General features: G+C 40.9%; 1 protein-coding gene and 2 non-coding genes across 3 annotated transcripts; 1 reads left to right on the plus strand and 2 right to left on the minus strand.

The window, feature by feature from the left end:
• Window positions 1–12461: 12461 nt before the first annotated feature.
• On the minus strand, window positions 12462–12568 carry LOC147277692 (small nucleolar RNA R71). Its single transcript, XR_015124134.1, has one exon. It is a non-coding gene; the product is annotated as a small nucleolar RNA R71 (small nucleolar RNA).
• A 19967-nt stretch (window positions 12569–32535) lies between these two features.
• Window positions 32536–33634, minus strand: LOC147277693 (uncharacterized). The gene is made up of 2 exons (XM_086255695.1): window positions 32723–33634; window positions 32536–32562 (listed from the first exon to the last, which is right to left on the minus strand). Exons 1-2 carry the CDS (start codon window positions 33632–33634, stop codon window positions 32536–32538), a joined length of 939 nt encoding a protein of 312 aa, XP_086111821.1.
• A 32290-nt stretch (window positions 33635–65924) lies between these two features.
• On the plus strand, window positions 65925–66031 carry LOC147277694 (small nucleolar RNA R71). Its single transcript, XR_015124146.1, has one exon. It is a non-coding gene; the product is annotated as a small nucleolar RNA R71 (small nucleolar RNA).
• Window positions 66032–72089: the final 6058 nt, after the last annotated feature.

Consider the following 72089-nt stretch of genomic DNA (forward strand, 5'->3'; position numbering starts at 1 on the left):
TGTTTATCATTGAGAGTATGCCATAGTGAGGATTGGAGTTGAATCTATTGTGTATGTATTGATTTAGTCTGTTTGTCTAATACTTGGATTTGTGTCAAGGATGGCCTATATGACAATAGAGGAGCGAGGTATGTTATTTGAAATATTATTAGATTTTGAAGAATACAATTTATATGCCTTGCTTTCCTATGTGATTAATGGTTATGCGCATGAATTCAGTTGTTGGGATGTTGGAGTCAGTTTTGAGTCTTTTCTTTCCTTTATTTGCTCGAGGACTAGCAAAATCTAAGTTTGGGGGTGTGATGAGTGTGCATTTTGCATCACTTTATGATACTAATTCCTTAACCTAGAGTGTTAGAACTCGCTATTTTGTGTTTCTTGTCTTGTTTTTGTGTTTTCAGGTCAAATGAAGCAGAAATGAGAAAAAGAAGCAAATGGAGCCATTTTGGGACATTTCCTGGTCAAACCAGGAAAAGTGCAGAAATCCTAGTCAAATGAGGATTCCTAGTCACACTAGGAAACATCAAGTCCAGAACCATCATTGCGGAGCCAGAAATGTGAAATCCTGATTCAAACAGGAAATCCTGGTTGAACTAGGAAACCTAACCCAACTAGGGAAAGGAGTCCTAGTGACACTAGGAGACCCCAGGGGCAATATGGTCATTACGAGAAGTCGAAATGGATAAGGAATCTCTCATTTTCAAGAAATCCTAGTTGCACCAGGAAATGTTTTTCAAGGTTCCAGAAGCTTCCAGAAGGTGGTGGAAATCCATGGAAATGAATGGAGGGAAGAAATGAATTTAAATTCAAATGGAAATGAGGGGCAAAATGGGAAGTCAAAAGTGGAGGGCCCATGGGCCCTAGGGATGCCGAACCAAGTGGGCCATGCATGCACATGCATGGGCCCAAACCCTAGCAGCCCAAAAGCCACACGCAAGGAGGAAGATGGCAGCCCATGCATGCGCATGCATGCCATGCAAACCCTAGCAAGACAAGGGGCCATGCGCAGGCCCAAGGTGACAAGCCCAAGGTGGAAGCCCATGGAGTGAAACCCTAGCCCATCTTGTGCAAGCTACTGAAGCCCAACATGCAAGCCCAAAGGGACCAGCCCATGCGCCAAGGAGGGACCCTAGCTAGGCTAGGCGTGAGCCACTTAAGCCCAAAGGGGGAAGCCCATGCCGCAAGGCCCTAGTCAGCTAACCCTAGCTGAAGCCGCAAGGCACTAGGAGAAGGAAAACCCTATGCAGCCGCAAGTCTCTTCCTTGCCTCTCAAGGAAGTCTTCTCCTATTTAAACCTCCTCATTCAGACTTTTAGAGACACTTTTTATTCCTCCTAGGTTCAGCCGAATTCTCTCTTCTCTCTCTTAGTTTTATTTTGCTGATTTAGGTTTTTAGTTTCAGACTTTATTTCTCTTGTAAGGTGAGCCAAATTCAGAGGGAGTTTTAGGAAGAGGGTGGCGTGACATTGAGAGGGAAGGATCACCTGCTGCCGCAAGCCCAAGCTCACCTTGCCGTGAGCCAATTGCTTGTGCTAGGTGCCTCCTTCTTCTTCTCTCCTTGCCGCAGCCCCCATTTGTTGCACCTCTGATTTTTGTTTTCCTTTTCCTTTTAGTTTCTATTGTTATTGTTGGATCATGTTACTGATTTTATTAAATTAATTTGCTGGTTTAATTCAGTTGTCTTTTATTTATTTTATAGCTTTGGTTCTGAATTTAGTTAGTTGTTATTTAATCTTTGCAATCTGATTTTATTTAGTTATCTCTTTATTGCTTTTAATTCATGTTGCTGATTTCCTTTTGTTTACGCTTTTAGTTTCTTTAATTTCGCGTTTCTGATTTCATTTAGTTTATGCACTTTAAATTAGTTGTTTAGTTTATGCTTCTAAGTTTATTTAACTTGCGTTTCTGATTTCCGTTAACAATCATGAATTGGGACTTTGTTTATTTGTTGCTGTTTTGCTTCTTTTATTTGTTTTATTTAATTATGTAGGTTAGTTATTCTATCTTGCATGTTAGTCGTAGGTTGATTAATGGATTTGCATGTTCTAACAAATCGTTTATCCGTCTCTTGGTCTGTTAGTTTGATGTTTGCACATATTAAATTTCCACTATCTATTAAAACCCCCGTCACTAGTTGTTTGCATCCTTTGACTGGCCACCATAGGGTAATTGCATCTAGTTTATCCGTTAGGTTTAGCTGTGAAATAGTCAAAGACACTAAACCACAAGTAACAAGGGAATAAGGGATTATTCTTGGTAGTGGGGTTGGGCGACCTCTATAAGGAAATAGTCAAAGCTTATATGTTGTGCATGTTTGACGTTCTCATAAAACTTAATGACTCCTGCATGGGTAACAGCTGCCCTAGCTTGAACTAGGGAACATGTAGGTTAACTAGCTAAGGAAGGCCCAAGAAGCTCTTAGTTTATGCATTAGGAGAACAATGGCGAGAAAGTAACTAGCCAAACCTTTTTAGCTGTCAAACTTTAATATGTTGTGTTCAAATTAACTGTCATTAGCCTTGGATGGTTATTGCATGCTTATCTGATTTGAAACCGAAAACTTAACATTGCAAGATAGGATAAAGTGTGTGTGCGTGTGGTGATGTGTGTGTGTGTTTCCATCTTTCAAAACCCCCCCATTTAGTTATTCTAGTGATTAATTGCATTGATTTATTGCATATTAACCATTCCCTGTGGGATCGACCTCGTGCTTGTACGCTTTGCTACTGATGCGATTCGTGCACTTGCGAGTAAACTTAGAATGAGGTATTTGTTTATTTTATTCTAAGAAAACACATCAACAACCACAAGTCCGATCCGGCCCCTCCTACAAAGCCCGAGCCGCCCCCTGCGTGATCGGAGCACCGAGCCCAAGCAGCCCAGCCGCGCACCCGCCCAGCCGCGCACCCGAGCCCACGCTCAGCTTCGGCCCGAGCCCACTCCCTTCGAGCCAAGACAGAGCAGCCACGCGCCGAGCCCTTGCGCGACCCGAACGCACTCGCACACCCCTGCGCGACCCGACCAGCTAGCTGCACAACCAGCCCCCCCTTCGCGCAGCAGCCACCCCGAGCAAGCCCCCTGCTCTTCCGCCCACCCGCGCATCCGAGCCGTGCCCTCCCTTCTGCCCAACAGAGTTAAAAAAAAAAAAGGCAGCTCTCCCTCTCTCTCTTAAAATAGCCACAAACAAAAAAAAAAAAAAAAAAAAAGGGAGATATAGGTGTGGAATCTTCATATTTGGGCTCTACCATTTAATTCCAGATTCTCATTTACAAAGGGCGATATCCCACCAATAAATTGGACGGGATTCACTGGGATTTTGCAAAGCGTCTACTGCTCGGAATACAGGTGATCAGAAATTCAAAAAAAAAAAAAAAAAAAAGGAAAAAAAAGGGATCCTTCATATGTAACCCCCAAGCTTTCCTGCAGTACAGCTTTTCTTGCTATGGAACTTGGGGGACTTCTAGACAGCAGCTTAAGCAGGAACAAGTGTGTGGTTACTTGTCGTTCTGCTCGGACTCTTTTGTGTACAAAGTTCCCAACCAAGAAGTATCTTTTGCTCGGAAACTTGGGGGACTTCTGTTCGTATGATGAATCGTCTGGGCATAACGACAAGTCACACAAGGCTTAACATCATGTTGTTTGGGCCTAAGCCCTTCCTAGGCTCCTAGCCCCTGACCTACCAGGCTCCTCCTAGGCCACGACCTCTTAGGCTCCGGCCTCCTAGGCTCCGGCCTCATAGGCTCCGGCCCCATAGGCTCCGGCCTCCTAGGCTCCGGCCCCATAGGCTCCGGCCTCCTAAGCCCCGACTCGTGTCAACTCACTCGGATCCTCAAGACCGGTGACACGTGGCGCTCCTACAGTGCAAGTCATCACAAGGGACACGTGTCATCACCGGATTGGTTGACACTCTTCCAAACGTACTATAAAAAGGTACCTTCTTGTCACAAAAAGGACAAATACAACTGAAATCATTATTATACTATTCACTCACTCTGCTCTCAGATCTCTCTGAACACTGACTTGAGCGTCGGAGGAGCTTTGTCCGGCACCACACCGATGCCCTTCCTGCTCACTTTTGTGTACTTGCGCAGGGTGCTTTGGATATCATTCTCTCTCATTACTCACCAGTCGGACCCAGCTACCCGTTCCTGCCCCACTTCGACGTGCCGTCCACTCAGTGGTGGGTCAACGGGCCTACGTGGTTCGACTCGACGTTGACTGCTTTACCATTTTTGAGCATCAACAGGGGTCAAGTCTAATTTAAAACGAAAATAAATCCAAAACAATTTATTTCTCAATAAATTCCCAAAATAATCACAATGAATTCTGCAAACCTTTAAAATACTCTTCGAAATAAAACTTAGAAAAATACATGGTCTTACAAATTTTAAAATGAAACATTTTAAATCTAAATTAAAATTTTAACTAACGTTAAATCAATTTCAATGAAAACGTCGAATAAACTCTCAAAGTAATAAAAAAATTTCCAAGGTCGCAAAAACTAAACTTCCTTGAAACTCTCTTAAAACCAAAGTTAAATAAAAATTTAAACTTCCAGTAAAATTTGGGCCGGGTCGTTACACTGGTTGTGCATTGTGCTATATTGATGTGTTTCACTGCTATTTAGTATAAATATGTTCGTACTATCTTAAAACCTAGACAGGGTCCCCTGAGGGGAAGCTATGATCGTATGATCGGGAAGAGGATGTACCAAAAACTTTTTTTCGTACTCGGTATGGACACTATGAGTTTGTAGTGATGCCATTTGGATTGACGAACGCACCAGCAGCATTCATGGACTTGATGAACATGATTTTTCGACCTTACTTGGATAAGTTTGTCATAATCTTCATTGATGATATTCTCAATTACTCAAGGACTCAAGAAGAACATGTTGAGCATTTGAGGATTGTTTTGAAGACTTTGTTATAGAAGCAACTCTATGCCAAGAAGTCGAAGTGTGATTTTTGGTTGATCGAAGTGCAATTCCTTGGACATGTAATCTCTGGGAAAGGAATTTCAGTGGATCCAAGCAAGATTGAAGCTGTGCTTGGGTGGGAAAAACCTAAGAATGTTACAAAGGTAAGAAGTTTCCTTGGATTAGCTGGTTATTATAGGAGATTTGTTCAGGATTTCTCCAAGATTGCTACACCTTTGATTTGTTTTTTGAAGAAGGAAGTTAAATTTGAATGGAATGATAAGTGTGAGAAAGCGTTTGAGGAATTGAAGAAAAGGTTAACATCAGCTCCAGTTTTAGTTTTGTCAAATGGTAAGGATCCGTATAAAGTTTATGCAGATGCCTCAGCTCATGGACTTGGATGTGTGCTGATACAGAATGAGAGAGTAGTAGCTTATGCTTCAACACAGCTGAAGAATCCTGAGAAGAACTATCCTACTCACGATTTGGAGTTAGCGGCGGTAGTTCATGCCTTGACGATTTGGAGGTGTTACTTGTATGGAAGTAAGTTCACTGTGTTTTCAGATCACAAGAATCTTAAGTACATTTTTACTCAGTGTGATGATGAGTGTGCATTTTGCATCACTTTATGATACTAATTCCTTAACCTAGAGTGTTAGAACTCGATATTTTGTGTTTCTTGTCTTGTTTTTGTGTTTTCAGGTCAAATGAAGCAGAAATGAGAAAAAGAAGCAAATGGAGCCATTTTGGGACATTTCCTGGTCAAACCAGGAAAACGAGTGAAATCCTGGTCAAACCAGGAAAAGTGCAGAAATCCTAGTCAAATGAGGATTCCTAGTCACACTAGGAAACATCAAGTCCATAACTATCATTGCGGAGCCAGAAATGTGAAATCCTGATTCGAACAGGAAATCCTGGCTGAACTAGGAAACCTAACCCAACTAGGGAAAGGAGTCCTAATGACACTAGGAGACCCCAGGGGCAATATGGTCATTACGAGAAGTCGAAATGGATAAGGAATCTCTCATTTTCAAGGAATCCTAGTTGCACCAAGAAATGTTGGTCAAGGTTCCAGAAGCTTCCAAAAGGTGGTGGACATCCATGGAAATGAATGGAGAGAAGAAATGAATTTGAATTCAAATGGAAATGAGGGGCAAAATGGGAAGTCAAAAGTGGAGGGCCCATGGGCCCTAGGGATGCCGAACCAAGATGGGCCATGCATGCACATGCATAGGCCCAAATCCTAGCAGCCCAAAGACCATGCGCAAGGAGGAAGATGGCAGCCCATGCATGCGCATGCATGCCATGCAAACCCTAGCAGCCAAAGAGCCCATGCGCAAGCCCAAGATGCAAGCCCAAGGTGGAAGTCCATGGAGTGAAACCCTAGCCCATCTTGTGCAAGCCACTTCAGCCCAACACATGTGAGCCCAAAGCACATCAAGGTCCAAGACCAGCAGCCCATGCGCAAGGGAGGGGGGCCTAGCTGACTTGCATGCGCCACTTAAGCCCAAGAGGACAAGCCTTGCCGCAAGCCCATTGCACCCTAACCCTAGCTGCTGCCGCAAGTCACCTTCTCCTTGCCTCTCAAGGATTGCACCTCTATAAATATATCATGTACTTCAGAACCCTAGACACTCTTGCCTCTTGTTAGTTTAATTTTCAGTTTTAGGTTTTTATTTTCAGAAGTTAGAGAAAGTGAGAGAGAGCCGAATTCAGAGGGTTCTAGAGAGAGAAGGTGGCGTGACAAGTGAGAGAGAGAAGGACCAGCCTGCTGCCGCAAGCCCTAGCTCACCTTGCCGTGAGTTCCTCCTGCTTGCTAGGTGCCTCCTTCTTCCTCTCTCCTTGCCGCAGCCACCCTAGTGTTTGCACCTCTGATTTTGTTTATTTTTCCTTCTAGTTTTCTATTTTATTGTTTTTTTATGCTACTGAAATTAATTAGTTTATGATTCTGAATTTATTTAGTGCATGGTTCTGATTTCTTTTAGTTTATGCAATTTAATTTAGTTGTTTAGTTTATGCTTTTAGTTTTGCGTTTCTGATTTCCTTTAGCAAGCATGAATTGGGACTTTGTTTATTGTTTCTGTTTTGTTTTATTTAATTTAAGTATGTAGGTTAGTTATTCTATCTTGCATGTTAGTCGTAGGTCGATTAATGGATTTGCATGTTCTAACAAATCGTTTATCCGTCTCTTGGTCTGTTAGTTTGATGTTTGCACGTATTAAATTTCCACTATCTATTAGAACCTGTCACTAGTTGTTTGCATCCTTTGACTGGCCACCTTAGGGTAATTGCATCTAGTTTATTTGTTAGGTTTAGCTGTGAAATAGTCAAAGACACTAAACCACAAGTAACAAGGGAATAAGGGATTATTCTTGGTAGTGGGGTTGGGCGACCTCTATAAGAAAATAGTCAAAGCTTATATGTTGTGCATGTTTGACGTTCTCATAAAACTTAATGACTCCTGCATGGGTAACAGCTGCCTTAGCTTGAACTAGGGAACATGTAGGTTAACTGACTAAGGAAGGCCCAAGAAGCTCTTAGTTTATGCATTAGGAGAACAATTGCGAGAAAGTAACTAGCCAAACCTTTTTAGCAGTCAAACTTTAATATTTTGTGTTCAAATTAACTGTCATTAGCCTTGGATGGTTATTGCATGCTTATCTGATTTGAAACCGAAAACTTAACATTGCAAGATAGAATAAAGGGTGTGTGCGTGTGGTGATGTGTGCGTGTGTTTCCATCTTCCAAAACCCTCCATTTAGTTATTCTAGTGATTAATTGCATTGATTTGTTGTTTATTAACCATTCCCTGTGGGATCGACCTCGTGCTTGTACCCTGTGAGTTACTTACTAGCTGCCCACACCATAACCTATCTCCTTGGTATGTGATTTGTTGTTTTTATCAGGGATTATTGGAGAGAGATCAAGCCAAGGTGGATTCGTCATGTGGTGGTGCGTTTATGTCAAAGACAGAGGATGAGGCTACAGATTTGTTTGAGTCACTCTCTTTGAGTTAGCAATCTGAGCAATCTTGTCCTCCAAACTAGACCTCTCGGCATTAGGGTGCATATATGGCTTGTTAGTGCTCCCACTAGCTTGCTGTCCATTGTTGTTGCTCCACCTGAAATTAGGGTTGTTCTTCCATCCAGGGTTATAAGTGTTAGAAAATGGATCATATGGCACCCTAGGATAATTCCCAACCTGATTCACGTGTTCCACATCACCTCCTTGTTCTTGCATACCCATCATCTTCTCTTGAGCCAAAGATAACTTCTGCACCATAGTCTTGATTTCCAAAATCTGTCCCTCCATGGTGTTTGGCACATCAGCTACCTCATATAACCCTCTCTTTGGTCCTCCTCTCGAACGATTGAAATCCCATTGTTGAGAACTCAAAGAGAGTGACTCAAACAAATCTGTAGCCTCATCCTCCGTCTTTGACATAAACGCACCACCACATGCCGAATCCACCTTGGCTTGATCTCTCTCCAATAATCCCTGATAAAAACAACAAATCACATACCAAAGAGATAGGTTATGGTGTGGGCAGCTAGTAAGTAACTCATTGAATCTGTCCCAAGTCTCATGGAATGGCTCATCCACTTTCTGCACAAATCCAAGGATCTCCTTCCGAATCGAATTTCTCTTGGAAATGGAATAAAACTTGTTCAGGAACTTGCTCGAAAGATCATCCCATGTCGAAATGGAACCACTGGGCAGCGAATACAACCACTTCTTTGCCTTGTCCTTAAGCGCAAAAGGGAACACCCTCAAACAGTACTGATCGGCATTCAGACCCCTCAACTGAGCGGCTTCACAAACCCCGGAAAACTCCTTCAAAAAGTGGATCGGATCCTCCCCATTCAGCCCATGGTAGCTCGGCAACAAGTGAATCTGGCCACTCTTGATTTCGAAATCAGTGGCTATGGTTGCATACCGAATGCAAGATGGTTGAGTGGGCAGCGAAGGTGCTGAAAAATGGCTCAGGGGCTGCGGCATCATCTCGTTTGTCTCAGCCATGTCGACACTCTCAGTCTCTTCACTACTTGAATCTGATGCACTAGGTTGCGGGCTGGCTTGTGATGTACCTAAAGTCTTCTTTTTGATCCTCTCCAACCTTGCAACAAGCTTAGGGTTCATAAACACACCTAATCAAGAGAAAAACACACAATCAGTAGAAAGAATGCATATAAAGGCATGGCATTTATTAAAAATAAAAATTAACCAAAAATGAAATCTAGCTAATATAACCTAATTCTAATGACTAATTAAATCAATTCATTGATATTAGACACCATTCCCCGGCAACGGTGATGAGTGTGCATTTTGCATCACTTTATGATACTAATTCCTTAACCTAGAGTGTTAGAACTCGCTATTTTGTGTTTCTTGTCTTGTTTTTGTGTTTTCAGGTCAAATGAAGCAGAAATGAGAAAAAGGAGTAAATGGAGCCATTTTGGGACATTTCCTGGTCAAACCAGGAAAACGAGTGAAATCCTGGTCAAACCAGGAAAAGTGCAGAAATCCTAGTCAAATGAGGATTCCTAGTCACACTAGGAAACATCAAGTCCAGAACCATCATTGCGGAGCCAGAAATGTGAAATCCTGATTCGAACAGGAAATCCTGGTTGAACTAGGAAACCTAACCCAACTAGGGAAAGGAGTCCTAGTGACACTAGGAGACCCCAGGGGCAATATGGTCATTACGAGAAGTCGAAACGGATAAGGAATCTCTCATTTGCAAGAAATCCTAGTTGCACCAGGAAATGTTTTTCAAGGTTCCAGAAGCTTCCAGAAGGTGGTGGAAATCCATGGAAATGAATGGAGGGAAGAAATGAATTTGAATTCAAATAGAAATGAGGGGCAAAATGGGAAGTCAAAAGTGGAGGGCCCATGGGCCCTAGGGATGCCGAACCAAGTGGGCCATGCATGCACATGCATGGGCCCAAACCCTAGCAGCCCAAAAGCCACACGCAAGGAGGAAGATGGCAGCCCATGCATGCGCATGCATGCCATGCAAACCCTAGCAAGGAAGAGGCCATGCGCAAGCCCAAAGGTGACAAGCCCAAGATGGAAGCCCATGGAGTGAAACCTTAGCCCATCTTGTGCAAGCTCCTGAAGCCCAACAGGGAAGCCCAACATGCAAGCCCAAAGCCCAAGACTACCAGCCCATGCGCCAAGGAGGGACCCTAGCTAGGCTAGGCGTGAGCCACTCAAGCCCAAACCCAAGCAGCCCAACACGCAAGGCCTGATCAGCTGGCCCTAGCTGAAGCCGCAAGGCACTAGGAGACCAAACCCTAGCCAGCCGCAACTTGCTTTCCTTGCCTCTCAAGGGAAGCTTCTCCTATTTAAACCCCCTCCATTCAGACTTTTAGGCATTCATTCTTTTCACCCACACTCCAGCCGAAATCACTCTCTCCCTCCTAGCTTTATTTTTCTGTTTTAGGGTTTTAGTTTGAGACTTTTATTTTCTTGTAAGGTGAGCCAATTTCAGAGAGAGGTTTAGAGAGAGGGTGGCGTGACATTGAGAGGGAAGGATCACCCGCTGCCACAAGCCCAAGCTCACCTTGCCGTGAGCCAATTGCTTGTGCTAGGTGCCTCCTTCTTCTTCTCTCCTTGCCGCAGCCCCCATTTGTTGCACCTCTGATTTTTGTTTTCCTTTTCCTTTTAGTTTCTATTGTTATTGTTGGATCATGTTACTGATTTTATTAAATTAATTTGCTGGTTTAATTCAGTTGTCTTTTTATTTATTTTATAGCTTTGGTTCTGATTTTAGTTAGTTGTTATTTAATCTTTGCAATCTGATTTTATTTAGTTATCTCTTTATTGCTTTTAATTCGTGTTGCTGATTTCCATTTGTTTACGCTTTTAGTTTCTTTAATTTTGCGTTTCTGATTTCATTTAGTTTATGCACTTTAAATTAGTTGTTTAGTTTATGCTTCTAAGTTTATTTAACTTGCGTTTCTGATTTCCGTTAACAATCATGAATTGGGACTTTGTTTATTTGTTGCTGTTTTGCTTCTTTTATTTGTTTTATTTAATTATGTAGGTTAGTTATTCTATCTTGCATGTTAGTCGTAGGTTGATTAATGGATTTGCATGTTCTAACAAATCGTTTATCCGTCTCTTGGTCTGTTAGTTTGATGTTTGCACATATTAAATTTCCACTATCTATTAAAACCCCCGTCACTAGTTGTTTGCATCCTTTGACTGGCCACCTTAGGGTAATTGCATCTAGTTTATCTGTTAGGTTTAGCTGTGAAATAGTCAAAGACACTAAACCACAAGTAACAAGGGAATAAGGGATTATTCTTGGTAGTGGGGTTGGGCGACCTCTATAAGGAAATAGTCAAAGCTTATATGTTGTGCATGTTTGACGTTCTCATAAAACTTAATGACTCCTGCATGGGTAACAGCTGCCCTAGCTTGAACTAGGGAACATGTAGGTTAACTGGCTAAGGAAGGCCCAAGAAGCTCTTAGTTTATGCATTAGGAGAACAATGGCGAGAAAGTAACTAGCCAAACCTTTTTAGCTGTCAAACTTTAATATGTTGTGTTCAAATTAACTGTCATTAGCCTTGGATGGTTATTGCATGCTTATCTGATTTGAAACCGAAAACTTAACATTGCAAGATAGGATAAAGTGTGTGTGCGTGTGGTGATGTGTGTGTGTGTTTCCATCTTTCAAAACCCCCCATTAGTTATTCTAGTGATTAATTGCATTGATTTATTGTATATTAACCATTCCCTGTGGGATCGACCTCGTGCTTGTACGCTTTGCTACTGATGCGATTCGTGCACTTGCGAGTAAACTTAGAATGAGGTATTTGTTTATTTTATTCTAAGAAAACACATCAACAAGTTTTTGGCGCCGTTGCCGGGGAATGGTGTCTAATATCAATGAATTGGTGTAATTAGTCATTAGAATTAGGTTATATTAGCTAGATTTCAGTTTTTGTTAATTTTTAGTTTTTAATAAATGCCATGCCTTTATATGCATTCTTTCTACTGATTGTGTGTTTTCTCTTGATTAGGTGTGTTTTATGAACCCTGAACTTGTTGCTAGGTTGGAGAGGCTCAAGGACGAAGCTTTAGGTGCATCACAAGTCAGCCCGCAACCTAGTGCATCAGATTCGAGTAGTGAAGAGACTGAGAGTGTCGACATGGCTGAAGCAAATGAGATAGTGCCGCAGCCCCTGAGCCACTTTTCAGCACCTTCGCTGCCCACTCAACCATCGTGCATTCGGTATGCCACCATAGCCACTGATTTCGAAATCAAGAGTGGTCAGATTCACTTGTTGCCGAGCTACCATAGGCTGAATGGGGAGGATCCGATCCACTTTTTGAAGGAGTTTTCCGGGGTTTGTGAAGCCGCACAATTGAGGGGCCTGAATGCTGATCAGTACCGTTTGAGGATGTTCCCTTTTGCGCTTAAGGACAAGGCAAAGAGGTGGTTGTATTCGCTGCCCAGTGGTTCCATTTCGACATGGGATGATCTTTCGAGCAAGTTTTTGAACAAGTTCTATTCCATTTCCAAGACTAATTCGATTCGGAAGGAGATCCTTGGATTTGTGCAGAAGGCGGACGAACCATTCCATGAGACTTGGGACAGATTCAATGAGTTACTTACTAGCTGCCCACACCATAACTTATCTCCTTGGTATGTGATTTGCTGTTTTTATCAGGGATTATTGGAGAGAGACCAAGCCAAGGTGGATTCGGCATGTGGTGGTGCATTCATGTCCAAAACGGAGGATGAGGCTACAGAATTGTTTGAGTCGCTTTCTTTGAGTTCTCAACAATGGGATTCCAATCGTGCAAGAGGAGGACCAAAGAGAGGGTTATATGAGGTGGCTGATGTGCCAAACACCATGGAGGGACAGATTATGGAAATCAAGACTATGGTGCAGAAGTTATCTTTGGCTCAAGAGAAGATGATGAGTGCGCAAGGACCAGGGGGTGACGTGGAACAAGTGAACCAAGTTGGGAGCTATCCTAGGGTGCCGTATGACCCATATTCCAACACTTACAACCCTGGATGGAAGAACAACCCGAATTTCAGGTGGAGCAACAACAATGGACAGCAAGCTAGTGGGAGCACCAACAAGCCGTATGTGCACCCTAATGCCGAGAGGTCTAGTTTGGAGGACAAGATTGCTCAGATTGCTCAAAGCACCACTTCCCTTGCCCAAAGCACCAACGCCTTCATGAACCGTACCGAGCAGCAGATGCAAGCCAATTCGAAGGCTATTGCACACTTGGAGAGTCAAATGGGTCAGATTGCCACTACTTTGGGTCAGAGAGAGAAGGGGAAGTTGCCAAGTCAGCCCATCGTCAACCCAAAGAATGAAGAGCATGTAAATGCTATTTTGAGGACTACTCCAAGAAAAAGAGTTAGAATGGTCAAGACTAAGGTGGTGAAGGAAGTGATTGAGATCAGTGATAGTGAGGAAGAGGAGGACCCAGATATGACTGAAGAGCATAAGGATACACGTGTGATTCCCCTCATTCCGGACATTGACATCACCAAATTTCCAGCAACCATGAGGGAATTGAAGTCTATTGAGAAGAAGGTTGAGAAGCAAGGGCATAGTCACAATGTTCCTAGGGAGATTCGTGGTTATCTCTTTGCATCTTTTCCAAGCAAGAAGAAGGATTCGGGCTCGTTGGTCATATCATGCAGCATAGGGGAGCATAAGATCACCAATGCCTTAATTGACAGTGGTGCAGCTATCAATGTCATGCCGCTGGTTGTGTTCGAGAGGCTTGGATTCAAAGAGGCTGATTTGCAACCAGCTGATGTGAACATTCGCTTCGCCAACTCTTCAGCCCAAGAAGCTTGTGGTATGCTTGTGGATGTTTTGGTTAAATGTCGTAAATTACTAATCCCCTCTGATTTCATAGTGCTAGATGTGCCGACAATTCCGGGCGATGTCTCTATTATTCTTGGGAGACCATTTTTGTGCACCTCTAACATGGAGTACAAAGCATTGGAGAGCGCCATGACAATTCGGCACTACGCCAAGCGAGAGTTGTATGTGCTCACTTCCGAGATGCCAGAAAACGAGGAGGTCACTTTTTATGGAGAGGAGAAGTCCGAGATGGAGAGCTTCCTCAGTTCGATCCTAGAGAATGCCGAGAGTAGCAATGGCAAGAGGAAGAGGGAAGGACGCAAGTGAAGGAGATGGCAATGTCAGGCTGAAGACAGAAAAACAAGCGCTTATTGGGAGGCAACCCAAGTTTTTGGTTTCGAATAATGGAGGAGGAGTCATTGAGGACCAAGGAGGCCGCGCCTACCTTTGGAGTGTCCACGCTTGCGTACGCAAGTAAACAGTTTCTTTATTTCGCTTCATAAGACAATTTTTCATTTTGGTGTGTTTATTTGGTTTTGGATGTTTGCAATTTCCCGTTTCGCTTAATTTGATCATTCTTGCATTTATTTCATATACATTGAGGGCAATGTATCATTTAAGTGTGGGGGGAAAGGCAATTGTCATTTGTTAGTGTTTTTATGTTAGAACAAGTGTTTAGAGTGTTTTAAGTGTTTTTGAGTGTTTTTAGAAAAAAAAGAAAAAAAAAAATTTCGTTTTTAGTGTTTTTAGGTGTTTTTAGGTTAGGAAAAAACTTTTTCCTTTGTTTTTAAACTTAGGGTGTCAAAACCCACATCAAAATGCACGTTTTCATGAGATCTCATTCACCTTGGTGATGGATGTGATTCTTTTGAAGTATGCGACATCGTTTTAAAAACAAAAAGTTTTTGAGTCGTTTTGGGTGTTTCAGGTCGTTTTGAGTCCCCAACTAATTGATTTGAGTGTGCATGATTGTTATGAGCATGTTTTAGTATTGTGTGTATATTTGGTGTTCTTTTCATTCTAATAGTGTTCCATAACATATCTTGCAATTCTATGTCATTTGGCCTTGTTGATATGAATTTAGGTTGTGATTAGCATTACTAATGATTATATGCATAATAGAGTAGACTTGCATGACCTAAGTGAGCTTTTGAGCCCTGTTCTTCAATTCTTGAGTGTTGCGCGCCACTCTGATTCTATCATTGTCATATAAGTCGTTGTTTTGATCTCATTGTCTTTCATTTGGTCATTTGCTTGGAATATGCATAATCTTGAATCAATGAGCTAGAACTCTCTTCTTGTGTACACAAAGCATGCCGTATTTGCATAACTCTTGAGAAATGAATTTAGGCCCTGTTTGTGTACCCCATAGCCTGAAAGCCTACCCATTACATGTGTTATCCTTAGTTACCCATTTTGAGCCTTTTAAGCCGTTTTCTTTGTTACCCCATACCAAACCCTAAGTTTGGGGGTGTACCACCCCTTTTACCCGTTTTACCCTTTTTTATGGTGTTGCAAGTTGTTTACATGTTGATTGAGGGGGAAAAGAAGTGAAAATGCATAGCTTATACAAAAAGGTGTCAGAAAAGTATGTAGGCCGTGCCCAAAGAAAAGAAAAAGAAATGAAATCAAAGAAAAGAGATGGGACGGTTTCAAAAGAAAAAAAAAAAAATGAGCAAAAAGAGTTCAAAGTAAGCTATGAAGTGCAAAGAAGCAAAGTGTACCTCAGAATGTTCTATTAGTGCTTGCAATTCCATGAGACTAGCCCTTTGTGTTTCCTTTTCATTTCAATACCCTATCCTAGCCTAAGCCTTCATTATAACCCTATTAAAGCCCTAGCTGATCTCAAGAGTATGTATTATACTTATGTGGAGTCTATTCAAGAAAGGGAGCCTATGGCTATTGATTCTATTTCAAGCATTTGTATTCCTTTCATGAGATCAGTATTTCTTTCTAAAATGTGCCGTTATTTCATGTACATATGTGAGCTAATTGTTTTGTTACATATTTCCTCTCACATATACTTTTGAGTGCACATATCAACCCAATTCTTGAGTGTTTATCATTGAGAGTATGCCTTAGTGAGGATTGGAGTTGAATCTATTATGTATGTATTGATTTAGTTCTGTTTGTCTAATACTTGGATTTGTGTCAAGGATGGCCTATATGACAATAGAGGAGCGAGGTATGTTATTTGAAATGTTATTAGAATTTGAAGAATACCATTTATATGCCTTGCTTTCTTATGTGATTAATGGTTGTGCGCATGAATTCAGTTGTTGGGATGTTAGAGTCAGTCTTGAGTCTTTTCTTTCCTTTATTTGCTCGAGGACTAGCAAAATCTAAGTTTGGGGGTGTGATGAGTGTGCATTTTGCATCACTTTATGATACTAATTCCTTAACCTAGAGTGTTAGAACTCGCTATTTTGTGTTTCTTGTCTTGTTTTTGTGTTTTCAGGTCAAATGAAGCAGAAATGAGAAAAAGGAGCAAATGGAGCCATTTTGGGACATTTCCTGGTCAAACCAGGAAAACGAGTGAAATCCTGGTCAAACCAGGAAAAGTGCAGAAATCCTAGTCAAATGAGGATTCCTAGTCACACTAGGAAACATCAAGTCCAGAACCATCATTGCGGAGCCAGAAATGTGAAATCCTGATTCGAACAGGAAATCCTGGTTGAACTAGGAAACCTAACCCAACTAGGGAAAGGAGTCCTAGTGACACTAGGAGACCCCAGGGGCAATATGGTCATTACGAGAAGTCGAAACGGATAAGGAATCTCTCATTTGCAAGAAATCCTAGTTGCACCAGGAAATGTTTTTCAAGGTTCCAGAAGCTTCCAGAAGGTGGTGGAAATCCATGGAAATGAATGGAGGGAAGAAATGAATTTGAATTCAAATAGAAATGAGGGGCAAAATGGGAAGTCAAAAGTGGAGGGCCCATGGGCCCTAGGGATGCCGAACCAAGTGGGCCATGCATGCACATGCATGGGCCCAAACCCTAGCAGCCCAAAAGCCACACGCAAGGAGGAAGATGGCAGCCCATGCATGCGCATGCATGCCATGCAAACCCTAGCAAGGAAGAGGCCATGCGCAAGCCCAAAGGTGACAAGCCCAAGATGGAAGCCCATGGAGTGAAACCTTAGCCCATCTTGTGCAAGCTACTGAAGCCCAACAGGGAAGCCCAACATGCAAGCCCAAAGCCCAAGACTACCAGCCCATGCGCCAAGGAGGGACCCTAGCTAGGCTAGGCGTGAGCCACTCAAGCCCAAACCCAAGCAGCCCAACACGCAAGGCCTGATCAGCTGGCCCTAGCTGAAGCCGCAAGGCACTAGGAGACCAAACCCTAGCCAGCCGCAACTTGCTTTCCTTGCCTCTCAAGGGAAGCTTCTCCTATTTAAACCCCCTCCATTCAGACTTTTAGGCATTCATTCTTTTCACCCACACTCCAGCCGAAATCACTCTCTCCCTCCTAGCTTTATTTTTCTGTTTTAGGGTTTTAGTTTGAGACTTTTATTTTCTTGTAAGGTGAGCCAATTTCAGAGAGAGGTTTAGAGAGAGGGTGGCGTGACATTGAGAGGGAAGGATCACCCGCTGCCACAAGCCCAAGCTCACCTTGCCGTGAGCCAATTGCTTGTGCTAGGTGCCTCCTTCTTCTTCTCTCCTTGCCGCAGCCCCCATTTGTTGCACCTCTGATTTTTGTTTTCCTTTTCCTTTTAGTTTCTATTGTTATTGTTGGATCATGTTACTGATTTTATTAAATTAATTTGCTGGTTTAATTCAGTTGTCTTTTTATTTATTTTATAGCTTTGGTTCTGATTTTAGTTAGTTGTTATTTAATCTTTGCAATCTGATTTTATTTAGTTATCTCTTTATTGCTTTTAATTCGTGTTGCTGATTTCCATTTGTTTACGCTTTTAGTTTCTTTAATTTTGCGTTTCTGATTTCATTTAGTTTATGCACTTTAAATTAGTTGTTTAGTTTATGCTTCTAAGTTTATTTAACTTGCGTTTCTGATTTCCGTTAACAATCATGAATTGGGACTTTGTTTATTTGTTGCTGTTTTGCTTCTTTTATTTGTTTTATTTAATTATGTAGGTTAGTTATTCTATCTTGCATGTTAGTCGTAGGTTGATTAATGGATTTGCATGTTCTAACAAATCGTTTATCCGTCTCTTGGTCTGTTAGTTTGATGTTTGCACATATTAAATTTCCACTATCTATTAAAACCCCCGTCACTAGTTGTTTGCATCCTTTGACTGGCCACCTTAGGGTAATTGCATCTAGTTTATCTGTTAGGTTTAGCTGTGAAATAGTCAAAGACACTAAACCACAAGTAACAAGGGAATAAGGGATTATTCTTGGTAGTGGGGTTGGGCGACCTCTATAAGGAAATAGTCAAAGCTTATATGTTGTACATGTTTGACGTTCTCATAAAACTTAATGACTCCTGCATGGGTAACAGCTGCCCTAGCTTGAACTAGGGAACATGTAGGTTAACTAGCTAAGGAAGGCCCAAGAAGCTCTTAGTTTATGCATTAGGAGAACAATGGCGAGAAAGTAACTAGCCAAACCTTTTTAGCTGTCAAACTTTAATATGTTGTGTTCAAATTAACTGTCATTAGCCTTGGATGGTTATTGCATGCTTATCTGATTTGAAACCGAAAACTTAACATTGCAAGATAGGATAAAGTGTGTGTGCGTGTGGTGATGTGTGTGTGTGTTTCCATCTTTCAAAACCCCCCATTAGTTATTCTAGTGATTAATTGCATTGATTTATTGTATATTAACCATTCCCTGTGGGATCGACCTCGTGCTTGTACGCTTTGCTACTGATGCGATTCGTGCACTTGCGAGTAAACTTAGAATGAGGTATTTGTTTATTTTATTCTAAGAAAACACATCAACAAACGGCGCCAAAAACTTGTTGATTGTGTGTTTTCTTAGAACAAAATAAACAATTATCTCATTCTAAGTATACTCGCAAGTGCACGAATCGTATCAGTAGCAAAGCGAACAAGCACGAGATCGATCCCACAGGAAATGGTTAATAAACAACAAATCAATGCAATTAATCACTAGAATAACTAATTGGAGGGTTTTGGAAGATGGAAACACACGCACACATCACCACACGCACACACCCTTTATTCTATCTTGCAATGTTAAGTTTTCGGTTTCAAATCAGATAAGCATGCAATAACCATCCAAGGCTAATGACAGTTAATTTGAACACAACATATTAAAGTTTGACTGCTAAAAAGGTTTGGCTAGTTACTTTCTCGCAATTGTTCTCCTAATGCATAAACTAAGAGCTTTTTGGGCCTTCCTTAGTCAGTTAACCTACATGTTCCCTAGTTCAAGCTAAGGCAGCTGTTACCCATGCAGGAGTCATTAAGTTTTATGAGAACGTCAAACATGCACAACATATAAGCTTTGACTATTTCCTTATAGAGGTCGCCCAACCCCACTACCAAGAATAATCCCTTATTCCCTTGTTACTTGTGGTTTAGTGTCTTTGACTATTTCACAGCTAAACCTAACAAATAAACTAGATGCAATTACCCTAAGGTGGCCAGTCAAAGGATGCAAACAACTAGTGACGGGTTCTAATAGATAGTGGAAATTTAATAGATGCAAACATCAAACTAACAGACCAAGAGACGGATAAACGATTTGTTAGAACATGCAAATCCATTAATCGACCTACGACTAACATGCAAGATAGAATAACTAACCTACATAATTAAATTAAATAAATAAAAACAGCAACAATAAACAAAGTCCCAATTCATGCTTAACAATAAAATCAGAAACACAAAGTACACAAAACTAAAGGCATAAACTAAACAACTAAATTAAATTGCATAAACTAAAAGAAATCAGAACCATAAACAAAAGAAAATCAGAATCATAAATTAAATTAAATAAATTCAGTAACATAATCCAACAAGAAAATAGAAAACTAGGAGAAAAATCAAGGAAAACAGGTGGGAGGGGCTGCGGCAAGACAAGGAAGAGAAGGCACCTTGCACAAGCAATTGGCTCACGGCTATGGTGAGCTAGGGCTTGCGGCTTAGGGATGCTCTTCCTTGCAGCCACGCCACTCCTATCTCTCTCTCACTTTCGGCTAGCCCTCACAAGAACAAAACTAAAAACTGAAAAATAAACTAGGAGGCAAGGAGATTTCGGCTGGAGTGTAGAAGTGTGAAGTGAGGTCCCTAGGGTTCTGAATTAAGGGGATATATATAGAGGTGCAATCCTTGAGAGGCAAGGAAGAGAAAACATGCGGCTGCTAGGGTTTCTTCTCCTTGTAGCTTGCGGCATCAGCTAGGGTTAGAGCTTGTGGGCTTGCGGCAAGGGCTTGGTCCTTTGGGCTTAAGTGGCGCATGCAAGTCATCTAGGCCTCTCTCCCTTGCGCATGGGCTGCTGGTCTTGGACCTTGATGTGCATTGGGCTCGCATGTGTTGGGCTGAAGTGGCTTGCACAAGATGGGCTAGGGTTTCACTCCATGGGCTTCCACCTTGGGCTTGCATCTTGGGCTTGCGCATGGGACTCCTTGGCTGCTAGGGTTTGCATGGCATGCATGTGCATGCATGGGCTGCCATCTTGCTCCTTACGCATGGACTTTGGGCTGCTAGGGTTTGGGCCCATGCATGTGCATGCATGGCCCATCTTGGTTCGGCATCCCTAGGGCCCATGGCCCTTGACTTTTGACTTCCCATTTTGCCCCTCATTTCCATTTGAATTCAAATTCATTTCTTCCCTCCATTCATTTCCATGGACGTCCACCACCTTCTAGAAGCTTCTGGAACCTTGACTTTGTAGAGTTGACTTTGACCAACATTTCCTGGTGCAACTAGGATTCCTTGAAAATGAGAGATTCCTTATCCATTTCGACTTCTCGTAATGACCATATTGCCCCTGGGTTCTCCTAGTGTCATTAAGACTCCTTTCCCTAGTTATGTTAGGTTTCCTAGTTCAACCAGGATTTCCTGTTTGATTCAGGATTTCACATTTCTGGCTCTGCAATGATGGTTATGGACTTGATGTTTCCTAGTGTGACTAGGAATCCTCATTCGACTAGGATTTCTGCACTTTTCCTGGTTTGACCAGGAAATGTCCCAAAATGGCTCAATTTGCTTCTTTTTCTCATTTCTGCTTCATTTGACCTGAAAACACAAAAACAAAACAAGAAACACAAAATATCGAGTTCTAACACTCTAGGTTAAGGAATTAGTATCATAAAGTGATGCAAAATGCACACTCATCATAAATCCTAGTCAAATGAGGATTCCTAGTCACACTAGGAAACATCAAGTCCAGAACCATCATTGCGGAGCCAGAAATGAGAAATCCTGATTGGAACAGGAAATCCTGGTTGAACTAAGAAACCTAACCCTACTAGGGAAAGGAGTCCTAATGACACTAGGAGACCCCAGGGGCAATATGCTCATTACGAGAAGTTGAAATGGATAAGGAATCATTCATTTACAAGAAATCCTAGTTGCACTAGGAAATGTTGGTCAAAGTCAACTCTACAAAGTCAAGGTTCCAGAAGTTTCTAGAAGGTGGTGGACATCCACGGAAATGAATACAGAGAAGAAATGAATTCAAATTCAAATGGAAATAAGGGGCAAAATGGGAAGTCAAAGTCAATGGTCAAGGGTCAAAAATGACAAGTCAACAAGTCAAATGGGCTTTGGACCTATGGGATGCCGAAGTCAAGAGGGGCCATGCATGCGCCTAACCCTAGCAGCCCAAGCCCTATGCGCATGGTCCAAGGTGGCAGCCCATGCATGCACATGCATGCCATGCAAGCCACTTCAACCCAAGATGCAAGCCGAATGTGCAAGCCTCAAGGTGGCAGCCCATGAAGTGAAACCCTAGCCCACATTGTGCAAGCCCAATGCGCGAAGACCAGCAGCCCAAGCTAGCAGCCCATGCGCAAGGAGGAGGAACCCTAGCTGGCCCTTGCGTGAGTCACTTAAGCCCAAAAGGCCAAGCCTTGCCGCAAGCCCAAGAGCTCCTAACCCTAGCTGCTGCCGCAAGTAACTTATCCTTGCCTCTCAAGAATTGCACCTCTATAAATACATCATATACTTTCAGAACCCTAGACCCCTCCTCCTAATTTATTTTTTAGTTTTCATTAGGTTTAATTTTCAGAAAGTTAGAGAGATAGAGGCCGAAATTCAGAGAGAGAAAGAGAGAGAGTGGCGTGACAAGCAAGAGAGAGAAAGAACCAGCCCTTGCCGCAAGCCCTAGGTCACCTTGCCGTGGGTTCCTCCAACTTGCTAGGTGCTTCCTTCTTCTTCTCTTCTTACCGCAGCCACCATTGTGATGTATCTCTGATTTTTGTTTTTTTTTCTTTTCATCTAGAATTCTGATTTTATGTTTAGTTTATGCTTCTGATTTTATATTAGTTTGTGTTTCTGAATTTTGCATCAATATGAATTGGGATTTTGTAATTAGTTGCTGTTTTCTTTTATTTAATTTAATTATGTAGGTATTTATTCTATCTTGCATGTTAGTTGTAGGTTGATTAATGGATTTACATGCTTTAACAAATCGTTTATCCGTCTCTTGATCGATTAGTTTGATGTTTGCGTGTATTAAATTTTCATTATCTATTTGAATCCGTCACTAGTTGTTTGCATCCTTTGAATGGCCACCTTAGGGTAATGCATCTAGTTTATTTCTTAGGTTTAGCTGTGAAATAGTCAAAGACACTAAACCACAGGTAACAAGGGAATAAGGGATTATATATTTTGGTAATGGGGTTGGGCGACCTCTATAAGGAAATAGTCAAAGCTTATATGTTGTGCATGTTTGACGTTCTCACGGATCTTAATGACTCTTACATGGGTAACAGCTGCCTTAGCTTAGAACTAGGGAACATATAAGTTAACTGATTAAGAAAGGCCCAAGAAGCTCTTAGTTTATGCCTTAGGAGAACAATTGCGAGAAAGTAACTAGCCAAACCTTTTTAGCAGTCAAACTTTAATACATTGTGTTTGAATTAATTGTCATTAGCCTTGGATGGTTATCGCATGCTTATCTGATTTGAAACTGAAAACTTAACATTGCAAGATAGAATAAAGGGTGTGTGTGTGTGTGTTTTCATCTCTTTAAACCCCCCATTTAGTTATTCTATTGATTATTTGAATTGAATTGTTGTTTATTAACCATTCCCTGTGGGATCGACCTCGTGATTGTACGCTTTGCTACTAATGCAATTCGTGCACTTGCGAGAATACAAGGAATGAAATAGGTGTTTATTTTGTTCTACGAAAATATTCAACACTTAACCTAATGGACCAAGGCCACACTCACTTAAGCCCATTACACATCACCCATCATCTCCATGTGCCAATTACATGGCCTTAAGCTTCAGCCCATGCCGCACCTTCCTTAGGGTATTGCGCCCAGCCCAAGCCCAATTGCTTGGCCGAAAATTGATCCTCTCCATTTATGCTTTGGCCCAATGTCTTTGTAACGACCCAACCCAAATTTCACTGGAAGTTGAAATTTTTATTTAACTTTGTTTTCAAGAGGGTTTCAAGGAAGTTTAGTTTTCGCGACCTTCGAAATATTTTTAAATTACAATGGGAGTTTTTGAGAGTTTATTTGACGTTTTCACTGAAATTGATTTAACGTTATTTAAAAGTTAAATTGGATTTAAAATGTTTTGTTTTAAAATTTGTAAGACCCTGTATTTTTCTAAGTTTATTTCGAAAAGTATTTTAAAAATTTGGAGAATTTATTGTGATTATTTTGGGAATTTATTGAGAAATAAAATGTTTTGGATTTATTTTAGATTTTCGTTTTAAATTGGACATGACTCCAAAGTTGACTTTTAAAATAAAGGGGCTTTCGATTTTGACTTTTGGTCCGTTGGATAGGTTTCGAGCCCACGATTTCATAGACATGTAGCACGCATCGATCTGAATTACGGTTTGAGAGATATGTACGTTTGAAGTTAGGGTCAATTTCGTAAAATTGACAAATTGGGTTTTAAAATTTCAAAACCAGATTTTTAAGGGGATTTCTCTCTCTAGAATTTTCGGGAACACTCCTTCTCCTCCCTCATTTTCTCCTCCGAGCCTGCATCCCACCCTCACTCTCTCTCCTTCTCTTTTTTTTCCCCAGTGCCACTCTCCCCCTCTCTTCTCTCACCGACGCGGCCAACTCCGGCCATCTTCAAGGTGACCAGAGGTTGGCATCGGGTCCCTCTCCTCGTCGCCAACACCCCCTCCAGATTTCCCCACTTCTCTCTCTCTTCCTTTGTGACTCTCTCTGCCTTCTGTTCCCTCTTCTCTGGCGCGACCACCGTACAAGACCCTAACCTTTCCGGCTACCTCGTGACAACGCGAGGCCACTGATGTAACCTCCAACGACCGGCCATCTTCCCCGACGCCTCCTCCAGCCAGCCCAGCCCCCCTGCGCGACCCCTACTCAGAAAACTCTCACAAAGACGCCGATCTTAATTCTCCAAATTTTCGGCCAGTTTTTACCACGAATCTCTAGGTTAACTCGCAAGTGCACGAATCGCGGAGTAGCAAAGCTTACAAATACGAGGTCGATCCCACAGGGAATTGTACTAGTGTTATGATCACTAACTTAATTAAATTCAATTAAATCAACTCTAACTCACACACGCAAATGGGGGGTTTTGATTGGTTTTTGAGACTAGAAAAACTAACAGATAAATGACAAAACTTTAAAATGATAACTGAAAGATTCAGATAAAACAATAATAAAGAAACACTAGGGGTCAGATTCCACCACTAGCATACCATTCACTCTACTATGGATATTAACAATCAATAGATAAACATGTTGACAAAGTTCGTCTACTAAAAGGTTTGGCTAGTCACTTTTAGCAATTACTCCCCTTACTGTGCATAAACTAAGAGCTTCTTGGGCCTTCCTTAGCCAGTTAACTTGCATGTTCCCTAGTTCTAAGCTAAGGCAGCTGTTACCCATGCAAGAGTCATTACGATCTGTGAGAGTGACAAACACATAGCGCATAGCTCCAAATTAATGTACCCTATGTCCTCTATGATCCCTTTTCTCATGAATATTATCTTAGGATATCCACTTGTTGCCTATTGAAACTATCATCCTTTCGAGCTTATTTAGTTTCACAACAAATATCTAGATGCATGCAACCTAAGGTGATCAGTCAAAGATGCGAAACAAATAGATTCAATTTAAACAGAGATCCAAGATTTGTCAACATATAAACAATCAAAATATTAATAATCCATAGTAAAAGTGAACAGCAATGCTAGGGCTTCATCCTAGCCCTAGCCCAATATTCAGCTACACATAATTAAATTCACAAATAAATAATGCATGATTAAAATAATGAAAATAAAAGAAAGGGAGAGAAATCAAGCCGGGGCAGCAAGGTGGAGGTGCGGCTGCAATGGTGGTGCGTAATGGGGCTGCTCGGCCTTGGGCTCCACGGCGAGGAGGCTGAGGTGCTCGGCAAGGTGGCAGCAAGGTGGTGATGGCGTGGCTGCTGGAGGTGGCTGCGGCTTGGTGGCGCAACTTGGTGGTGGTGGCTGCGGCTGCGCTTGATTCCTCCTTCTTCAGATCGGCACACAATGAAAGAAAATTCAATAGGAGGGGACTGGGATGCTCGGCCACAAGAGAAAAGAAGAAAAATAAAAAGAAGGGAGAGAGTGTGGCTGCGGCTAGAGAAGAACAAGAGAAAGAGATGGTGGCTGCTAGGGTTTGCTTCAGAAAAATAAAAGAAAGAGAAGGAGGCTAGCTAGGGTTGCTGAAAATTAAAGAGGAGAGAAGAGAACTTCAGAACAGCACCCTCTCCTTGAGTTGTAAAGATGTATTTATAGAGGAGAGTGGGGCTGAGATTTCTCTTTCTCTTCAATGTGGGATAAGTGCATTCCTTGCACACCAAGGCTTATAATTTTCGGCCAAGCATGGGCCTTGGGCTGATTTGGGCTCTTTTTGGGCGTAACTCCTTTTTCAGCTCGCGGAACTGCTGCGCTACCTCCACTAAAATGGCCATATCTTGAGCTAGAAAACTCGGAATTGAAATCCGTAAAATTCCCTGCGAAGCTAACATCCGTATCTTTCCAACCATATATGGCATGCTACCTGATTCGTTCTGGAGAATTACAGAATTGCTGTCGAAATTGGTGCTCTATTTTCCAGGGTTTTGACTTCTTTTTCAGCTAGGATTTCTTGGGCTTTGGCTTGTGGGCTGCATGACTTGGGCTTAAGTGACACACACCAGCCCCCTAGGGTTTTGCGCATGGCTGATAGGCTTGGGCTTGCGCATGGACTTCCTCTTGGGCTGGCGCATGCATGCATGCATGGCCCCTTCAGATTTCGGCATTGCATAGGCCCATGGCCCATTTGACTTGTTGACTTTGTCATAGTTGACCCTTGACCATTCACTTTGAATTCCCATTTTGCCCCTCATCTCCATTTGAATTTAAATTCCTTTCTTCCCTCCATTTATTCCCATGGATGTCCACCACCTTCTAGAAGCTTCTGGAACCTTGACTTTGTAGAGTTGACTTTGACCAACATTTCCTTGTCCACCTAGGAATCCTTGTAAATGAAGGATTCCTTATCCATTTTGACTTCTCGTAATGACCATATTGCCCCTGGGGTCTCCTAGTGTCATTAGGACTCCTTTCCCTAGTTGGGTTAGGTTTCCTAGTTCAACCAGGATTTCCTGTTCCAATCAGGATTTCTCATTTCTGGCTTCGCAATGATGGTTCTGGACTTGATGTTTCCTAGTGTGACTAGGAATCCTCATTTGACTAGGATTTCTGCACTTTTTCTGGTTTGACCAGGATTTCACTCGTTTTCCTAGTTTGACTAGGAAATGTCTAAAAATGGTCCTTTTGGCTCCTTTTCTCTTCTTTGCTCATTTTATCCTATAAGAACAAAAACAAACTAACAACACACAAAATATCGAGTTCTTGCACTCTGAGTTAGGGAGTTAATATCATAAAATAGTGTAAAATGAGCACTCAACACACCCCCAAACTTAGATTTTGCTAGTCCTCGAGCAAAAAGAACAAAGAAAAGACTCAAGGCAGACTGAAAACATCCCAACACATGACTTCATAAGTACAGCCATAAATAGCATAGTCAAGCAAGATACATATAGAATTTATTCCTCAATCTCTAATAATGCTTCAATTAACATACCTTACTCCTCTATGAAATATATAGACCATCCTTGACACAAACCCAAGTGGTTAGACAAACAAGACTAAATCAGCATACACAAAATAGATTCAACTCCAATCCTCACTAAGGCATACTCTCAACAGTAAAACGCTCAGATATTGGGTTAACACGTGCACTCAAGTATATGTGAGAGATGATATGATAAACAAATACAAAAAGCTCACATATTAATCATGAAAGAAAGGCACAAAGAAACAAAAACATTGATCTCAATAGAAGGAATTAAAATACTTGGAATAGAATCAATAACCATAAGCTTCCCTTTTATCTAGACTCCACATAATGAACCACATTTCTCCCAAGATCAAATAGGACTTTTATGTGGGTTGTAATGGAGGCTTAGGTTAGGATAAGGTATTGAAATGAAAGGGAGAACAAAGGGCTACAGACTATGGATTTGCACAAGGAAATCAATAGAGGCATTCTTTGCATAATTTGTACTCATAGCTCAAATTCGAACACCTTTCCACTTCCATCTTTTGAAATCGTCCCTTCCCTTTGATTTTTGATTCTTGATTTTTTTTTTTTTTTTTTTTGATTTTTTTGATTTTTTTTTTTTTTTTGAAAGGGAACGACAAACACTCTTAAGCACAATTCATTTTCCTTTTACATCAAGGTACGCATTGACATTTCTTTTCAACCTCACATTTTCACCAACTCCATGCAAATTCATAGGTAAGGTAAACGGGTAGAGGAGTGAAACTCCCCCAAACTTAGGGTTTGGTATAGGGGTGAACAAAGAAAAGGTCATTAGGCTCAAAATGTTTGACTAGGGTTATAACATAGGGTAGGCTTTAGGCTATGGGTTAAAAACAAACAAGGCCTAATATCATCTCCTAAGATTTATGTAGTTATATTCATGCTTTGTATAGAATAAGAGAGAAGTTCTAGCTCTTTGATTCACAATTATATTCCAAGTACTTCAACAAAATAAAGAATAATGAGATCACAACGACTTTATATGACAAGAAAATATTAGAGTAATGTTAACACTCAAGAATTGAAGTACAGGGCTCAAAAGCTCACTTAGGTCATACAAGTCTACTCTATTAAGTATATGCATCTCTAAGCATGCAAGTCATCACTTAAGCTCATGAAAACAAGGCCACAAGTCCATAGAGTTGTAAAGCATGTTACGAAACAATACTAGATAAAGAAGAATACATACTATATATACAAGCTAGACATGCTCAACATAACCATACATAATGAAATCAATAAGTTGGGGACTCAAGACCTAAAACAAACAAAAACACTCAAAATTTTTTTTTTTTTTTTTTTTTTTTTTAACACACTAAAAACTAAAAATGCATTGCATTCCCCACCCCCAAACTTAAAAGAAACATTGTCCTCAATGTTTAAATGAATGACAAATGTAATGCACAATGTAATGAAAAGAGGAAGGGAAAAACAACAAGTAAAACAAAACTACTGAACTGAGCAAAGAGAGGGTGAAAACGTACCTTGGCTGATGTGAAAATGGCTTGCCCACGCATATGTACAAAATCACCTCCTCCTCGTCATCCATCCCTTGGGTTGCCTCCCAAGAAGCGCTAAGTTTCACGTCTTCAGCCAGACCTAGTCTTGTACTAGAAATCAATTTTCTCTTGGTTCAGCTCAAAATCAGGTTCAAGGAAAGGCTTCACACGATGACCGTTAACCTTAAATGTGTTCCCATTTTTCGGATTCTTGAGTTCAACTGTACCATAGGGAAACACTCGAACCACCTCATAAGGTCCGGTCCATCTCGAACGCAACTTGCCCGGGAAGAGACGTAATCTTGTATCATATAATAACACCTTCCCTCCAACAAAGAATTCTCGCGGACGTAGCTTCTTATCATGGTACCTCTTGGTCCTTTCCTTGTACAACTTAGCATTCTCATATGCGAAATGTCGTATTTCCTCCAGCTCACTAAGTTGCAACTTCCTTTTCTCACCAGCGGCATGGATATCAAAATTGAACTTCTTAATCGCCCAATATGCCTTATGCTCAAGCACAACTGGTAAATGACAAGCTTTCCCATAGATCAGTCGAAATGGAGACATTCCAATGGGTGTCTTGTAAGCGGTGCGATAAGCCCATAATGCATCATTAAGCTTGGTAGACCAATCCTTCCTATTGGCGAGCACTGTTCTTTCCAAAATGAACTTGATCTCACGATTCGATATTTCCACTTGTCCACTTGTCTGCGGATGATAGGGAGTGGCCACTTTATGCCTTATTCCATACTTCTTCATCACGGCCTCAAACAGCTTATTGCAAAAATGCGACCCCCCATCACTAATGATTGCTCTTGGGGTACCAAATCGTGCAAAGATATTGGTCTTAAGGAAATTCAGGACCACTCGAGCATCATTAGTCCTACAAGCGACAGCTTCCACCCACTTAGACACATAATCAACTCCCACCAGAATGTACTCGTATCCAAAAGAAGATGGAAATGGTCCCATGAAATCTATACCCCAAACATCAAAGATTTCGACTTCCAACATGAAGTTCAGCGGCATCTGATCACGAGCAGAAATATTTCCCATCTTCTGACATCTGTCACATGTGAGATAAAACTGATGACAATCATGAAAGATAGTGGGCCAAAAGAAACCTGCTTGAAGAATCTTGTAAGCGGTCTTAGTTCCTCCACCATGGCCTCCACATTCTTTAGAATGGCACATCTCAATGACATTCCTCTGCTCTATTTCCGGTACACATCGTCTTATCAACTGATCTGACCCATATTTGAACAAATAAGGATCATCCCACACATATTGTCTGACGTCATGCAAAAACTTCTTCCTTTGGTAGTGTGTCAGATCATTGGGCAACACTCCACTTGCTAAATAATTAGCTATGTCAGCATACCATGGAGTAGTCAAGATGGCAAAAAGCTGCTCGTCCGGGAATGACTCTCGTAACGGTAGTGTGTCCTCTTCAGACTGTTCCTCATTGACGAGTCTACTCAAATGGTCTGCTACCACATTCTCACACCCTTTCTTATCCTTGATCTCAATATCAAATTCCTGTAGCAACAGAGTCCATCTAATCAACCTTGGCTTGGCATCTTTCTTATTCAGCAGATACTTGAGAGCGGCATGATCCGTGTAGATGGTGATCTTAGACCCAATCAAATAACTTCTAAATTTCTCCAAAGCAAAGATCACAGCAAGCAACTCCTTCTCTGTAGTAGAATAGTTCAACTGTGCATCATTCAGAGTCCTGCTTGCATAATAAATCACATGTGGCAGCTTATCGACTCTCTGACCCAGAACAGCTCCAACAGCATAGTCACTTGCATCACACATAAGCTCAAACGGCAAGTTCCAATCGGGTGGCATAATGATTGGGGCAGAAGTGAGTAGCTTCTTCAACTTGTTAAAAGCAACCAAGCAATCCTCATTAAACTCAAAATTCACCTCTTTTTGCAATAAGGTGCACAAAGGCCTGGAGATCTTGGAAAAGTCCTTAATGAACCTCCTATAAAACCCAGCATGGCCTAGAAAACTTCTTACTTCTTTAACACTCGATGGAGGCGGCAATCTCTGTATCACATCAATCTTGGCCTTATCAACTTGTATGCCCTCCTTTGAAATCACATGACCCAATACTATCCCTTGTTGAACCATGAAATGGCATTTCTCCCAATTAAGCACTAGATTGGCTTCTTGACATCTTTTCAGAACTAAAGACAAATTATCCAGACATGCATCAAAAGACGAACCAAAAACAGAAAAATCATCCATAAATACCTCAATGATTCGTTCCACCATATCAGAGAAAATAGACATCATGCATCTCTGAAATGTTGCGGGCGCATTGCACAATCCGAATGGCATCCTCCTATAAGCAAACGTACCAAATGGACATGTGAAAGTGGTCTTCTCTTGATCCTCGGGTGCAATAGCAATCTGATTGTACCCACTGTACCCATCCAAAAAACAATAGTGACTATGGCCGGCCAACCTTTCCAACATCTGGTCGATAAATGGCAAAGGAAAATGATCCTTTCTTGTCGCGGTGTTCAGCTTCCGATAGTCAATACAAACACGCCAACCGGTTTGTGTCCTTTGGGGAACCAACTCATTATGCTCATTCTTCACCACAGTAATACCACTTTTCTTTGGCACTACTTGAACAGGACTAACCCACTTCGAATCACTGATAGGATAAATAATACCAACATCCAACAATTTGATTACCTCATTACGCACAACTTCCTTCAGAGTTGGATTCAGTCTCCTTTGGGCATCACGAGTAGGCTTAGACTCCTCCTCAAGCAAAATTCTGTGCATACAAACTGTGGGTGAGATCCCCTTAATATCGGCTATGGTCCATCCCAATGCCAACCGATTTTCCTTCAGAACCCTCAAAAGTCTTTCTTCCTCGCTTGCACTCAAATTAGCTGCAATAATCACAGGCAAGGTCTCATTCTCTCCCAAAAATGCATATTTCAAATGCTCTGGTAACGGTTTCAGCTCCAACTTAGGTGCTTGCTCAATAGAAGGAAGTGTCTTATGATTAGTGGGTACTAACATTTCAAACTGGTTGAACCACTTGTTTCTGAGAGGTCGGTTGCTCTCCAAACGTGTAGGAGTTGTTTCCACGTTTTCATCCAACTCACTAGACTCGAGTGCTCCCAAAGCAACCTCCAATGTATCTTCTGCAAGATTAGTTTCGCCCACTTCCTCAACCAATGGGTCCAAACTATCAATCCTTAGGCAATCATCCTCCTCCTTTGGATACTTCATTGCACCAAAAACATCAAACTCAACCGTTTCACCAAGTACAGACATTGTCAACTTCCCATTACTCACATCAATCTTGGTGTTCGCTGTGGCCATGAACGGTCTTCCCAATATGATCGGTAGCTCATTCCCTCTAATTGGGGTATCCTCCATTTCAAGAATGATAAAATCAGCGGGCATGATCAAATCTGCAACCCGGACCAGCACATCTTCAACCACACCTTTTGGAACCTTTACTGAACGATCTGCCAATTGAAGAGTAACACCAGTAGGTTTAAGATCTCCTATGCCCAACCGTGCAAAAACTGAATACGGCATCAAATTAATACTTGCTCCCAAATCCAGCAATGCCTTCTCAAACTTATGATTCCCCACCAAACATGGAATTGTGAAACTGCCAGGATCCTCCAACTTTGGTGGCAGCTTTCTCTGCAAAACAGCACTGACTTCTTCACTCAGGCACACCTGCTCATGCTCTTTGAATTTCCTCTTGTGTGTGCACAATTCCTTCAAGAACTTGGCATACTTAGGAATCTGCTGAATAGCATCAAGCAAAGGAATGTTGATTTCCACTTTCTTAAATATCTCTAAAATTTCCTTGGCTTGCTCATCCTTATTCTGCTTCCATTGACGTTGAGGGAAAGGCAATGGAGCTCTTGGGATAGAGGAGGTAGTCACGGCCTTCTTGCTAGCACGTGTAGCAATGTGCTTTTCTTGTTTCTTTCTTTCCTCCTCTTCCTCATCCTTAACCTTAACTTTATCCCTCTTGTACTTTTCCACTTGTTCAGGATCTAGCATCTCAACTTCATCCTCATTGCCTGCATTATCATCTTGAGTAGTGCCCACTTTGTTGTCAATCACTTTCCCACTTCTCAAAGTAGTGATTGCTTCGGCCTTATCCTGAATTGAAGCACCCTTTACCACTTTGTCCAAAGTTAAAGTCACTTGTTCCAATTGGGCTTCCAAATTCGAAATAGCCTTAGCTGTAACATTCAACTGCTCCTCAGTCTTATTCATAAACGTCTTGGTATCATTAGACATCGAAGTTGTACTCTGGGCTAATGTAGCAATCATGTCCTCCAAATAAGTACTTCGATGCTCCACTGGGGACTGTACACTCGGTCTAACTTGAACTTTTTCAACCTCAAAACATGACTCTCCATATGATGGCTTAGCTCCTTGATTTGCCATCAGAACCTGCATCATCTGCTTAAGCTCAGACATCTCAGCTTCCATGACTGATTTCTTTTCCACTCTTTTCCGTCTATTCCACTGTTGTGAATTCAACGCCAATGTGTCAAAGAGTGTCCATGCTTCCTCAAAAGTCTTCTTTTTCAGTGCTCCTCCACATGTCATGTCCACCATACTACGATCTTGATCCAACAAACCCTCATAAAAGTACTCAATCTGCATCCATGGGGCAAAATTATGATGTGGACACGAAGTCAGAAGCTCTTGGTACCTTTCCCAACTCTCATGAAACACTTCGTCCTCTGATTGTGTAAACCCTAAGATCTGCTTTCTCATGATGGTAGTCTTACTAACTGGGTAGAATCTCAACAGAAACTTGGATGCCAGTTCTTCCCATGTTTTAATAGAAGCGACCTGCAAGGAAAACAACCAATGTTTAGCTTTATCTTTAAGAGAGAATGGAAATAACCTTAACTTTCTTTGATCATCGCTCAACCCCCTCAGCTTGCCAATCTCGCATATTGCATGAAATTCCTTGATATGCACGTAGGGATCCTCTCCTTCTAACCCATGAAATGATGGAAGAAGTTTGATTGTCCCACTTGAAAGTTCAAAATCAGCTTCCACTTGAGAGTAAACAATGCACGTAGGTTGAGCTAGAAGCGTTGGAGACGAATAATCACTCAAAGGTATTCTCATTTGAGACGCATTCGGCTGCAAGGTCTCCTCGACTTCCTCTTCTGATTTCTCCTCTTCGTATGCTTCTTCAGATTCACTTCCTTTCGGCGACACAAGAGTCGACCTCATCCTTAACGGTGTCCAATTGAGTCTCGGCCTGCCCTTGTACGCACTCAACACCTTTTGGCATTCTACGCGCGAAAGAGGAGTGATCTTCGAATTTGATTCTTCCATTGTACCTTAGAAACAAGAGAAATCAGTGAGAACCAAAAATAAAAACAGAAAATAAAACCTAACTAAAATGACTTAACTAAAGATAATTAAACTAGCAATCAACACAAATAACAATTCCCCGGCAACGGCGCCAAAAACTTGTTGTATGTTTTCCTAGAGCAAATTAAATAACCTTTTCTGAGCTCTAGGTTAACTCGCAAGTGCACGAATCGCGGAGTAGCAAAGCTTACAAATACGAGGTCGATCCCACAGGGAATTGTACTAGTGTTATGATCACTAACTTAATTAAATTCAATTAAATCAACTCTAACTCACACACGCAAATGGGGGGTTTTGATTGGTTTTTGAGACTAGAAAAACTAACAGATAAATGACAAAACTTTAAAATGATAACTGAAAGATTCAGATAAAACAATAATAAAGAAACACTAGGGGTCAGATTCCACCACTAGCATACCATTCACTCTACTATGGATATTAACAATCAATAGATAAACATGTTGACAAAGTTCGTCTACTAAAAGGTTTGGCTAGTCACTTTTAGCAATTACTCCCCTTACTGTGCATAAACTAAGAGCTTCTTGGGCCTTCCTTAGCCAGTTAACTTGCATGTTCCCTAGTTCTAAGCTAAGGCAGCTGTTACCCATGCAAGAGTCATTACGATCTGTGAGAGTGACAAACACATAGCGCATAGCTCCAAATTAATGTACCCTATGTCCTCTATGATCCCTTTTCTCATGAATATTATCTTAGGATATCCACTTGTTGCCTATTGAAACTATCATCCTTTCGAGCTTATTTAGTTTCACAACAAATATCTAGATGCATGCAACCTAAAGTGATCAGTCAAAGATGCGAAACAAATAGATTCAATTTAAACAGAGATCCAAGATTTGTCAACATATAAACAATCAAAATATTAATAATCCATAGTAAAAGTGAACAGCAATGCTAGGGCTTCATCCTAGCCCTAGCCCAATATTCAGCTACACATAATTAAATTCACAAATAAATAATGCATGATTAAAATAATGAAAATAAAAGAAAGGGAGAGAAATCAAGCCGGGGCAGCAAGGTGGAGGTGCGGCTGCAATGGTGGTGCGTAATGGGGCTGCTCGGCCTTGGGCTCCACGGCGAGGAGGCTGAGGTGCTCGGCAAGGTGGCAGCAAGGTGGTGATGGCGTGGCTGCTGGAGGTGGCTGCGGCTTGGTGGCGCAACTTGGTGGTGGTGGCTGCGGCTGCGCTTGATTCCTCCTTCTTCAGATCGGCACACAATGAAAGAAAATTCAATAGGAGGGGACTGGGATGCTCGGCCACAAGAGAAAAGAAGAAAAATAAAAAGAAGGGAGAGAGTGTGGCTGCGGCTAGAGAAGAACAAGAGAAAGAGATGGTGGCTGCTAGGGTTTGCTTCAGAAAAATAAAAGAAAGAGAAGGAGGCTAGCTAGGGTTGCTGAAAATTAAAGAGGAGAGAAGAGAACTTCAGAACAGCACCCTCTCCTTGAGTTGTAAAGATGTATTTATAGAGGAGAGTGGGGCTGAGATTTCTCTTTCTCTTCAATGTGGGATAAGTGCATTCCTTGCACACCAAGGCTTATAATTTTCGGCCAAGCATGGGCCTTGGGCTGATTTGGGCTCTTTTTGGGCGTAACTCCTTTTTCAGCTCGCGGAACTGCTGCGCTACCTCCACTAAAATGGCCATATCTTGAGCTAGAAAACTCGGAATTGAAATCCGTAAAATTCCCTGCGAAGCTAACATCCGTATCTTTCCAACCATATATGGCATGCTACCTGATTCGTTCTGGAGAATTACAGAATTGCTGTCGAAATTGGTGCTCTATTTTTCAGGGTTTTGACTTCTTTTTCAGCTAGGATTTCTTGGGCTTTGGCTTGTGGGCTGCATGACTTGGGCTTAAGTGACACACACCAGCCCCCTAGGGTTTTGCGCATGGCTGATAGGCTTGGGCTTGCGCATGGACTTCCTCTTGGGCTGGCGCATGCATGCATGCATGGCCCCTTCAGATTTCGGCATTGCATAGGCCCATGGCCCATTTGACTTGTTGACTTTGTCATAGTTGACCCTTGACCATTCACTTTGACTTCCCATTTTGCCCCTCATCTCCATTTGAATTTGAATTCCTTTCTTCCCTCCATTTATTCCCATGGATGTCCACCACCTTCTAGAAGCTTCTGGAACCTTGACTTTGTAGAGTTGACTTTGACCAACATTTCCTTGTCCACCTAGGAATCCTTGTAAATGAAGGATTCCTTATCCATTTTGACTTCTCGTAATGACCATATTGCCCCTGGGGTCTCCTAGTGTCATTAGGACTCCTTTCCCTAGTTGGGTTAGGTTTCCTAGTTCAACCAGGATTTCCTGTTCCAATCAGGATTTCTCATTTCTGGCTTCGCAATGATGGTTCTGGACTTGATGTTTCCTAGTATGACTAGGAATCCTCATTTGACTAGGATTTCTGCACTTTTCCTGGTTTGACCAGGATTTCACTCGTTTTCCTAGTTTGACTAGGAAATGTCTAAAAATGGTCCTTTTGGCTCCTTTTCTCTTCTTTGCTCATTTTATCCTATAAGAACAAAAACAAACTAACAACACACAAAATATCGAGTTCTTGCACTCTGAGTTAGGGAGTTAATATCATAAAATAGTGTAAAATGAGCACTCAACACTGGCCTAGTTTGTTCAAGGATGCTTATACATTCTGTACCACTTGTGATAGGTGCCAAAAGTTGGGTAACATTTCTTCACGAAATCAAATGCCTCTTAACCCCATTCTTATTGTTGAGATTTTTGATGTCTGGGGCATTGATTTCATGGGCCCATTTCCGTCTTCCAAGGGTTATTTGTATATCTTGCTTGCGGTTGATTATGTGTCGAAATGGGTGGAAGCAATTCCATCCAAGACTAATGATTCTAGAGTTGTCCTCAGATTTCTTAAGGATCATATTTTTGCAAGATTTGGCGCTCCCAGGGCTATTATTAGTGATGGAGGATCTCACTTCAACAACAGGTTATTTGCGGCCTTGCTGAGCAAATATGGTATCAAGCATAAGGTTTCTACACCTTATCACCCCCAGACCAGTGGACAGGCTGAGATCTGTAATAGGGAAATTAAGCAAATTTTGGAGAAGACTGTGAGCCCCTCCCTGAAAGATTGGTCAGATCGCCTCTTAGATGCTCTATGGGCTTATCGTACAGCGTATAAGACTCCCATTGGTATGTCCCCGTACAGGTTGGTTTTTGGTAAGCCATGTCATTTACCTGTCGAATTAGAGCATAAAGCATATTGGGCTATTAAACATTTCAATTTTAAGATGAACGAGGCAGGTGACCATAGGAAGCTACAATTGAGTGAGTTGGAAGAACTCAGGAATGAGGCTTATGAGAGTTCTAGGATTTACAAAGACAAGACTAAGGCCTACCATGACAAGGCCATTTTGAGAAAACATTTCGAAGTGGGTCAGAAAGTCTTGCTTTACAATTCTCGCCTCAGACTCTTTCCAGTCGAGGTCTGCAATACAAAGACAAAGAATACATTCAAGGTGAATGGCCATCGACTTAAGCATTACTTGGAGGCTAATATGGAGTGTTCGGAGGAGAACATGCTCTTGGAGGATCCTGTTCCATTAGCATGATGTACTATCAAGTCTGGCTGAAGACTCTAAACTTAGCGCTGATTGGGAGGCAACCCAACATTTGGAGAGAAACAACATTGCCCTATGGCTGTTTGCATGGATATCAGGGAGTTCTTAACCTTGTGCTTTCCTTTAGTTTTTTTTTTGTTGGTTGTGGTCTGTTTTTAGATCATTAGAGTATTTGTCTTCCTAACTTGAATGATTCATTGCATGCTTAGTTCGAAACATTGAGGACAATGTTTCATTTAAGTTTGGGGGAAGAGTTTTAGGTTTAGGTTTTGAGATTTTCGTTCAAATTTAGGTTTAGGTTTTGAGATTTTCGTTCAAATTTTTGAAAAATACCAAAAATATTTTTGTTTTTATGACCTTTAGGTTCCTGTCCACCACTATGATGAATTGCAAATGCTTTGATCTTGCATACTTTGGTCGAATTGATGAAACTAGTTCTTTTGATTATTCTTTTGACATTTAACTCATTTTGAGCATATTTAAGCTATCTTTGTGTGGATTACAATGCCGGAATAGTTTAGACTGAAAATGATTGCATGCTTGTATAATCTAGGCTTCTAGTGAACTTATACACCCTTTGCGAGGTTTGAGCCTTAATGCTTCTGTTTTGAGGGTTATATGCTAATACTCCATATGTTCATTGAATATCTAGAGTTTGCATGATCTCATTATCTTTCACTTGATCAAATGCTTGAAATGTGCATCATTTTAAATCAAATGATAGAACTTCCATCTCAATTTAATTGAAGCATGTTGTAACTACATGGAACCTAGGAAATGATTTAGGCCTTCTTTGTCTCGTTTGTGCCATTCTAGCCATCCTTTTTGTGTTCATTTATACCCCTAGTTGCCTTGTTGAGCCTTGTCAGCCTTTTTGTTTCTTAACCATGTTACCCGTGCCAGCCCCTAGTTTGGGGGAAGTACCCTTCCATTGTGTGTATCTACCCATACTTAAGGGATTGTAGAGAACTGGATTAGGATAATTGTTCATTTGTGTGCAAGGCTTGGGAATAATGTGGAAAAGAAAAGAAAAGGAATTGAATATGTTGCCGTGCCCAAAAGAAAATAGAAAAAAAAAAAAAAAAAAAAAAAAAAAGAAAGTGAAAAGGGTAGGCATGTGTATCACAAGTGTGCAAATTCAAGAATGCAAGCCTTGTTGCCAAAGTGTATAAGAATGAAATGACAACGTAAAACCTGATTCTCTATGGTTCCCTTAAGTCTTTGTGTTTTCCATACCTTTCTTGTTAAAACCCTTCACCGTTAGCCCCATTACAACCCATATGTAAAAGTCCTATATGATTTTAGGTGAAGTGTAGTCTTAATGTGGAGATTAGATGAGATGGAAGCATATTGTATTTTGATTTGATTTCAGGTATTTGGTATCTTTCATGAGATCATTATTCTTTCACTTGTGCTTTCATTCTTACATATATGTGAGTAATTTGAATTTGTATGCATAAACTCGCTCACATATGCTTTTTGAGTGAATCACTATTTAACCAAAATCTCAGTGCTTTATTTTGTGAGTGACTATCTTTGTGAGAATTGAAGTGACACTAGTTGCTTGTGATTACTCAAGTTGCTTGAAAGTTCAGATTGAAAACTATGTTGATATTGTCTTACGCACATGATGCTTAACCTTGTTGATTGTGAGTTAATGTTGGCATTTGGTAATCTCTGGAACTAGTGTGTAATCTATTTGATTGAGTTATGAATGATCAAGCATACCTGAGATTTTTGGTGGACGGTTAGGTTGTTTTTGGAGTCTTAGTGTAGTTTTGTTTTGTTTTGCTAGGGACTAGCAAAGGTTAAGTTTGGGGGAATTTGTTAGGTCCTTAAATGTTTGCATTTTAGGCCCTCTATCTTCATGTATTTAGTACTTAGTCCCTATATTTTATGTTATTTATTTGTGTTTTTCTCTTTTGTAGGTGGAAAGCCCATAGGAATTAAATGGATGCAAATCAGCCCATTTTGAGCTTAAATGAATATTTGCTGTTTAAATGGAAGCCCAAGATCAAGAGAGGGTCCAAGAGCATGAAGAAATGAAAGCCCAACCCAAACCACATAGGAAGTGGCGTGTATGCTAAGAGAGAAGGGCTGGCCGCACCTTGCAAGGCTTTCCCTTCCTAATTGGGCTCTAAAAATCAGATTTGATATAACCTGATTTATTTCATTTTAATTCCTGATTTATTGGAGGCCCATTAGGGGAGGAAATCAGCTGCACCATGCGCAAAAGAGAGAGAGAAACCCTAGGGCCTTGCGCAAGTCACTTAAGCCCAAGAAGCCAAGCCCTAGCAGCCGCATCTTCTTTCTCCAAACCCTAGCTGGCCGCACATCCTTCCTTCCCAAAACTCTAGCTGCTGCACACCCTTATATATACATCTCTTTCTATCATTTTAGGGGTTCAGACACTTGGAAAAAATCAGAAAATAGAGAGAGAGAGGCTGCTGGAGGCGTGAGCTCTCCTTGGGGTGTTTTCTCTTCTTCTTCTTTTCTTGGAATTGTTAGATGATAAACATGATTTCGTGGCTGTTCTTGTTCTCTAGCATGAACTAATCACGTTTTCTAGGGCCTAGGATTCAGCCCTAGGCCAAATATTCAATGGATTGGTGATGTAGTTGCTGTTTGTTTAATTCCATGGATTGATGATTTTGATTTCACTGTTATCATTGTTCTCTATGTGTTTTTAATCCTTGATTGATCACCTAGGGTTATTGCATCTAGAATTTAATCAATTTAGGGTGAGGACAACCAATCAGCCCCTAATACAAGTGATAAACAACTTAGGATTTAGTAATTGGCTGAATTCTAATTGTGTGAAATCAATTTTAAATCACCTAGGGTAGACGCCATGCACTAGGGGTTTAATTGCATTTATTTTCTCATATAAGCTTAATGAATTCTGTTTGTGTGTTCCTATGTAGATGCCATGCATAGGTCACATATAGAGTACAAGAACTAGGGTAGACGCCATGCACTAGTTTGTACATTTGGGGAATCATGCATTTCATGCTATGCCATAGGTGAATATGCGAATGCATTCATCAATAGGAGGAATTAAAGGTTTCAGAAATTGCACCATGACATTGGATATGAGGTCTAGTGGTAAAGTCCTAGAGTCCTAGTATCATCTATCCATCTATTCTCACAAGATAACTTGCTGTTTTCATACTCTTTGCTAGTTGTGAATTTTAGTCTTTAAAGTTAGGTTTAAATTGCTGTTTTGAAGACATACAAACTCCCTCTCATTCGTGTGTGTGTGCGTGTGTTTCAGTTCAAGTGAGCAGCTGCCCTAGGCGTGACAACTTGGGCAGCCACTCGTGTCTTGTCTCCTTGTTTCTTTTTAGCATACGGATTATCATTTAAAGATCAATAATAGTCCTCGTGGGATCGACCTTGCTTGCCATCTATATTATATATAGATTCGTGCACTGCGAGTATTTAAATTTAAAACGAACATCAAGCTCAACTGGTAAATGACAAGCTTTCCCATAAATCAGTCTAAACGGAGACATTCCAATGGGTGTCTTGTAAGCGGTGCGATAAGCCCACAATGCATCATTAAGCTTGGTAGACCAATCCTTCCTATTGGCGAGCACCGTTCTTTCCAAAATGAACTTAATCTCACGATTCGAAATTTCCACTTGCCCACTTGTCTGCGGATGATAGGGAGTGGCCACTTTATGCCTTATTCCATACTTCTTCATCACGGCCTCAAACAGCTTATTGCAAAAATGCGACCCCCCATCACTAATGATTGCTCTTGGGGTACCAAATCGTGCAAAGATATTGGTCTTAAGGAAATTCAAGACCACTCGAGCATCTTTTGTCCTACAAGCGACAGCTTCCACCCACTTAGACACATAATCAACTCCCACCAGAATGTACTCGTATCCAAAAGAAGATGGAAATGGTCCCATGAAATCTATACCTCAAACATCAAAGATTTCGACTTCCAACATGAAGTTCAGCGGCATCTGGTCGCGAGCCGAAATATTTCCCATCTTCTGACATCTGTCACATGTGAGATAAAACTGATGACAATCATGAAAAATAGTGGGCCAAAAGAAACCTGCTTGAAGAATCTTGTAAGCGGTCTTAGTTCCTCCACCATGGCCTCCACATTCTTTAGAATGGCACATCTCAATGACATTCCTCTGCTCCATTTCCGGTACACATCGTCTTATCAACTGATCTGACCCATATTTGAACAAATAAGGATCATCCCACACATACTGTCTGACATCATGCAAAAACTTCTTCCTTTGGTAGTGTGTCAGATCATTGGGCAACACTCCACTCGCTAAATAATTCGCTATGTCAGCATACCATGGAGTAGTCAAAATGGCGAAAAGCTGCTCGTCCGGGAATGACTCTCGTAACGGTAGTGTGTCCTCTTCAGACTGATCCTCATTGACGAGTCTACTCAAATGGTCTGCTACCACATTCTCACACCCTTTCTTATCCTTGATCTCAATATCAAATTCCTGTAGCAACAGAGTCCATCTAATCAACCTCGGCTTGGCGTCTTTCTTATTCAGCAGATACTTGAGAGCGGCATGATCCGTGTAGATGATGATCTTGGAGCCAATCAAATAACTTCTAAATTTCTCCAAGGCAAGCAACTCCTTCTCTGTAGTAGAGTAGTTCAACTGTGCATCATTCAGAGTCCTGCTTGCATAATAGATCACATGTGGCAGCTTATCAACTCTCTGACCCAAAACAGCTCCAACAGCATAGTCACTTGCATCACACATAAGCTCAAACGGCAAGTTCCAATCGGGTGGCATAATGATTGGGGCAGAAGTGAGTAGCTTCTTCAACTTGTTAAATGCAACCAAGCAATCCTCATTAAACTCGAAATTCACCTCTTTTTGCAATAAGGTGCACAAAGGCCTGGAGATCTTGGAAAAATCCTTGATGAATCTCCTATAAAACCCAGCATGGCCTAGAAAACTTCTTACTTCCTTAACACTCGATGGAGGCGGCAATCTCTGAATCACATCAATCTTGGCCTTATCAACTTGTATGCCCTCCTTTGAAATCACATGACCCAATACTATCCCTTGTTGAACCATGAAGTGACATTTCTCCCAATTAAGCACTAGATTGGCTTCTTGACATCTTTTCAGAACTAAAGACAAGTTATCCAGACATGCATCAAAAGACGAACCAAAAACAGAAAAATCATCCATAAATACCTCAATGATTCGTTCCACCATATCCGAGAAAATAGACATCATGCATCTCTGAAATGTTGCGGGCGCATTGCACAATCCGAATGGCATCCTCCTATAAGCAAATGTACCAAATGGACATGTGAACGTTGTCTTCTCTTGATCCTCGGGCGCAATAGCAATCTGATTGTACCCACTATAACCATCCAAAAAGCAATAGTGACTATGGCCAGCCAACCTTTCCAACATCTGGTCAATAAATGGCAAAGGAAAATGATCCTTTCTTGTCGCGGTGTTCAGCTTCCGATAGTCAATACAAACACGCCAACCGGTTTGTGTCCTTTGGGGAACCAACTCATTATGCTCATTCTTCACCACAGTAATACCACTTTTCTTTGGCACCACTTGAACAGGACTAACCCACTTCGAATCACTGATAGGATAAATAATACCAACATCCAACAATTTGATTACCTCATTACGCACAACTTCCTTCAGAGTTGGATTCAGTCTTCTTTGGGCATCACGAGTAGGCTTGGATTCCTCCTCAAGTAAAATTCTGTGCATACACATTGTGGGTGAGATCCCCTTGATATCGGCTATGGTCCATCCCAATGCTAACCGATTTTCCTTCAGAATTCTCAAGAGTCTTTCTTCCTCGCTTGCACTCAAATTAGCTGCAATAATCACAGGCAAGGTCTCATTCTCTCCCAAAAATGCATATTTCAAGTGCTCCGGTAACGGTTTCAGCTCCAATTTAGGTGTTTGCTCAATAGAGGGAAGCGTCTTTTGATTCGTAGGCACTAACATTTCAAACTGGTTGAACCACTTATTTCTGAGAGGTCGGGTGCCTTCCAAACGTGTAGGAGTTGCTTCCACGTTTTCATCCAACTCACTGGTCTCTGGTGCTCCCAAAGCAGCTTCCACTGTATCTTCTGCAAGGCTAGTTTCGCACACTTCCTCAACCAATGGGTCCACACTATCAATCCTCAAGCAATCATCCTCCTCCTTTGGATACCTCATTGCACCAAAAACATCAAACTCAACTGTTTCACCAAGTACAGACATTGTCAACTTCCCATTACTCACATCAATCTTGGTGTTCGCTGTGGCCATGAACGGTCTTCCCAATATGATCGGTAGCTCATTACCTCTAATTGGGGTATCCTCCATTTCAAGAATGATAAAATCAGCGGGCATGATCAAATCTGCAACCCGAACCAGCACATCTTCAACCACACCTTTCGGAACCTTTACTGAACGATCTGCCAATTGAAGAGTAACACTAGTAGGTTTAAGATCTCCTATGCCCAACTGTGCGAAAACTGAATATGGCATCAAATTAATACTCGCTCCCAAATCCAGCAATGCCTTCTCAAACTTATGATCCCCAACCAAACATGGAATCCTAAAACTGCCAGGGTCCTTCAACTTGGGCGGCAACTTTCTTTGCAAAACCGCACTAACTTCTTCACTCAAACACACCTGCTCATGCTCTTTGAATTTCCTCTTGTGTGTGCACAATTCCTTCAAGAACTTGGCATACTTAGGAATCTGCTGAATAGCATCAAGCAAAGGAATGTTGATTTCCACTTTCTTAAACATCTCCAAAACTTCCTTGGCTTGCTCATCCTTATTCTGCTTCCATTGACGTTGAGGGAAAGGCAATGGAGCTCTTGGGATAGAGGAAGTAATCTCGGCCTTCTTGCTAGCACGCGTAGCAATGTGCTTTTCTTGCTTCTTTCTTTCCTCCTCTTCCTCATCCTTAACCTTAACTTTATCCCTCTTATACTTTTCCACTTGTTCAGGATCTAGCACCTCAACTTCATCCTTATTGCCTGGATTATCCTCTTGAGTAGTGCCCACTTTGTTATCAATCACTTTCCCGCTTCTCAAAGTAGTGATTGCTTCGACCTTATCCTGAATTGGTGCACCCTTTACCACTTTGTCCAAGGTCAAAGTCACTTGTTCCAATTGGGCTTCCAAATTCGATATAGCTTTAGCTGTGACACTCAATTGCTCCTCAGTCTTATTCATAAATGTCTTAGTATCATTAGACATCGAAGTTGTACTCTGGGCTAATGCAGCAATCATGTCCTCCAAATAAGTACTTCGCTGCTCAACTGGGGACTGTACACTTGGTCTAGCTTGAACTCTTTCAACCTCGAAACATGCCTCTCCATGTGATGGCCTAGCTTCCTGATTTGCCATCAGAACCTGCATCATCTGCTTAAGCTCAGACATCTCAGCTTCCATAGCTGATTTCTTTTCCACTCTTTTCCGTCTATTCCACTGCTGTGAACTCAATGCCAATGTGTCAAAGAGTGTCCATGCTTCCTCAAAAGTCTTCTTTTTCAGTGCTCCTCCACATGTCATATCCACCATATTACGATCTTGATCCAACAGACCCTCATAAAAATACTCAATCTGCATCCACGGGGCAAAATTATGGTGCGGACACGAAGTCAGAAGCTCTTGGTACCTTTCCCAACTCTCATGAAACACTTCGTCCTCTGATTGTGTAAACCCTAAGATCTGCTTCCTCATGATGATAGTCTTGCTAACTGGATAGAACCTCAGAAGAAACTTAGATGCCAGTTCCTCCCATGTTCTAATTGAAGCGACCTGCAAGGAAAACAACCAATGTTTAGCTTTATCTTTAAGAGAGAATGGAAATAACCTTAACTTCCTTTGATCATCGCTCAACCCCCTCAGCTTGCCAATCTCGCTTATTGCATGAAATTCCTTGATATGCACGTAGGGATCCTCTCCTTCTAACCCATGAAATGATGGAAGAAGTTTGATTGTCCCACTTGAAAGTTCAAAATCAGCTTCCACTTGAGAGTAAACAATGCACGTAGGTTGAGCTAGAAGCGTTGGAGACGAATAATCACTCAAAGGTATTCTCATTTGAGATGCATTCGGCTGCAAGGTCTCCTCGACTTCCTCTTCTGATTTCTCCTCTTCGTATGCTTCTTCAGATTCACTTCCTTTCGGCGACACAAGAGTCGACCTTATCCTTAATGGTGTCCAATTGAGTCTCGGTCTTCCCTTGTATGCACTCAACACCTTTTGGCCTTCTACGCGTGAAAGAGGAGTGATCTTTGAATTTGATTCTTCCATTGTACCTTAGAAACAAGAGAAATCAGCAAGAACCAAAAAAAATAAAAACAGGAAATAAAACCTAACTAAAATGACTTAACTAAAGTTAATTTAAACTAGCAATCAACACAAATAACAATTCCCCGGCAACGGCGCCAAAAACTTGTTGTATGTTTTCCTAGAGCAAATTAAATAACCTTTTCTGAGCTCTAGGTTAACTCACAAGTGCACGAATCGCTAAGTAGCAAAGCTTACAAATACGAGGTCGATCCCACAGGGAATTGTACTAGTGTACGATTACTAACTCAATTAAATTCAATTAACCCAACTCTGACTCACACACGCAAATGGGGGGTTTTGATTGGTTTTAAGGCTACACTAAACAAACAGAGAAATAACAAACTTTAAAATGAAAACTGAAAGATTTCGGGTAAAACAATAATAAAGAAACACTAGGGGTCAGAATCCACCACTAGCATACCATTCACTCTACTATGGATATTAACAGTCAATATATAAACATGTCAACAAAGTTCGTCTACTAAAAGGTTTGGCTAGTTACTTTTAGCAATTACTCCCCTTACTGTGCATAAACTAAGAGCTTCTTGGGCCTTCCTTAGCCAGTTAACTTGCATGTTCCCTAGTGCTAAGCTAAGGCAGCTGTTACCCATGCAAGAGTCATTACGATCTGTGAGAGTGACAAACACATAGCGCATAGCTCCAAATTAATGTACCCTATGTCCTCTATGATCCCTTTTCTCATGAATATTATCTTAGGATATCCACTTGTTGCCTATTGAAACTATCATCCTTTCGAGCTTATTTAGTTTCACAACAAATATCTAGATGCATGCAACCTAAGATGATCAGTCAAAGATGCGAAACAAATAGATTCAATTTAAACAGAGATCCAAGATTTGTCAACATGTAAATAATTAAATTATCAATAATCCATAGTGAGAGTAAATAGCATCGCTAGGGCTTCATCCTAGCCCTAGCCCATTATTCAGTTACACATAATTAAATCCATAAATAAATAATGCATAATAAAACAATTAAAATAAGAGGAAAGGGAAGAAGAAATCAAGCCACGGATGACGAGGTGGAGGCGGCTCCACCCTTGGACGGTGTGGCTGCAAGGTGGCGTGATGGCTGCTGCTCGGCAAAGTGGTGGCAGCAAGAAGGTGGCGTGGCTAGGTGGTGGTGGCTGCAGCGTGACTTCCTCCTCCTTCTTCAGTTCAGCCCAAAAATAAAAGAACACAAAGATAGGTGGCTGTAGCAGAAAAATAAAGAGAAGAGAAGAAGGTGATGGGGGCTGCGGCAAGAGAAAAGAAAAAGATGGTGGCTGCTAGGGTTTGCTTCAGAAAAATAAAAGGAAGAGAGAAAAAGGAAGAGGGGTGAGCGGCAAGGAAGAGGGAGGCTGCTAGGGTTTCTGAAAAATTCAAGAGAAGAGAACCCTCTCCTTGAGTTATAAAGATGTATTTATAGAGGAGAGTGGGGCTGAGATTTCTCTTTCTCTTCAATGTGAGATAAGTGCATTCCTTGCACACCAAGGCTTATAATTTTCGGCCAAGCATGGGCCTTGGGCTGATTTGGGCTCTTTTTGGGCGTAACTCCTTTTTCAGCTCGCGGAACTGCTGCGCTACCTCCACTAAAATGGTCATATCTTGAGCTAGAAAACTCGGAATCAAAATCCGTAAAATTCCCTGCGAAGCTAACATCCGTATCTTTCCAACCATATATGGCATGCTACCTGATTCGTTCTGGAGAATTACAGAATTGCTGTCGAAATTGGTGCTCTATTTTCCAGAGTTTTGACTTCTTTTTTCAGCTAGGATTCCTTGGGAGGCAAGGACAAGAAAGTGCGGCAGCAGCTAGGGTTATGAGAGCATTGGGCTTGCGGCAAGGGCTTTGGCTTTGGGCTAGCGCATGCATGCATGCATGGCCCCTTCAGATTTCGGCATTGCATAGGCCCATGGCCCATTTGACTTGTTGACTTTGTCATAGTTGACCCTTGACCATTCACTTTGACTTCCCATTTTGTCCCTCATTTCCATTTGAATTCGAATTCATTTCTTCCCTCCATTTATTCCCATGGATGTCCACCACCTTCTAGAAGCTTCTGGAACCTTGACTTTGTAGAGTTGACTTTGACCAACATTTCCTAGTGCAACTAGGATTTCTTGTAAATGAGGGATTCTTTATCCATTCCGACTTCCCGTAATGACCATATTGCCCCTGGGGTCTCCTAGTGTCATTAGGACTCCTTTCCCTAGTAGGGTTAGGTTTCCTAGTTCAACCAGGATTTCCTGTTTCAATCAGGATTTCTTATTTCTGGCTCCGCAATGATGGTTCTTGACTTGATGCTCCTTAGTGTGACTAGGAATCCTCATTTGACTAGGATTTCTGCACTTTTCCTGGTTTGACCAGGATTTCACTCGTTTTCCTAGTTTGACTAGGAAACGTCTAAAAATGGTTCTTTTGGCTCCTTTTCTCTTCTTTACTCATTTTATCCTATAAGAACAAAAACAAACTAACAACACACAAAATATCGAGTTCTTGCACTCTGGGTTAGGGAGTTAGTATCATAAAGTAGTGTAAAATGAGCACTCAACAAGAAGCTTCTAGAACCTTTGACTTGTTGACTTTGACTTTTGACAACTTCTCCTTGTCCACCTAGGAATCCTTATAAACATAGAATTTCTATCTTATTTGGAATTTCATAATTACCATTTGCCCCTCATGATTCCTATCTTCTTTAGGACACCATTTCCTACTCAAATTAGGTATCCTAGTTCAAATAGGATTTCCTACTCCAACTAGGATTTATCATTTCTGGCTTCGGATCTACATGATTTCTTCTTATTCAAGCTTGATCTTTCCTTGTGAGACTAGGAATCCTAGTTTGACTAAGATTCAGCTTTTCCTGGTGTGACCAGGATTTCTCCAATTTTCCTAGTTTGACTAGGAAATGTCTAAAAACGGCTCTTTTGGCTCATTTTCTCTTCTTTGCTCATTTTATCTTGTAAGAACAAAAACAAACTAACAAAACACAAAATACCGAGTTCTTGCACTCTAAGTTAGGGAGTTAGTATTATAAAACAGTGTAAAATGAGCACTCAACATCAAACCAAGAAAAGATCTGAAATTCTAGTCAAATGAGGATTCCTAATCACACGACGAAACATCAAGCCCAAAACCATTATTGTTGAGCCAGAAATGAGAAATCCTAATTGGAGCAGGAATTCCTGGTTGAACTAGGAAACCTAACCCTATTAGGGAAAGGAGTCCTAATCAGACTAGGAGTCACTAGGGGCAATATGGTCAATATGAGAAGTCGAAATGGACAAGGAATCCTACATCCACAAGGAATCCTACTTGGACTAGGAAAGGTTGGTCAAAGTCAACTCATCAAGTCAAGATTCCAGAAGCTTCTAGAAGATATTGAACATCCATTGAATCAAATGGGGTGAAGAAATGAATTCGAATTCGAATCCAAGGGGAAATGAGGGGCGAAATTGTAAGTCAAAGTCAATGGTCAAGGGTCAACTTTGATATGTCATGAACTCAAATGGGCCATGGGCCTATGTGAATGCCGAAGTCTTGTGGTGGCAGCCATGCATGTGTTCTATGTTTTCCTAGAACAAATTAAATAACCTTTTTTGAGCTCTAGGTTAACTCGCAAGTGCACGAATCGCTAAGTAGCAAAGCTTACAAATACGAGGTCGATCCCACAGGGAATTGTACTAGTGTACGATTACTAACTCAATTAAATTCAATTAACTCAACTCTGACTCACACACGCAAATGGGGGGTTTTGATTGGTTTTTAGGGCTAAACTAAACTAATAGAAAAATAACAAACTTTAAAAAGACAACTGAAAGATTTCGGATAAAAAAATAATAAAGAACACTAGGGGTCAGAATCCACCGCTAGCATACCATTCACTTTACTATGGATATTAACAATCAATATATAAACATGTTGGCAAAGTTCATCTACTAAAAGGTTTGGCTAGTCACTTTTAGCAATTACTCCCCTTACTGTGCATAAACCAAGAGCTTCTTGGGCCTTCCTTAGCCAGTTAACTTGCATGTTCCCTAGTTCTAAGCTAAGGCAGCTGTTACCCATGCAAGAGTCGTTACGATCTGTGAGAGTGACAAACACATAGCGCATAGCTCCAAATTAATGTACCCTATGTCCTCTATGATCTCTTTTCTCATGAATATTATCTTAGGATACCCACTTGTTGCCTATTGAAACTATCATCCTTTCGAGCTTGTTTAGTTTCACAACATAAATCTAGATGCATGCAACCTAAGGTGATCAGTCAAAGATGCAAAACAAATAGAGTCAATTTAAACAGAGATCCAAGATTTGTCAACATATAAACAATTAAATTATTGATAATCCATAGTGAAAATGATCAGCAATTCCAGGGCTTCATCCTAGCCCTAGCCCAATATTTAACTATGCATAATTAAATCCACAAGTAAACGATGCATAATTAAAACCATGGAAATAAAAATAAAAGTGAGAGAGATCAAGCCGGGGCAGCAAGGTGGAGGTGCGGCTGCAATGGTGGTGTGCAATGGGGCTGCTCGGCCTTGGGCTCCACGGCAAGGAGGCTGGGGTGCTCGGCAAGGTGGCAGCAAGATGGTGATGGCGTGGCTGCTGGAAGTGGCTGCTGCTAGGCGGCTTCACTTGATCTTCCTTCTTCAGTTCAGCACAAAATAAAAGAAAACACAATAGAAGGGGGCTGCTGGAGTTCGGCCACAAAAGAAAAGAAGGAAAAATAAAGAGAAGGGAGATGGTGGCTGCGGCACAAGAAAAACATGAGAGAGGGTGGCTGCTAGGGTTTGCGGCAAGAGGAAAGGAGAGGGGCTGCTAGGGCTGCGAAAATTAAAAGAAGATAGAAGAGAACTTCAGAACCCCCTTTCTGAATTGAAGATATGTATTTATAGAGATCAGTAGGAGAGAAATCCTTGGGAGGCAAGGAGAAGAGAGGGTGCGGCAGCAGCTAGGGTTAGGAGAGGTATTGGGCTTGCGGCAAGGGCTTTAGCTTGGGCTTAAGTGACACACACCAGCCCTCTAGGGTTTTGCGCATGGCTGATAGGCTTGGGCTGGCGCATGGACTTCCTCTTGGGCTGGTGCATGCATGTATACATGGCTCCTTCAGAATTCGTCATTGTATAGGCCCATGACCCATTTGACTTGTTGACTTTTCATAGTTGACCCTTGACCATTCACTTTGACTTCCCATTTTGTCCCTCATTTCCATTTGAATTCGAATTCATTTCTTCCCTCCATTTATTCCCATGGATGTCCACCACCTTCTAGAAGCTTCTAGAACCTTGATTTTGTAGAGTTGACTTTGACCAACATTTCCTAGTGTGACTAGGATTTCTTGTAAATGAAGGATTCCTTATCCATTTCGACTTCTCGTAATGACCATATTGCCCCTGGGGTCTCCTAGTGTCATTAAGACTCCTTTCCCTAGTTGGGTTAGGTTTCCTAGTTCAACCAGGATTTCCTGTTCCAATCAGGATTTCTCATTTCTGGCTCTGCAATGATGGTTCTGGACTTGATGTTTCCTAGTGTGACTAGGAATCCTCATTCGACTAGGATTTCGGCCCCTTTCCTGGTTTGACCAGGATTTCTCTCGTTTTCCTAGTTTGACTAGGAAACGTCTAAAAATGGTCCTTTTGGCTTCTTTTCTCTCTTTTGCTCATTTTATCCTACAAAAACAAAAACAAACTAACAACACACAAAATATCGAGTTCTTGCACTCTGAATTAGGGAGTTAGTATCATAAAGTAGTGTAAAATGAGCACTCAACAGCACCCCCAAACTTAGATTTTGCTAGTCCTCGAGCAAAAAGAACAAAGAAAAGACTCAATACAGACTCAAAACATCCCAACACATGATTTCATAAGCACAGCCATAAATAGCATAATCAAGCAAGATACATATAAAATTCATTCTTCGATCTCTAATAATGCTTCAATTAACATACCTTATTCCTCCATGAACTAAATGGACCCTCCTTAGCACAAACTCAAGTGTTTAGACAAACAAGACTAAATCAGCATATCCAAAATAGTATCAACTCAAATTCTCACCAAGGCATGCTCTCAACAATAAAACGCTCAGAAATTGGGTTGACATGTGCACTCAAGTATATGTGAGAGATGATATGATAAACAAAAGCAAAAAGCTCACATATTAATAATGAAAGACAGGCACCCATGAACAAAAACACTGATCTCAAGAAAAGGATTTAAAATACTTGAAAGAGAATCAATAACCATAAGCTTCCCTTTTATCTAGACTCCACATAATGAACTACAATTCTTCTAAGATCAAGTAGGGCTTTATTCGGGGTTGTAACGGAGGCTTAGGTTAGGATAAGGTATTGAAATAAAACGGGTAACAAAGGGCTACAGACTATGGATTTGTACAAAACAACAGTAGAGGCATTCCTTGCATAATTTGTAATCATAGTCTTGAATTCGAACACTTTTCTTTTTCAACCTTTTGAAATCGTCCGTTCCCTTAAACACATTTTTTTTTCCATTTTTTTTTTTTTTAGGGAACGACAAATAATCTTAAGCATAATTCCTTCTCTTCCAACTATGCACACACATTTCTTTTTCACCTCACAATTCATTAGCTCACTGCAAATCCATAAGTGAGGTAAACAGGTAGAGGAGTGAAACTCCCCCAAACTTAGGGTTTGGTATAAGGGTAAACAAAGAAAAGGTCATTAGGCTCAAATTGTTTGACTAGGGTTATAACATAGGGTAGGCCTTAGGTTATGGGTTAGAAACAAACAAAGCCTAATATCATCTCCTAAGATTCGTGTAGTTATATCCATGCTTTGTATAGAATAAGAGAGAAGTTCTAGCTCATTGATTTACAATTATATTCCAAGTAATTAATCAAAAGAAGGAATAATGAGATCACAACGACTTTATATGACAAGAAAAATATTAGAGTCATGTCAACACTCAAGAATTGAAGTACAGGGCTCAAAAGCTCACTTAGGTCATACAAGTCTACTCTATTAAGTATATGCATCTCTAGTCATGCAAGTTATCACTTAAGTTCATGAAAACAAGGCCCCAAGTCCATAGAGTCTTAAATCATGTTATGAAACAATACTAGAAATAGAAGAATTCATATTATATATCCAAGCTAGACATGCTCATAAATAACCATACATAATAAAATCAATTAGTTGGGGACTCAAGACAAAAACAACTCAAAGACTAAAAAACTTTTTTTTTTTTTTTTTTGTTAAATTTCAAAAATGCAATGCATTCCCCACCCCCAAACTTAAAAGAAACATTGTCCTCAATGTTTAAATGAAAGACATATGTAATGCACATTATAATGATAGAGGAAGGGAAAAACAATAAATAAAACAAATCTACTTAAATGAGCGAAAAGAGGGTGAAAACGTACCTTTGGCTGGTGTGGAAATGGTTCGCCCAGGCACAAGTACCAAATCACCTCTTCGTCGTCATCCATCACTTGGGTTGCCTCCCAAGAAGCACTAAGTTTCACGTCTTCAGCCAGACCTAGTCTCATACTAGAAATCAATTTTCTCTTGGTTCAGCTCAAAATCAGGTTCAAGGAAAGGCTTTACACGATGACCATTAACCTTAAATGTGTTCCCATTCTTCGGATTCTTGAGTTCAACTGTACCATAGGGAAACACTCGAACCACCTCATAAGGTCCGGTCCATCTTGGACGCAACTTGCCTGGGAAGAGACGTAATCTTGTATCATATAATAACACCTTCCCGCCAACAAAGAATTCTCTTGGACGTAGCTTCTTATCATGGTACCTCTTGGTCCTTTCCTTGTACAACTTAGCATTCTCATATGCGAAATGTCGTATTTCCTCCAGCTCACTAAGTTGCAACTTCCTTTTCTCCCCAGCGGCATGAATATCAAAATTGAACTTCTTAATCACCCAATATGCCTTATGCTCCAGCTCAACTGGTAAATGACAAGCTTTCCCATAGATCAGTCGAAATGGAGACATTCCAATGGGCGTCTTGTAAGCAGTGCGATAAGCCCATAATGCATCATTAAGCTTGGTAGACCAATCCTTCCTATTGGCGAGCACCGTTCTTTCCAAAATGAACTTGATCTCACAATTTGATATTTCTACTTGCCCACTCGTCTGTGGATGATAGGGAGTAGCCACTTTATACCTTATTCCATACTTCTTCATCACGGCCTCAAACAGCTTATTGCAAAAATGCGACCCCCCATCACTAATGATTGCTCTCGGGGTACCAAATCGTGCAAAAATATTGGTCTTAAGGAAATTCAAGACCACTCGAGCATCATTAGTCCCACAAGCGACAGCTTCCACCCACTTAGACACATAATCAACTCCCACCAGAATGTACTCGTATCCAAAAGAAGATGGAAACGGTCCCATGAAATCTATACCCCAAACATCAAAGATTTCGACTTCCAACATGAAGTTCAGCGGCATCTGATCGCGAGCAGAAATATTTCCCATCTTCTGACATCTGTCACATGTGAGATAAAACTGATGACAATCATGAAAAATAGTGGGCGAAAAGAAACCTGCTTGAAGAATCTTGTAAGCGGTCTTAGTTCCTCCACCATGGCCTCCACATTCTTTAGAATGGCACATCTCAATGACATTCCTCTACTCCATTTCCGGTACACATCGTCTTATCAACTGATCTGACCCATATTTGAACAAATAAGGATCATCCCACACATATTGTCTGACATCATGTAGAAACTTCTTCCTTTGGTAATGTGTCAAGGTCAAAGTCAATAGTCAATTGTGCCACATCATCACATGACATGGACTACACATGCAGCCCATTATGGGCCATGCACATAACCCTAGCCCAAAGGACCAAGGCCATGTGCCTATTGCAAGCCCAATTGGAGGAAGCCCAAGTTGTGCCATTCCAAGATCCAAGAGCCCAAGTCATACAGCCATGCGCAAGCCATGCATCCCTAAAGCCCATCACGCCACTTGCTTGTTGCAGCCAGCCCATGTTCTTTTAATTGAAACCCTAGCCCATCACGCCTACAAAGAGAAAGCCCAAGGAATCCTAGCAAAAAAAGAAGTCAAAACCCTGGAAAATAGAGCACCAATTTCGACAGCAATTCTGTAATTCTCCAGAACGAATCAGGTAGCATGCCATATATGGTTGGAAAGATACGGATGTTAGCTTTGCAGGGAATTTTACGGATTTCGATTCTGAGTTTTCTTGCTCAAGATATGGTCATTTTAGTGGAGGTAGCGCAGCAGTTCCGCGAGCTGAAAACGAAGTTACGCCCAAAAAGAGCCCAAATCAGCCCAAGGCCCATGTTTGGCCGAAAATTATAAGTCTTGATGTGCAAGAAATGCACTTATCCCACATTGAAGAGAAAGAGAAATCTCAGCCCCACTCTCCTCTATAAATACATCTTTATAACTCAAGGAGGGGGTTCTCCTCTTTGAAATTTCAGAAACCCTAGCTGTTCTCTCTCTCTCTCGTAGCCGCCAATACCCTAGCCTCCTTTCTCTCTCTTTCTTTTCTCATGCAGCCTAGGAACCCTAGCAGCCCCCATTATTTCTCTTCCCTTGCCACAGCCACCATCATCTCTCTTTCTTTATTTTTCTGCTGAACCGAAGGAGGTGGAAGGAGTCAAGTCGCAGCCACCATCATCTCTCTTTCTTTATTTTTTTTCTGAACCAAAGGAGGAGGAAGGAGTCAAGCCGCTGCCACCTTGTGCCGCCGCCGCTGCCACTCTCTAAGGATGTTCTCTTTGTTTTTCTTTTCGAATTCTAGTTTTTAATTGTTTTGTTTAATTAGTTTGCTTTCCAACATGGATTGGGAATTTATTTATATTATTCTGATTTTCTTTTCTAACTTAATTATGTAAGTTTATTTATTCTATCTTGCATGTTAGTTGTAGGTTGATTAATGGATTTGCATGCTTTAACAAATCGTTTATCCGTCTCTTGGTCTGTTAGTTTGATGTTTGCATGTATTAAATTTTTATTATCTATTTGAACCCGTCACTAGTTGTTTGCATCCTTTGACTGGCCACCTTAGGGTAATTGCATCTAGTTTATTCGTTAGGTTTAGCTGTGAAATAGTCAAAGACACTAAACCACAAGTAACAAGGGAATAAGAGATTATTCTTGGTAATGGGGTTGGGCGACCTCTATAAGGAAATAGTCAAAGCTTATATGTTGTGCATGTTTAACGTTCTCACGGATCTTAATGACTCTTACATGGGTAACAACTGCCTTAGCTTGAACTAGGGAACATGTAAGTTAACTGATTAAGGAAGGCCCAAGAAGCTCTTAGTTTATGCCTTAGGAGAACAATTGCGAGAAAGTAACTAGCCAAACCTTTTTAGCAGTCAAACTTTAATACATTGTGTTCAAATTAATTGTCATTAGCCTTGGATGGTTATTGCATGCTTATCTGATTTGAAATTGAAAACTTAACATTGCAAGATAGAATAAAGGGTGTGTACGTGTGGTGATGTGTGCATGAGTTTTATCTTTCTAAAACCCCCCCATTTAGTTATTCTATTGATTAATTGAATTGATTTGTTGTATATTAATCATTCCCTGTGGGATCGACCTCGTGCTTGTACGCTTTGCTACTAATGCGATTCGTGCACTTGCGAGTAAACTTAGAATGAGATAATTGTTTATTTTGTTCTAAGAAAACATTCAACAAGTACAATTGGAGGATTTACAAAGGAAAGGTTTCATTCGAGAAAGTACATCACCTTGGGGAGCTCCAGTTTTGTTTGTTAAGTAGCATGATGGTTCATTGCGTTTGTGTGTGGACTATCAGAAGTTGAATAGTGTTACTATAAAGAATAGATACCCTTTGCCAAGGATTGATGAGTTATTTGATCAACTCAATAAAGCTAAGCATTTTTCAAAGATTGATTTGCGATCTGGCTATCACCAGCTTCAAGTTCGAGAAGAGGATATACTAAAGACTGCTTTTCATACTCGATATGGACACTATGAGTTTGTAGTAATGCCATTTGGATTGAAAAATGCACCAGCAGCATTCATGGACTTGATGAACAGGATTTTTCGACTTTACTTGGAAAAGTTTTTATAATCTTCATTGATGATATTCTCATTTAATCAAGGACTCAAGAAGAACATGAAGAGCATTTGAGAATTGTTTTGAAGACTCTGTTAGAGAAGCAACTCTATGCCAAGAAGTCGAAGTGTGATTTTTGGGTGACCGAAGTGCAATTCCTTTGACATGTAATCTCTGGGGAAGGAATTTCAGTGGATCCAAGCAAGATTGAAACTATGCTTGAGTGGGAACAACCTAAGAATGTTACAGAGGTAAGAAGTTTCCTTGGATTAGCTGGTTATTATAGGAGATTTGTTCAGGATTTCTCCAAGATTGCTACATCTTTGACTTGTTTGTTGAAGAAGGAAGTTAAATTTGAATGGAATGATAAGTTTAAAAAGGCGTTCGAGGAGTTGAAGAAGAGGTTAACATCAGCTCCGGTTTTAGTTTTCTCAAACGGTAAGGATCCGTATGAAGTTTATGCAGATGCCTCAGCTCAAGGACTTGGGTGTGTGTTGATACAGAATGAGAGAGTAGTAGCTTATGCTTCAAGACAGCTGAAGAATCATGAGAAGAACTATCCTACTCACGATTTGGAGTTAGTAGCAGTTATTCATGCCTTGAAGATTTGGAGGTGTTACTTGTATGAAAGTAAGTTCACTGTGTTTTCGGATCACAAGAGTCTCAAGTACATTTTTACTCACCGTGACCTGAATTTAAGGCAAAGAAGATGGATGGAGTACATCAAGGATTATGATTTTGAATTATTGTACCATCCAAGGAAGTCGAATGTAGTCGCTGATGCCTTAAGTAGAAAAACAAGAAGTACTTTATCTAGTATGATGTTTGTAGACAGGGAAATGTTTCAAACTCTTAGTGAGTATGAGATTGAGGTTCAAGAAGATGGAATTCTAACTGGTTTGCAGTTGGAGCCTCAATTGGAGCAAGAGTTAGTTCAAAAACAAAAAGAAGATCCATAGTTGCAAGAACTGGAACAGAAACTGAACTCAAGAGAAGCACCTGAGGGATGGAGGATACACTCAGATAGTTTGAGGTATAAGGATCGAATGGTTGTACCGAAGGATGAGGAGCTCAAGAAATGAGTTCTGGATGTTGCTCATCTTACTCACTTTGCTATGCATCATGGTAGTACCAAAATGTATAAGGATCTTAAACGGAGTTACTCGTGGAAAGGAATGAAGCAAGATGTGGCTGAGTATGTCAGTCGTTGCAGTGTATGTCAACAAATGAAACCTGAGCACCAGAAGCCGTCTGGTCTACTGCAACCGTTACCTATGCCTGAGTGGAAATGGGATTACATTACTATGAATTTTTTTATGGAGTTGCCAAGGTCCACTAAGGGGCATAATAGAGTTTGGGTGATTGTTGATAGGCTGACGAAGACCGGTCACTTTTTGCCTGTCAAGATGGATTCACCTGTTAACTATTTCACTCAATTGTACATTAAGTGGATTGTTCGTTTACATGGCATTCTGAAAACAATCGTTTCTGATCGAGATCCTCGATTCACATCGCGATTGTGGAAGAAATTGCAATCTGAGCTTGGCACTAGATTGGATTTGAGTACTGCTAACCATCCACAAACTGATGGACAATCATAACGAGTTATACAAACACTCGAGGATATGTTACGAGCTTGTGTGCTTGATTTGGGAGGCAAGTGGAGTGAGTATCTTCCTCTTGTAGAGTTTGTGTACAACAATAGTTACCAAAGTACCATTTGGATGGCCCCATATAAAGCACTTTATGGGTGATTGTGTATATAACCATTGTGTAGGGCTAATGCTGAGGACCGACTTGTTTTGGGTCCAGAAGTTGTTAAAGAGACCACTGAGAAGGTCAGAGTGATTCAGGAATGATTAAAGACTGCCCAGAGTAGGCAGAAGTCTTGTGTAGATCACAAAAAGAAACCACTTGAGTTTTAGGTTGGTGATTTTGTATCCTGAAAGTGAGCCCTAAGAAAGGTATGAACCGGTTTGGAGTGCAAGGCAAGTTGGCACTTAGGTATATTGGACCGTTCAAAGTTATCGAGCGTGTCGATACTGTGGCGTACAGATTGGAGTTGCCGCCTCAATTGGCATCCATTCATTTGGTGGTTCATGTTTCTCAGTTGAAAAAGAGTGTGCTTGTTATTCCACAAATTATGTCATGGATTGACTTGTCTTTAGAACCTGATGTGTCCTATGTATAAGGACCAGTTTGTATCCTGGCATACGAGGCAAAACAGCTCAGAAACCGGGTAGTGCTATTAGTGAAGTTCAATGGCAACATGAGCTACTTTGGAACTGGAATCTAAAATGCGGAAGTAGTATCCTCACCTGTTCGACTAACTCAGGTAATCTCAAGGACGAGATTTCTTTTTAGGAGGGTAGAGTGTGAGACCCTGGAAATTTTTTCTCATTTTATTTCCTGAGTTATTTATTTTTGTGGTTACTTTAAATTTCTTATTGGAAGTGTTAGGATTTTTGTGTAAATCCTAGAAATCCAAACTTGGTTTTAAGTCCATAAGAAATTAGTATTTGCCGCTACGAGTACGTAGCATTTTTCGGGACATTTTTGGATGACTGACTGTATTTTTGACGAGTGTTTAAAGTTGGAAACGTGTGAGAGGAAAAGTGGATGAGATGGTAAGATCTCAACCATTGATCAAGTTGATCAAATGGCTGAGAAGTTAACAACAATTGGAGAGAGAGAGAGAGAGAGACAACTGTTGCATAGGAAGGATGGGGAAGCGAGGAGAAAATAGGAGAACTCAGTGGATAAATATAGAAATCACCACCGAGGGCTCGGTGGAGCCACCGAGTGATCGGCAAGGCTTGTCGAGGGCTTGGTAGAGCCACTGAGGGCACGGTCAAGCCACCGAGCGCTCGGCGTGGAATATATATATATGTTGATGTGTTTTCTTAGAATAAAATAACAATTACCTCATTCTAAGTTTACTCGCAAGTGCACGAATCGCATCAGTAGCAAAGCGTACAAGCACGAGGTCGATCCCACAGGGAATGGTTAATATACAACAATTCAGTGCAAATAATCACTAGAATAACTAAATGGGGGGTTTTGAAAGATGGAAACACACACACACATCACCACACGCACACACACTTTATTCTATCTTGCAATGTTAATTTTCAGTCTCAAATCAGATAAGCATGCAATAACCATCCAAGGCTAATGACAGTTAATTTGAACACAACATATTAAAGTTTGACAGCTAAAAAGGTTTGGCTAGTTACTTTCTCGCCATTGTTCTCCTAATGCATAAACTAAGAGCTTCTTGGGCCTTCCTTAGCTAGTTAACCTACATGTTCCCTAGTTCAAGCTAAGGCAGCTGTTACCCATGCAGGAGTCATTAAGTTTTATGAGAACGTCAAACATGCACAACATATAAGCTTTGACTATTTCCTTATAGAGGTCGCCCAACCCCACTACCAAGAATAATCCCTTATTCCCTTGTTACTTGTGGTTTAGTGTCTTTGACTATTTCACAGCTAAACCTAACAGATAAACTAGATGCAATTACCCTAAGGTGGCCAGTCAAAGGATGCAAACAACTAGTGACGGGGGTTTTAATAGATAGTGGAAATTTAATATGTGCAAACATCAAACTAACAGACCAAGAGACGGATAAACGATTTGTTAAAGCATACGAATCCATTAATCGACCTACAATTAACATGCAAGATAGAATAACTAACCTACATAATTAAAACAAATAAATAAAAGAAACAAAACAGCAACAAATAAATGAAATCCCAATTCATGATTGCAAAAGGAAATCAGAAACGCAAACTAAACAAACTTAGAAACATAAACTAAACAACTAATTTAAAGTGCATAAACTAAATGAAATCAGAGACGCAAGACACACAAGATTAAACGCATGCACTAATTAAAAATCAGAAACTTAAAGTAACTGAAACAACTACACAATTAAATTAGATTACATAAATGAAATTGCATAAACATAAATAGCTAAATAAATTCAGAACCAAAGCTATAGAAGAAATAAAGAGACAATTAAATAAAACAGCAAATTAATTAAATAAAATCAGTAACATACTCCAACAATAAGAATAGAAACTAGAATGAAAAGGAAAACAAAAATCAGAGGTGCAACAAATGGGGGCTGCGGCAAGGAGAGAAGAAGAAGGAGGCACCTAGCACAAGCAATTGGCTCATGGCAAGGTGAGCTTGGGCTTGTGGCAGCGGGTGATCCTTCCCTCTCAATGTCACGCCACCCTCTCTCTAAACCTCTCTCTGAAATTGGCTCACCTTACAAGAAAATAAAAGTCTCAAACTAAAACCCTAAAACAGAAAAATAAAGCTAGGAGGGAGAGAGTGATTTCGGCTGGAGTGTGGGTGAAAAGAATGAATGCCTAAAAGTCTGAATGGAGGGGGTTTAAATAGGAGAAGCTTCCCTTGAGAGGCAAGGAAAGCAAGTTGCGGCTGGCTAGGGTTTGGTCTCCTAGTGCCTTGCGGCTTCAGCTAGGGCCAGCTGATCAGGCCTTGCGTGTTGGGCTGCTTGGGTTTGGGCTTGAGTGGCTCACGCCTAGCCTAGCTAGGGTCCCTCCTTGGCGCATGGGCTGGTAGTCTTGGGCTTTGGGCTTGCATGTTGGGCTTCCATGTTGGGCTTCAGTAGCTTGCACAAGATGGGCTAGGGTTTCACTCCATGGGCTTCCATCTTGGGCTTGTCACCTTTGGGCTTGCGCATGGCCTCTTCCTTGCTAGGGTTTGCATGGCATGCATGCGCATGCATGGGCTGCCATCTTCCTCCTTGCGTGTGGCTTTTGGGCTGCTAGGGTTTGGGCCCATGCATGTGCATGCATGGCCCACTTGGTTCGGCATCCCTAGGGCCCATGGGCCCTCCACTTTTGACTTCCCATTTTGCCCCTCATTTCTATTTGAATTCAAATTCATTTCTTCCCTCCATTCATTTCCATGGATTTCCACCACCTTCTGGAAGCTTCTGGAACCTTGAAAAACATTTCCTGGTGCAACTAGGATTTCTTGCAAATGAGAGATTCCTTATCCGTTTCGACTTCTCGTAATGACCATATTGCCCCTGGGGTCTCCTAGTGTCACTAGGACTCCTTTCCCTAGTTGGGTTAGGTTTCCTAGTTCAACCAGGATTTCCTGTTCGAATCAGGATTTCACATTTCTGGCTCCGCAATGATGGTTCTGGACTTGATGTTTCCTAGTGTGACTAGGAATCCTCATTTGACTAGGATTTCTGCACTTTTCCTGGTTTGACCAGGATTTCACTCGTTTTCCTGGTTTGACCAGGAAATGTCCCAAAATGGCTCCATTTGCTCCTTTTTCTCATTTCTGCTTCGTTTGACCTGAAAACACAAAAACAAGACAAGAAACACAAAATAGCGAGTTCTAACACTCTAGGTTAAGGAATTAGTATCATAAAGTGATGCAAAATGCACACTCATCACACCCCCAAACTTAGATTTTGCTAGTCCTCGAGCAAATAAAGGAAAGAAAAGACTCAAAACTGACTCCAACATCCCAACAACTGAATTCATGCGCATAACCATTAATCACATAAGAAAGCAAGGCATATAAATGGTATTCTTCAAATTCTAATAACATTTCAAATAACATACCTCGCTCCTCTATTGTCATATAGGCCATCCTTGACACAAATCCAAGTATTAGACAAACAAGACTAAATCAATACATACATAATAGATTCAACTCCAATCCTCACTATGGCATACTCTCAATGATAAACACTCAAGAATTGGGTTGATATGTGCACTCAAAAGTATATGTGAGAGGAAATATGTAACAAAAGCAATTAGCTCACATATGTACATGAAATAAAGGCACATTTAGAAAGAAATACTGATCTCATGAAAAGAATACAAATGCTTGAAATAGAATCAATAACCATAGGCTCCCTTCTTAAATAGACTCCACATAAGTATAATACACACCTCTTGAGATCAGCTAGGGCTCTAAATAGGGTTGTAATGAAGGCTTAGGCTAGGATAGGGTATTGAAATGAAAAGGAAAACACAAAGGGCTAATTTCATGGAATTGCAAGCATCAATAGAACATTCTGAGGTACACTTTGCTTCTTTGCACTTCATAGCTTACTTTGAACTCTTTTTTGCTCTTTTTTTTTTTTTTTTTTTTTTTTTTTTTTTTGAAACCGTCCCATCTCTTTTCTTTGATTTCTTTTCTTTTTCTTTCCTTTGGGTACGGCATACATACTTTTCTAACACATTTTTGTATAAGCTATGCATTTTCACTTCTTTTTCACCTCAATCAACATATAAACAACTTGCAACACCATAAAAAGGGTAAAACGGATGAAAGGGGTGGTACACCCCCAAACTTAGGGTTTGGTATGGGGTAACAAAGAAAACGGCTTAAAAGGCTCAAAATGGGTAACTAAGGATAAAACATGTAATGGGTAGGCTTTCAGGCTATGGGGTACACAAACAGGGCCTAAATTCATTTCTCAAGAGTTATGCAAATACGGCATGCTTTGTGTACACAAGAAGAGAGTTCTAGCTCATTGATTCAAGATTATGCATATTCCAAGCAAATGACCAAATGAAAGACAATGAGATCAAAACAACGACTTATATGACAATGATAGAATCAGAGTGGCGCGCAACACTCAAGAATTGAAGAACAGGGCTCAAAAGCTCACTTAGGTCATGCAAGTCTACTCTATTATGCATATAATCATTAGTAATGCTAATCACAACCTAAATTCATATCAACAAGGCCAAATGACATAGAATCGCAAGATATGTTATGGAACACTATTAGAATGAAAAGAACACTAAATATACACACAATACTAAAACATGCTCATAACAATCGTGCACACTCAAATCAATTAGTTGGGGACTCAAAACGACCTGAAACAACCAAAATGACTCAAAAACTTTTTGTTTTTAAAACAATGTTGCACACTTCAAAAGAATCACATCCATCACTAAGGTGAATGAGATCTAATGAAAACGTGCATTTTGATGTGGGTTTTCACACCCTAAGTTTAAAAACACAAGAAAAAGTTTTTTCCTAACCTAAAAACACCTAAAAACACTAAAAACGAAAATTTTTTTCTTTTTTCTCTAAAAACACTCAAAAACACTTAAAACACCCTAAACACTTGTTTTAACCTAAAAACACTAACAATTGACAATTGCCTTTCCCCCCACACTTAAATGATACATTGCCCTCAATGTATATGAAATAAATGCAAGAATGATCAAATTAAGCGAAACGGGAAATTGCAAACATCCAAAATCACAAAAACACACCAAAATGAAACAATTGTCTTATGAAGCGAAATAAAGAAACTGTTTACTTGCGTACGCAAGCGTGGACACTCCAAAGGTAGGCGCGGCCTCCTTGGTCCTCAATGACTTCTCCTCCATTATTCGAAACAAAAACTTGGGTTGCCTCCCAATAAGCGCTTGTTTTTCTGTCTTCAGCCTGACATTGCCATCTCCTTTACTTACGTCCTTCCCTCTTCCTCTTGCCATTGCTACTCTCGGCATTCCCTAGGATCGAACTGAGGAAGCTCTCCATCTCGGACTTCTCCTCTCCATAAAAAATGACCTCCTCGTTTTCTGGCATCTCGGAAGTGAGCACATACAACTCTCGCTTGGCGTAGTGCCGAATTGTCATGGCGCTCTCCAATGCTTTGTACTCCATGTTAGAGGTGCACAAAAATGGTCTCCCAAGAATAATAGAGACATCGCCCGGAATTGTCGGCACATCTAGCACTATGAAATCAGAGGGGATTAGTAATTTACGACATTTAACCAAAACATCCACAAGCATACCACAAGCTTCTTGGGCTGAAGAGTTGGCGAAGCGAATGTTCACATCAGCTGGTTGCAAATCAGCCTCCTTAAATCCAAGCCTCTCGAACACAACCAGCGGCATGACATTGATAGCTGCACCACTGTCAATTAAGGCATTGGTGATCTTATGCTCCCCTATGCTGCATGATATGACCAACGAGCCCGGATCCTTCTTCTTGCTTGGAAAAGATGCAAAGAGATAACCACGAATCTCCCTAGGAACATTGTGACTATGCCCTTGCTTCTCAACCTTCTTCTCAATAGATTTCAACTCCCTCATGGTTGCTGGAAATTTGGTGATGTCGATGTCCGGAATGAGGGGAATCACACGTGTATCCTTATGCTCTTCAGTCATGTCTGGATCCTCCTCTTCCTCACTATCACTGATCTCAATTACTTCCTTCACCACCTTAGTTTTGACCATTCTAACTCTTTTTCTTGGAGTAGTCCTCAAAATAGCATTTACATGCTCCTCATTCTTCGGGTTGACGATGGGCTGACTTGGCAACTTCCCCTTCTCTCTCTGACCCAAAGTAGTGGCAATCTGACCCATTTGACTCTCCAAGTGTGCAATAGCCTTCGAATTGGCTTGCATCTGCTGCTCGGTACGGTTCATGAAGGCATTGGTGCTTTGGGCAAGGGAAGTGGTGCTTTGAGCAATCTGAGCAATCTTGTCCTCCAAACTAGACCTCTCGGCATTAGGGTGCACATACGGCTTGTTGGTGCTCCCACTAGCTTGCTGTCCATTGTTGTTGCTCCACCTGAAATTCGGGTTGTTCTTCCATCCAGGGTTGTAAGTGTTGGAATATGGGTCATACGGCACCCTAGGATAGCTCCCAACTTGGTTCACTTGTTCCACGTCACCCCCTGGTCCTTGCGCACTCATCATCTTCTCTTGAGCCAAAGATAACTTCTGCACCATAGTCTTGATTTCCATAATCTGTCCCTCCATGGTGTTTGGCACATCAGCCACCTCATATAACCCTCTCTTTGGTCCTCCTCTTGCACGATTGGAATCCCATTGTTGAGAACTCAAAGAAAGCGACTCAAACAATTCTGTAGCCTCATCCTCCGTTTTGGACATGAATGCACCACCACATGCCGAATCCACCTTGGCTTGGTCTCTCTCCAATAATCCCTGATAAAAACAGCAAATCACATACCAAGGAGATAAGTTATGGTGTGGGCAGCTAGTAAGTAACTCATTGAATCTGTCCCAAGTCTCATGGAATGGTTCGTCCGCCTTTTGCACAAATCCAAGGATCTCCTTCCGAATCGAATTAGTCTTGGAAATGGAATAGAACTTGTTCAAAAACTTGCTCGAAAGATCATCCCATGTCGAAATGGAACCACTGGGCAGCGAATACAACCACCTCTTTGCCTTGTCCTTAAGCGCAAAAGGGAACATCCTCAAACGGTACTGATCGGCATTCAGGCCCCTCAATTGTGCGGCTTCACAAACCCCAGAAAACTCCTTCAAGAAATGGATCGGATCCTCCCCATTCAGCCCATGGTAGCTCGGCAACAAATGAATCTGACCACTCTTGATTTCGAAATCAGTGGCTATGGTGGCATACCGGATGCATGATGGTTGAGTGGGCAGCGAAGGTGCTGAAAAATGGCTCAGGGGCTGCGGCACTATCTCATTTGCTTCAGCCATGTCGACACTCTCAGTCTCTTCACTACTCGAATCTGATGCACTAGGTTGCGGGCTGACTTGTGATGCACCTAAAGCTTCGTTCTTGAGCCTCTCCAACCTAGCAACAAGCTCAGGGTTCATAAAACACACCTAATCAAGAGAAAACACAAAATCAGTAGAAAGAATGCAAATAAAGGCATGGCATTTATTAAAAACTAAAAATTAACAAAAACTGAAATCTAACTAATATAACCTAATTCTAATGACTAATTACACCAATTCATTGATATTAGACACCATTCCCCGGCAACGGCGCCAAAAACTTGTTGATGTGTTTTCTTAGAATAAAATAACAATTACCTCATTCTAAGTTTACTCGCAAGTGCACGAATCGCATCAGTAGCAAAGCGTACAAGCACGAGGTCGATCCCACAGGGAATGGTTAATATACAACAATTCAGTGCAAATAATCACTAGAATAACTAAATGGGGGGTTTTGAAAGATGGAAACACACACACACATCACCACACGCACACACACTTTATTCTATCTTGCAATGTTAATTTTCAGTCTCAAATCAGATAAGCATGCAATAACCATCCAAGGCTAATGACAGTTAATTTGAACACAACATATTAAAGTTTGACAGCTAAAAAGGTTTGGCTAGTTACTTTCTCGCCATTGTTCTCCTAATGCATAAACTAAGAGCTTCTTGGGCCTTCCTTAGCTAGTTAACCTACATGTTCCCTAGTTCAAGCTAAGGCAGCTGTTACCCATGCAGGAGTCATTAAGTTTTATGAGAACGTCAAACATGCACAACATATAAGCTTTGACTATTTCCTTATAGAGGTCGCCCAACCCCACTACCAAGAATAATCCCTTATTCCCTTGTTACTTGTGGTTTAGTGTCTTTGACTATTTCACAGCTAAACCTAACAGATAAACTAGATGCAATTACCCTAAGGTGGCCAGTCAAAGGATGCAAACAACTAGTGACGGGGGTTTTAATAGATAGTGGAAATTTAATATGTGCAAACATCAAACTAACAGACCAAGAGACGGATAAACGATTTGTTAAAGCATACGAATCCATTAATCGACCTACAATTAACATGCAAGATAGAATAACTAACCTACATAATTAAAACAAATAAATAAAAGAAACAAAACAGCAACAAATAAATGAAATCCCAATTCATGATTGCAAAAGGAAATCAGAAACGCAAACTAAACAAACTTAGAAACATAAACTAAACAACTAATTTAAAGTGCATAAACTAAATGAAATCAGAGACGCAAGACACACAAGATTAAACGCATGCACTAATTAAAAATCAGAAACTTAAAGTAACTGAAACAACTACACAATTAAATTAGATTACATAAATGAAATTGCATAAACATAAATAGCTAAATAAATTCAGAACCAAAGCTATAGAAGAAATAAAGAGACAATTAAATAAAACAGCAAATTAATTAAATAAAATCAGTAACATACTCCAACAATAAGAATAGAAACTAGAATGAAAAGGAAAACAAAAATCAGAGCTGCAACAAATGGGGGCTGCGGCAAGGAGAGAAGAAGAAGGAGGCACCTAGCACAAGCAATTGGCTCACGGCAAGGTGAGCTTGGGCTTGTGGCAGCGGGTGATCCTTCCCTCTCAATGTCACGCCACCCTCTCTCTAAACCTCTCTCTGAAATTGGCTCACCTTACAAGAAAATAAAAGTCTCAAACTAAAACCCTAAAACAGAAAAATAAAGCTAGGAGGGAGAGAGTGATTTCGGCTGGAGTGTGGGTGAAAAGAATGAATGCCTAAAAGTCTGAATGGAGGGGGTTTAAATAGGAGAAGCTTCCCTTGAGAGGCAAGGAAAGCAAGTTGCGGCTGGCTAGGGTTTGGTCTCCTAGTGCCTTGCGGCTTCAGCTAGGGCCAGCTGATCAGGCCTTGCGTGTTGGGCTGCTTGGGTTTGGGCTTGAGTGGCTCACGCCTAGCCTAGCTAGGGTCCCTCCTTGGCGCATGGGCTGGTAGTCTTGGGCTTTGGGCTTGCATGTTGGGCTTCCATGTTGGGCTTCAGTAGCTTGCACAAGATGGGCTAGGGTTTCACTCCATGGGCTTCCATCTTGGGCTTGTCACCTTTGGGCTTGCGCATGGCCTCTTCCTTGCTAGGGTTTGCATGGCATGCATGCGCATGCATGGGCTGCCATCTTCCTCCTTGCGTGTGGCTTTTGGGCTGCTAGGGTTTGGGCCCATGCATGTGCATGCATGGCCCACTTGGTTCGGCATCCCTAGGGCCCATGGGCCCTCCACTTTTGACTTCCCATTTTGCCCCTCATTTCTATTTGAATTCAAATTCATTTCTTCCCTCCATTCATTTCCACCACCTTCTGGAAGCTTCTGGAACCTTGAAAAACATTTCCTGGTGCAACTAGGATTTCTTGCAAATGAGAGATTCCTTATCCGTTTCGACTTCTCGTAATGACCATATTGCCCCTGGGGTCTCCTAGTGTCACTAGGACTCCTTTCCCTAGTTGGGTTAGGTTTCCTAGTTCAACCAGGATTTCCTGTTCGAATCAGGATTTCACATTTCTGGCTCCGCAATGATGGTTCTGGACTTGATGTTTCCTAGTGTGACTAGGAATCCTCATTTGACTAGGATTTCTGCACTTTTCCTGGTTTGACCAGGATTTCACTCGTTTTCCTGGTTTGACCAGGAAATGTCCCAAAATGGCTCCATTTGCTCCTTTTTCTCATTTCTGCTTCGTTTGACCTGAAAACACAAAAACAAGACAAGAAACACAAAATAGCGAGTTCTAACACTCTAGGTTAAGGAATTAGTATCATAAAGTGATGCAAAATGCACACTCATCAATATACCTCCCCAGTTTTGCATTTTCTGAACTTTCGCAGCATCACTCTCTCACCCGGATGTTTTCTCTCAGCAAACCTTACTCCCTCACCTGCAAACACTATTTTCTTTAAATTAATCACTCACTTTGCATATTGAATTCGACAGTGAATTCAATAGAAGATTCGAATTAATTACTCAATCCTTTGGTAAGATTTCTAAACTAAGGATTATTTAATTTCTGATTAAGGTTTTATTATGATTTGGATTTAGACTTAGATTTCTGTTTAAAATAATTGTTCTTGATTAGAAGTTAACTAAGGATTATATCAGTTTCCCAATATTTGGACCCGGTGAAGTAGAGAGCTGTAAATTTGATTTGTATTGTGAATATTAAGCTGAGCAAAGGATTTCAGGTAGGGGGAATCTCACACCCTGCTAGTGGCCTTATTTTACTGCATGTATTATGCTAGTATAAACTGAATGCTTGAGAAATTTGCATAATTTTTGATTGTCATATGTGGCGTGGTTTTTATCCTATATTATGATAATTGAATTGTTAGGATGACTTGAGAGTAAGTGGTCACCATAGAGTTGACCTTGGGTTTTGATCCCCTAAACCTCCGGAGGCAGTTAAACAATTAGGCTGGTAGCAGTCAGTTTATCTTGGTGTCCAGGGTAAAGTTGTAGTAACCAGGAATTAGGCTTATTTACACCATTGCCCCCTGTAAGATACACTTTTTTTCACTTTGCCCCCTGAAACTTAAATCCTCTCAGTTTACCACCTGAACTTCACAAAGTTATTGCAAAAGACCCTATGCCGTTAACTCTGTCAATTTTTCCGTTAAAATAGCTGACGTGACACCTATATGGCATGAGTGAGACCCTTTTTTAGTTATGTAAAATCCATGTAGACAAAAAAATTAATTTTTAAACTAAAAATAATAAGATCCATGTCAATTTTTTATAATTTTGCTTGTCTACATGGATCTTACATAACTAAAAAAAGGTCTCACTCATGCCATATAGGTGCCATGTCAGCTATTTTAACGGAAAAGAGTTAACGGCATAGGGTCTTTTGCAACAATTTTGTGAAGTTCAGGTGGCAAACTGAGAAGATTTAAGTTTCAGGGGGCAAAGTGAAAAAAAGTGTATCTTACAGGGGGCAATGGTGTGAATAAGCCCAGGAATTAATACTCTCGCTACCAAATCAGATTGTACTGACAATCTCGGTAGGGTGGTAGTTGACTAATTTTGAGTTAGGTCATCAAATATTGTATTAGGAACGTTTTGAAATGTTTTTAAAGATTATTTAAGCATGCAAATGGTTTCGAACTGATATTGATTCTCTGGTTGTGAATTGTGCTATTTTGATGTGTTTCACGGGCTATTTAGTATAAATATGTTCGTACTATCTTAAAACCTAGCCAGGGTCCTATGAGGGGAAGCTATGATCATATGTGATGCTTAACTCTTACTGTAGTCTTTGAGTGCAAAGAACGTAGCGGTTGACGACTTGGACTGAAGGTGCGGCCTTGCTACTTGTCAAGTCTTCGATTTGTCAGATTTTGATCCTTTCTTTCTGGGCAGGTCGGTTATGATGTTTGTGGGTAACTTTTGCTATGTAAATTAGCACACTGTTATCTTTTGGGTTTGTTTTGTAAATTATCAAATATTTATCTTCGGATCGGTTACTTTTGTAAATCTTGAACATCTTTGTTTGTATGTTCCTCGAGGATACCTTTGAACTTATCTGTAACCTTGTTAGGTTGGTTTAAATGTAAACACTTTATTTACATTTTGTATTTCCGCTGGCAATTTATCTCTGATCCAACCAGTTTTCTTTATTATTAATAAGGCTTACATATTTTGAAAATATTTGGGAGTATAATACTTCGGGTTTGAGTATTATATTTTCGAGTATTCTCAAGGTAGGTGCTGCTGTGATGGACCTGATTTTAGGGCATCACATTTGGTGTTAAGAATGCACGAAAACTTTTTTTCAATGCATACTTGGTCCAATTTCGTCCAAATTGCACGAAAATGTTTTCGGTTGTCTAGAAAGACATGGGGAAGAACTTTCTCCAGTTAGGATTAGCGTTCTAGACCTATTAAACTATATTTGGTGTTGAGAATGCACGAAAAGGTCATTTCAGTGCATACTTGGTCCAATTTCTTCCTACTTGAAACCAAAATGTTCCCAGATGATAAGAAAGACATGGAGAAGCACTTTCTCTTGTTAGTGATGAGTGTTCATTTTGCATCATTTTTTTACACTAACTCCCTAACCTAGAGTACATGAACTCGATGTTTTCGTGTCTTTTGGTTTATTTTAGTGTTTTGTAGGTAAAATGAAGCAATGATGAAGAAAGAAACTAAAAGAGCCATTTTAGGACATTTTCTAGTCACACTAGGAAAAGAGGAGAAATTCTAGTCAAACTAGGAAAGCTGAAATCTCAGTCAAAGGAGGATTCCTAGTTACACAAGGAAAGATCAAGTCTTGGAATAGAAGAAATCATCATTGTCCGAGTTCATATTTGAAAAATCGCAATTGAAGCAGGAAATCCTAGTTGGACTAGAAAAACCTAATCCTAGTAGGAGAAGTAGTCCTATTCCTGTTGGGAGTTATGAGGGGTGAGATGGTCAAAGTGAAAGCCAAGTGGGACGAGGAATCCTAGGTGGACTAGGAAATGTTGGTTAAAGTCAAGGTCAAAGGTTCTAGAAGCTTCTACATTTGTTTGGGGGGATTAATGTCATTTTGCTCCCCAGACTATTACACATGTATCAGTTTGCTCCCCAGACTTCTAATTTGGAAAATTAAGGACCCTGACTTTTTCAATTTTGCCAATTAA

This window comes from Dryas octopetala, chromosome 8 (genome assembly GCF_963921425.1).
Source record: "Dryas octopetala chromosome 8, drDryOcto1.1, whole genome shotgun sequence".
Classification (NCBI taxonomy): Eukaryota; Viridiplantae; Streptophyta; class Magnoliopsida; order Rosales; family Rosaceae; genus Dryas; species Dryas octopetala.

Coding starts and splice junctions, on each gene's coding strand:
- LOC147277693 (XM_086255695.1), bottom strand. CDS start 33,634: ATGAGAATACCTTTGAGTGATTATTCGTCTCCAACGCTTCTAGCTCAA. Junction 32,563..32,722: donor AGTTGAATGTTACAGCTAAG/GCTATTTCGAAT, acceptor ATGATAATGCAG/GCAATGAGGATGAAGTTGAG.